Genomic DNA, 72,089 nt, shown 5'->3' with positions numbered 1-72,089 from the left:
TGGTGTTGGGTCACTGGGGGTGGGCCTTAGGGTATTAGAGCTCAGCTCCCCATGCTTTTTCCTCTCTACTTCCTCCCTCCTTCCTAATGTAACAATGTGAGCTGGCTTCCTACTTCTGCCATGATGAATCTCATCTTAAAACTATAATCTGAAAAAAACACCTCTTTCATTCCTATAACTGTTTTTGGCTGGGTATTTTCTCTCTGTAATGAGAAAGTAACTGAAACAGAGTCCCATGTTTCTCTCTGTGGATGCCCCTATGTTTGCACCTTTTGGCTAACCCAGACTGCACTCACACAAAAACATCACTTGAAAAAAAAAAATAATAACCCATTGGCTTTAGATAGGAAGTCATAAAAAGAGACAGACTATGAGGACACCAAAGCCTCTTGCCACTGAAAACAAACTCCACACACATTTACCAGATTATACCTCGGGCTTTATGGGGGTAACCTCAGCCGTTAGGCATTGCTAGCAAGAGCCTTTAATCACTGAGAAATCCCCCCATCCCCAGTGACATCACTTTCAACTACTTCAACTCAATGCCCAATTAGTATGATAACACTTCTGAAGTTTTATTTATTTGCAGGCAATGAACTATGCATCTCTTCTAGGGATGTAAATATGGCTGAACCAATTCATCTGAAATCACTGTGTGAAGCTTCCCATTTTCTAGGGTTCAACTGCCTTGCATTGACAACCTGAACCCCGGGGAGTAGACCTCAATGCTTGTGTGAACCTCTGTTAGGCAATTTTTTTCACATAACTTCAAGGGTCCATGACTGTAATCATGACCACTGAAAATATTTCCAGTGACTAGCCCCTAAAATCTCATGGAAGATTGGAGTTGAGGCTTAGTAAGACTTAACCATTGCTCTGTTTCCCTCTTCCTTCTTTTTTTTTTGGGGGGGGGGCATGTGTATGTGGTGTATGGATGTGTTCCCATATGTGTTGGAATGAGTGTGTGTGTGTTTGTGTGTGTGTGTGTGTGTGTGTGTAGAGGCCAGAGGATGATATTAGATGTGTTTCTCAATCGTTCTCTACCTTATTGGCTGAGGCAGGGTATCTTATTATAACCAGAGTCTTACTGGTTTGGTTAGACTAGTCTAGCTAGCCAACTTATCCAGGCACCCCAGTCTCTTCTGCCCCAGGACTGGAATTACAGGCATGTGCCACTATGTCTGTTATTTACATAGGTGCTATGAAATTGAACTCCAGTCCTAACACTTGCATGACAAGGGATTTATCTAATGAACCATCTTCCTAAACTCTACTCTCTGTATCAAAGCTTTATATATGTCTATATCTTCAACTCTCAAGCCAATTTGTTACTGCTCCTTGGTGTATCTGGCTGCTTCAGTGGTTTCGACCCTCATCCCTTTATATTTTGTGCAAAACAGTAACTCAGGAAGCCCTTGATTGACAAAAGGAGGAAAATTTTGCCCATCTGGAAGAATGTTAATATCATTTCTACAATGAGGCCAACCTGAGCCTCCTGTTTAGACTAATGAGGAAACACCTACTTCCAAGGAGTCTGCAACTAGACTCAGGCTTTTATGTAGTCTACATGTTCGGCTTGCAGCCACTTCCCAATTTCCACTCACTAACACAAATATTATGAGAAGCTACCTATTTCCGTCCTGAGTGAATTTTGGTTAATATATTTGTAGCAAAAATTTATTCTGATAGAAAGTGAAGTTGTGATGCCTTATATTTAGCTTGCAGTGTTTTCAACTGTTAGTTGAATTGAAGACAAAGGATGTGGCTGATCCCTGCTAGCAGGAATCTCCATTTCTTGTAGGAGTCAAGAGTGTCAGCATTTTCTTCCTGTATTTCCCTGAACTCCAGTCGCTGTTAGGAGATCCAGGAAACACCTGTATATCTGCTGGACTCCATTAGAGAAGAGCAAACCCTGAAACTACAGAGGTCTTGTCTTTTAAGGTATGAAAAATGCAGCATGCCAATTGACCTTTGACTCCTCAGAGAGGAGATCTTCGTGTCTTCTAAGGCCACATTTGTAGCTCCTGCTTCCTCCATTGTAGGGATGCTGCTCTGTCTGCCAAGTGTATTTGCTGTACAATTATCCTCAAGATGTTTCAGAAGAAAGGCAAAACATTAGTTTTCAGGAGTGCAGAGACATGAGAGAACCACAGAGAATTGTTTCCACAAATGTAATTACCTTTCCTAAAATAATTTTATTTGGCTGTATCCCCTGCAGAAATAATTAACTTTGTCCAACATGCCACCTTAAGAATTGTGTGCAATGTTTTTGGACTTTTTTTAGAACAAGTTGTAAGTGTTGATATCCAACAATAAATCTCAGTGTTCAGAGGTTCCGTGAAACCCATATACTGATCTGTGACTCCAGGTAGGAGCCATGAACTAAAATGCCCTATCTTTAGTATGTAGTATTTAGTATGCAAAAGCATTGCACAGGAAGGTTATTTTTCCTTTGAAGGTTTTCCATTGAAAGGTTTTGATTTGATAGAAAATTATAAACCATTCATCTTACAATCTCTTCATTCTGCAGTGGTACATTCCAGTATGATGACATTAGGTCTACCAAGACATTGATGTCCAGCATTGATGTGGTGGAAAGTAATGAGTGGCTTGGAGATACATAGAGCTGGATTTTGTGCTGACTCCAGCTCTAATTTTAAATTTCATTTGTTCACTTATTTATTTGCATCTTCCGTTCCCATCAAACTTGCTTTAAGGACAGCACATCTCATGTTCATGTGTTTACTGTTGCTTAGCTGTACCAGTTAATTATTTTTCACCATGACCCATGGCTTGAAGCTTAACATAGGTATCACAGTAGTTTTGACCCCACTTGCAAATGTAGATCTTGCTCCCGGTACATCAATACTTTCATCATAAACACGGTCATGTTTCTTCAAATTGGTGTCTTCCAGAAACATTTGTCAAATATCCAGAAGGCCTCTTCCATGGTATCAATATTTTACTATGCTTTCAGATGCACTTAAGATCTTCCACTCTTTGAAGTCATGCATAATTTGCCATTGTTGTTCTTAATGATGAAAATATTATTTTTGGATCACCATTTAGTTTTCCTAAGTATTAAAATTTTATGAATGATTGATTATACTGGATGTTCTGCCTTAAAGTATAATGATACTGAGAGATGGGCTAACTTTCAGTGCATTACAGTAGCCATAAAAGGTCATGACAACTAACGACAAAATATATATAAATACATAGGCTAATAAAGAGAGAGTGAATGAATAAATTTTGAACACAAGTGCATACATTGCACACATAGCAAAAGCATAATCATTCATATATAAAACCATGTGGTGCTATTCAGTGAATAAGGCATAAAAATAAAGTTTTCTGACATCTATTACCTAATTCAATATTCTGCTGAGGATCAATTAGGTTAAGTCTGAACTGTTTCAGTATATTATAATTATATACAAAAATTATATATATAAAATGGTGGGGAGTAAGCTTGAACAGCAGTACAACAAACAGTGTTGTTTTAATTATATTAGTTAACTCAGTCAATAGATGAGGAAAATAAATTACAATGTGGAAAAATGAGATCTAAGTAGTGTTTTCTTAGCTGAGTATTCTGCAGGATCTAGGCTGTGATTGATTCGTGAAAGAAACACTAGAATATGTATGAAGTACAGAGCAGAGCACTAGAGTTCCTCTTATAAACACAAATTCCAAGGTCTCCTGGATGCTTTCTGATGACCTTTACTGTACCACAACAGGAGATGGCTCTGTCCTACTGTCCATGAGTTATTTTCCAAATTGAGAAGGACAAGTTAGGGAAATCTACTAGAAAATGTAGAGTTCAATTTTGCTGTTGACCACTAGTGTATCTTCCGAGGTCAGATCCCCAACTTCCAGCCTTGCTTTGATAATTAGTTCTGACTATAGTCACCTACATTTCCCCTAAAAGCATGACTATATGCCCCTATCTGGAGCCTAAAAGTCCCCATATTTATCTTTGCTCCCATCAACAAAGAAACTCATACCCTGATTAATCATTCCTAATCATCTTAAAACTGTCTTCCAGTCCAAGCCTGTCTCCTACTGGTTCATACAAGAAGCTGTTGGAAGTAATATGGCACCAAATGTGTAGACATCAATTTACTTCATCCATCCTACTTCCAGATTTCATGCATGTATTGAATTGAATGCCTTCACTATCATTTGAGAGGCAGTTCCTTGCTATGGACTGAATATCTGTGTCTCCTAGAAATTCATGTTAAAATTCTAATTTAAGTATCATAGTATTAGGAGATGATAAGATTCTGAGAATAGAGCCTAGATATTATGAATTAGAATAATTCTGTTTTTAAGAAACCCTAGGGGCTGTGGAGATGGTTCAGTGGGTAAGAGCACTTGTGATAAAAGAATGGAGATCTGAGTGGAATCTACAGCACCAATGTATAAAAGTCAGACATGATCACATTTACCTATAACCCTAGCACTACCAAGGCAGAAACAGAATATCATGTTGTGAGTATCCCTTGGTTAGCCAGCTTAATTATGAAACAACTGAAGCTCCAAGTTCAGTAAGAAACCCTGTTCAAGCAGAAAAGGTAGAAGAGATATGAGGAGGAAACCATATATCTTCCTCTGGCCTCTGCATGTGCACCCTTGGGAAGTGTTCTTCTGCCCACATATGTGCATATAACACACACAAATGCGCGCACACACACACACACACACATACACACACACACACACACACACACACCAGAATAATTGTGATCCTGGAAGTCCCCTCATTCTGTTTTGTTTTCATATAAGGATACAGTAAGACCAACCTATCCAAGAACGAGAAAGCCTGCCCTCAACCAGGCACCCAATCTCCCAGTGACTACATTTTTGGATTGTCCAGTTTCCATAAGGATGAGAACTATGTATTTGTTTAATTTATGAAATTCATGATATACATCAGGATTAATAGAATAAGATGCCCTTGGACCATAGCCACCCAGGCCCCACTACATACCTTAAGATATCACCTTTTTACAAAGATGACCAAGACCTTCCCTGTTGTTTCAGGACTGTGAAGTGCCCAATTCTGAGACCTCAGATACTAGGACCAGGAAAAATCAGGGGATGTAGGCAGCTTTCTAGAACACAGAACCCTGCTAGAGTAGATACACCTCACAGTGACTCACAATGATCACCTCATAGTGATCCTCACACAATGATCCATAAAGGTTTTACTCCATAGGCATTTTACTTAAATAAGCTGAACTATTTTCTATGTTTATTTTTTCTAAAATGAGTATAAGTAAATATCTCTTTTTTCTTCTTGTATGTCTATCCCTCTTTTCCTCTCTCTGGAACTAATAGGGTTACCTCACAAATTTTACTCACATTGGCTAGTTCTCCAACTTGGCTATGAGCTAGTACCTACTTATGCATGACTCTAGTACTAGCCATGTGACTCAAGTCCTGAACTTTTGGAGCATTTATCCATACCCTTCTATCTCAGGACATAGTTATGTCTAGGACACTTCAATTTTCTTGTCTTAACTCCACTAAATGCACAGGCTGATCTGGAATGTGTTCTGCTCTTGGATCAAACAAGAACTCATCTCAAGCAGGCCCTTAGGAAAAGGATAGGTAACTCCCAAAGGCCTCTGCATGAGACTTTTAAGGTCTCTGCATTCTATGAGTGTCCATTTCACCCAAATCAAAGATCTAGGTAAAGCACACATGCTAAAGTTTAAATTGTAGGAAGTGTTTACATTTCTGATATTTGAGCAAGTTCATACTTTCATGTATTTTAACATAGCTTCATGTATTTTAACTGTCAATAGCAAGGCTTAGATTCACTGCCTTGGTAAATGAAAATGAAGAAAATTGATTCACTCAAAGTATAAAAGAAGAAGTGAAGGAGCATCAAACAAATTCATAGTTTCCACTAGGAAGGTACCCTAAAACTCAGCTGAAAAATGATAATCTGCACATACCAGTGAGACCAATTGGCCCATCATTTGTTATGACATATTCAAAAAAAAAAAATAACCTGGCAATCCAAAGAAATTGTCATTGATATATTGATATTTAGAAATTATTTTTATTATTACATATTATTTGTGTAGTGCACATATTAGAAGAAAAACAACACTGTGGCATTTCCTTATGTCACACATTTTTCATAAAATTATCTGTCATGTAATGCTATTAGTTTTGAGCATATAAATTTGTGTGAGTCTCAGTAATTTAGTTTCTTTCTCACTTTTATCATTTCAATTATTTTCAGCTTCTATTTTAATAAGTATTCAGTTAGGAAATAAATGACATAACTAGGAATCCTAAATTATGCGGAGATGCCTAGAAGCTAAGCATGTATGTCTAATCCTTTCATGCTCTGTTTTTACTACTCTTTCCTGTTTGGAGTTTTTCTATCTACATCCAATAAGATAGAATGTGGTCTCAGGCATTATGGCTATCTGAAAATTTATTCAATAATGCCAAAGAATTGGATTATCAAATTAGGCTTATAGTTAAATTCTTTAGTTTATTTAAAATAAGAATAAAACAACTTTTATGAAGGAAACATGGGTTACTGATTTAAAGAGAATTTTTTTTTTTTTTAAAGAGCTGGGAGTGTAGCTCAGTTAGTAAAGAGCTTTCCTAGCATGTACAGGGCCCTGGGTTTGATCCCCCAGCACCACATAAACTAGATAAGGTAGCTCATACTTGTAATCCCAGCACTCAGAAGGTAGAGACAGGAGGATTAGAAGTTCAAGGTTATTTTTACTTGTATAGACAGAAACTAGCCTGGGCTATAGATCCTGACTCTCCCCCCAACCCCAACATAAAAGCAGAAAATACCTAATATTATAATTTTCTTATTCTGTGATATATTTAATTTTCATTTTTATCATTCAGAACAAACATTGTCCTGATATATTTTTCTCCCACTCATTTTCTTCAACAATAATGTAGAACACAATTAAAATTTTCAAAATTGACATACATTCTTCAGTTTAGAAGATATCTAAAACTTCACTCTGTTGTGGGATACACATATGAAGAACTATTTTAAAAATGAAACCTTAGCAACTATAGCAGAATGAATTGAATTGGAAGATATTCTTAGGTGAAATAAGTTACATAGACCGACAAATTCTTGGATGTAAAAAGGCTTATCTGAAAGAATTTGACAGTAGAATTGTTGTTAGGAATGATCAAGAATGGAGGTGGTAGGTTTGATAATTAATGTTAAAACAAATAGGAGTATTTTCGTGTTTTTCAGTATAGAAAAGTGAATGCAATTCACAACTATTCATATTCATATTATATTCCTAGATACTGGAGGGAGTGAATTTAGTGACTCCCCATATAAAGATAGATCTAAGGTTGAGATCCTACCTTGAAAAACCAAAGAGAGAGAGAGAAAGAGAGAGAGAAATCTAAGGAGATGAAAATATTAATTACTCTAAAGGGATTATTGACAAGAATACCTTGATTGAATTCTCACTCTGGGGCCCTATAAATATGTACTTATAAAAGACTAAACATAAACAACACACTTCATTTTGCATTCATGAGAAATATAAATATTACTTGACCTCTCCTTTTGCTAAAGACTAACACAAACTACTATGATGTTTTCCTAAGGTTGCATAATTGTTGAATATATAATAACTATACTCTAAGGATCTAGCACAATACTTTGCAAAGTAAATACTTAATAAATATTTATTGGTTAAGCAGAATAATTATCATGCCAAGTTGAGTCCCTACAAATAGACTCTGAATGCCAAGGGTAAGTGTGGTCTTGTTGGGAAATGCTCTTGGGGAGAGAGGAAGATGGTCTAGAGAAGAGTCAGTTGTCCTATGGTTTTAATTGAGGCTTTATTAGTCCTATAGAGAATTCTAGATGACTTATCTTAATTGTCTCAAATAAAGGTAGAGGGTTTTGGTCCTATGTTCATTTTGCTTATTAGTCAAGGACTACCACTCAGGAGGAAACAGAAGCTTTGTTGTGGCCTCTGGAGATGAAGGCCACAAAGACTGTAGCTGCAATCCATATGAAGCTAAGATTTTGTTTCCAGGATAAGTGAGTCAATCTTTAAGAGGGAACCTAGTGTTATAATACAGATAAAGCCTTATTTAACTATTGATGTCATTGTGATGTAGTTTTAATTAAAAAATACCAAATAAAATGCACAGATCAGCCACCTTTAGATTAAGTTCAAATTAACTAACTGTATATAATTTTATTTATTGGTCAGAGATAAAATGGGTATGCCAGGGCCTTTTGGCACCACAAATGAACTCCAGATGCATGTTCCACCATCTGTATCTGGCTTACATGGGTACTGGAGAAATGAACCTGGGTCATTAGGTTTCACTGGCATCTCTCCAGCTCCTAAATTAATTTTGCATATGAGTCAGTGAAGGTTTTTTGGTAAACAAAATCAGATTAATCATTCATCCTTCCACCCACAGAGGCCTCTCCTTGGCCCCTGTGCATTTCTGTCTCCATATTCTCTGAACTTGTTGCTACCCAGACATTTCCATAGATGCATGTAAAGAGTCCTACAGTGAGTAAAACCTAATAATGACTGTGGATAATGTATGTTGTTACTACCATTTCACAATTAATAAGAGTTTTAATTTATCCAAAGTCCCAAGAACAACAAGTAAGAACTGGATAAGCTATGAAGGGTTCCTCCCCTTGTTTAATGTAGCACTTCCCATGGGTCTCCTGAACAATTCCTTTCTGAGATTCTTCCTGTGGCTCGAGCCGAGCCTGGCCTGGTATGCCGCCACCGCAGTTGGCAGACCTGCGGGGCTCTGGATGTCTGGATCTCTTCTACTTCTCCCCTGCCATTTCAATTTCCTATACACCTCACTTTTTAGTAAAAGTGTGTGTTTTGCTGAGTTTTTTTTTTTTTTATTTCTTTTTTGGTCTTTTTCCCCCTTAGGCTCCTTTGGGATGGTACCTATGCCGCCATCTTAACTGGAAGTCTCCTTAAAAATCCTTTCTGAGATTCTTCTCACTGCTGTAGGGTAAAGTATACATGACAATACACATGCACATTCTCCATAAAAAACTAAGAAAATGAAAATAAAATGAAGCCTACTGTTGCATTTTCTTGACATTTTGTTGTCTTCTAGCAGTCAAGAGTATTGTCTTCATGAATATGAGGTTCAAGGCTAACATAGCTAGTTCTCTGTCTGCTGTATGTGCTTATATCAGTGTATTGTTATAGTTAATCTAAAGTTGGGTTTAGTTGGTAGTTATTCCTAACATGTTTTAATTTTCAATTTTCTACTGAAGACAGAAGATAAACACTGATGATAACCATTTTTTTTTAATTTATTTGAGAGCAACCAGCAGAGACAGAAAGAGGCAGAGAAAGAAAGAGGGAGAGAGAGAGAATGGGTACGCCATGGCCTCCAACCACTGCAAATGAATTCCAGATGCATGTTCCTCTTTGTGCATCTGGATAACGTGGGTCCTGGTGAATCAAGCCTTGAACCAAGGTCCTTAGGCTTCACAGGCAAGTGCTTAACCACTAAGGCTTCTCTCCAGCCTTGATGATAACCATTTTGAAACTAGGATACAAAGCTTGTTGGGCATAATGGAAGTCATGTTTCACTTATGCACATAATAAAACACTATAATTTTCATAAAGACAAAAATCTTTCCCCTTTTCTCTTCCTCTCTTTTCCTCTCTCATTCTTTTTCCCTCATTGGGAAAAAAAGGTACATGAAAATAGGAAGTGAGTCAAGCTTGATGAAGTGTTAACTCTAAGCTCTCATATTGTCATTCACTGATATCTTCCTTCCCTGGCTTGAAGAACAGCTTTAATGACTTTTTTTTCTTTTTCTTTTTCTTTTTTTTTCTTTTTTTTTGGGGGGGGGGGACAGAAGGAGGGCTAGATGTCATTCAGCCACATATTTTTTTCAGTTTATGTTAAATTGGGATGTGAATTATAAGCTACAATAAATTAAACTATTGTCCTTGTATTGGAGACCTAAAGAGTGAATCTAGCAGCTCTTAAATATGTTCAGCATGAATGAAGTTACTTACTGATTCATACCTTACTGAACTCTAGTATTCACAAAGTATTGAATAGAATACAAATAAATAGAAAGTTCTAGGCTGAATGCCAAGAAAGTCTTTGATAATCTCAAGAAATTGCCATGAGTAACCATTCTCCACTCCCAAGGATCCTACTTTCATACTACATAGGCATCTCTATTTTTCCCAATTTTAGGTACTGGCAAGCCTCCAGAGATGAAGGAACACTGGACAAACACAGATTGATGAAGAAAATGGCAATTTTTGCTAGTGAGAGAACTATATCAGGGGGTGTCTGTGGTTTCTAGTGGCCATTAATAAAAAATACCATGTACACTCTATTAAACCCAGATTTTATTCCACAGTGATCATGATCATAGATGGTTGATCCTTGGCTGAGGCAGGAAGCAGTAAATAAGCCATACCCTGAAATGATCCTCAGGGGACTACACTGAAAGCTGCTTTGCAAAGCTGGGAAAGATATGAAATACCTGGGCCAATCAAAACCACAAAGACCACTCTTGCTTCAGAATGCCTTCCACAGAAAACCATGTATATCAGCCAGAAAAGGACATGCTGGAGGCAAGACAGATTGCAGTGGCCAACACAGCAGCCAACCTTTTGGAGCTACTGTACCCAGGCAGGCAGCCTACATGTTGGCACTGAAAGGAGTTGGCCACAACCAATACTGGACCTACTGTTACTAAAGCCTGATTCTCCTAGGCTAATGGCGTTTCTTCAGATGCAAATAAATTAATGCCAATCAGGCAGTGATATGTGGCTGAATGAAAGTTTTTGCTCTCTTTGTGTCTTTTTTATGCATGCACTACTGACCAGATACCATTATTTCCTTTTTTGCTCCAGCATTTAAGAAGCTTAGTTGCTGTCCCTCAACACTGCCACAAGCAGATACTGAACAACTTGAAAATCAGTGTCCATTTCGAATCACATCAGTGGAGTGAGTCTCTGAGAGATCACTGCTGTGAAATCCAAATCAAAACGTGAATGCTGAGATGGACATGACAATAGCAACCAGAGATGAAAACCCTTGAGTTACAACCAGGTAGAAACACTTAGAAAAGTGGTAGAGAGATAGCGGCTGGATAATGAGGAGAGAGAAAGGCTCCTGGAGTATAGGCCTTAGGGTTACAGGATTTCCTTCAAAATGCCAGCAAATGAAAAGAGTAAAGAGAGATTTTCAACTGCATTGACGGAAGGAGCGTAACAGTCACTTTTGTCAAATGTAATAGAGTGATCAATGTCCTGTGGTAAAACTTATGTTGTAGGGGGAATTGACTTCCCTCAAGCCTTTCTACAGAGAGGATGTGTGTTCCCACTAGTGTGCTCTTCAGCTTTCCTCTTCTGTTGAAGAAGGTAAATGAGACACTCTAGTGTTGGGGGAACAATGTTGAAATCAGAACCCAGCGGGTGGCCCAGTCAAGGACTGGATCACAAAGAGCATAGAAACTTCCCTGTACCATGTTCCTATTACAGGGTCATAGATCTGTTATCAGCCAAGAGAGTCACCAGAAGAATCTCTTTAGGATTCTTTGGGGAGACTACTTAATGGAGCTCAATATCAATGAAAAAGACACAAGCAAAAACTCAAGAGAGCCTGGCGTAGTGGCTCATGCATTTAATCACAGCACTCAGGAGACAGTGGTAGGACGATTGCCATGAGATTGAGGCCTCCCTGAAACTACATAGTAAATTCCTGGTCAGCTTGGGTGACAGTGAGATCGCCTACCTCAGAAAAAAATAAATAAATAAATGAAAAACAATAGAAACTTTTCTCTCTCTGTCAAATATTTACTTAAGTCCAGCTCCTAATCAGTTTTAACTCAGAGCCATGAAACATAAATCAAAGGACAATGATGGTGAATTCTTTAGTTTCCATCACCTGATGGTTCATGTCCAGCTTTAAAATAAACAACAAAAACAACAACAACATAAATCATAAGCCTAGAATAAATGAAACAGAAAAGAAATAAAGACATAAAGACAAATAGAAGGTGGGAAGGGATACAAGGAGCAAAACAAAGAGGTGATAGGCAGACAGACAGATGATAAATAGTAGATAGATGATAGATAGAACTCTAAGAGAACAAGACTTGTCAGAAATAAACTCGGAAGAAAAGCAGTCATTTGTGGGCCTGGACAGACAGTATGATCAAAATGGCTATTGGTGTAGTTGCCTTCATGTTGCTGGGACAAAACACTCAATCAAAAGTAGCTGATGGAAATTTATTTTGACTTACAGTCTCAATGGGGAACTTCATAATCGCAGGGAAAACATGACACAAGCAGAGGCTGGACATCACTTTGCTGCAGCAGCTGGAAGACAGCAGAAAGAGTGAGGCAGATTCTGGCATAGGGGAGCTGGATATAACACCCATAAGCTCACCTCCAGAAACACACCTCCTCCAGCAAGGGCCCATCTCCCAAACTGCCACCAGAAGGAAACAAGTGTACAGAACACATGACTTTATGGGGGACATCTAATTCAAACCACATCAGGTTGTGAGGAAAACATATGGCCAACATGAAGAATCAAAGAGCTTAGGTAAGCACACATGTGGACAGACATTCTGACAGAGAACCAAAGAAGTCTTAAGCCCACAGCTCTGTGGGTGAAGTGAAGGAGGCCTTTGCTGTCAGACTGGATAAACAGGAATGAGAAGTGCTTGGTGCTGGGACTACAAACGTCCCACACAGGAGAGCAAAGAATCAAGGTGTTAGAATAGAACATCTAACAATCATGGCAGGGATTGAAGGGTGAAATATCTACAACCGGAAAACCCAGAGAAGAGAGAGCTGACAGAAAAAGCACAGGCAGTAATCATGATGGGAATTATACAGATGACTAACAAACCCAAAACCAGAGTCAAGAAACTCAGAATATCTGCAGTAGGAAAAGATAAAAAATCGCCTGGACATATCATATTCAGCTTACACATTTTATGCCATTCTATGTCAGAAGGAAAAAAAAAAGATGCAAAGCATAAAAGAAACCAGATTGAAAATTTCCACCTCACCTATGCAGTAGAAGGATATAAATAATAAGAGATTTTCATCAGAAACCTGCAAACCAGAAGAATCTACTAAAACATTTAAAATGTTAAAGAAAAATAACAACAAACTAGAAGTGTATACCCAGTGAAAATACTTTTAATATGAAAGAAAATAAGTTTTTTTAAAACTAATTTCTTGCAAAGAAATGTTACAAGTTAGAAAGAAGCAATAGTGTCATAGTGTAATAGTCCAAATATCTAGTTTGCAGACAGGAAGTGCTTCACAGGAAGCAGGATGGGAAGCTGAAAGGTCTTTATTCTCGTGCTATTTAACTTATTTTTGTTCATCTAAAATACATTTATAATTTTCCTAACAATTTTTGGCATGCATTTCAACAATGTTAAATATGTTCTAATTGGGATCTCCTACCAGAAGTCTTTTCATTTTGGAAAATTGACCCTTCATATCCAATTTTTAAAACAGCCCTCCTGCAAAAGGTAATGACTTATGATTTTCTTGCCAACATAGATTTATTTGTAAGAGGGGTTAAATGAATAAAAATATACTAGGATGCTTAAAGCAAGCAATATTGGATTTTTCAAGCAAAATATTAATGCATTTTTAAGATGCGAGAGAAAATAATCATATGTACACTTTAACTAATACGAAAAATCAAACATAAATATTGGAAAAAATAAAGACCACATATAGCCAATTTTAAACAGCTAATAACTTTGTAGATACTGATTTATCTGCATCATCAATGTAAATGTGAAAACCATATATTCACCTGTCAGCATCCAGAGATTTGTCAGTGTGATTTTAGTAAAATGATGCTCCATACTGGTCATAATCAAAAGTAAGATCAAACAACTATGTTAATTTCAAGCAAAAAAGATTTCAGAACAAGAAAGTGTCAAGAATGAGAAAGAACATTAAACACTTATAAATTATTTTATACTGTTTTGTAATGAATACTCCAAGGAAGCAGGCCAATTTACATTTGCATACATCTAATGAGGGCATCAAAGTGTGCAATGAAAGTGAACAGACTCATAAAGACACATTTTTTGTCACTAAGTGTCATTTTTCTCACAAAAGAGATAGTGATAAATCTACCATTTAGGGAAATACTTCAATATCTATTTGAGTGATTGCTAGGGCGGACCTGAACAGTACTATGAGTTACCTAGATTTTATGCATTTGTAGAACAAATGTCCACCCATAGCATCAATGCAGAATTCACCCTCATCTCAACTCATATGGGACATTCTCCAAGACAGCTTAAATTCTTGTTGTAAAACATACCTCTGAAATCACAGAAGTTTGGGGCTATAGATGCAGCTTATTTCTAGCATTTTTATTCATAGTATATTGGAAGCAATCCCCAGAACCATAGAAAAAAATATGGTATACCATGCAACCAGAAATCAATGCCAGTCGGTTAAACAAATAAATATGTACCAACAAAAGATGTTAATGCTTAATAAAGTGAATACTAAATAAGAAATTTAAATTTTTAAGTAATTGACAGTTTGAAGAAATTAAAAATTCAAAACTGTTTTTCAAAATTTGAGAAATGGGACAATTTATAGCATTAAGAACACATTTTTTATGAAGAATATTTTCACAAGCTTCTGCCTTGGGAAATTAGAGAAAGAAAACCAATTTAAGGCTAAAGCAAACAGCACGGAAAACAACAACACAAGTATTGCATAAATCCTTGCAAACATAAATATTCATGCAAGAGAAAAAAATCAACAAAACTAGAAACTGAATATTTAGAAAGATCAATAAATTGATAAAAAAAATCTAGACAGGCTAAAGATCTAGAAGTCAGGAAGTCTTACTATCAGCAATGAAGAAGGGAACATTACTTCTAATCTCTCCAATAGCAAAATGCCAACAAAATATTTGTTGGCTATATACAGGTACATTTGATAATTTGGATGAGCTTTAATATAAGTTGTATTGTGACACAAATTATATCAAATCTCACAGAAGAATCATTAGATAAATTAAGAAGATATATATGAATAAGATGTACCAATATTGATGATCCTTCTAAAATAGAAAATGTCTGACCAAGATGTATCTACTGATAAATTTCCCAAATATATAGGAAGATTTTTTAAAATCAATTTTCTACATTTGTCCCACAAAACTAAAAGTAATGGTATTACATCTTCACTCACTATTCTGTAAACTTCCTCTTTGTGGCAATAACTAGCACCTGGAGTGATACAATGATGGGACAGAGATATCTAGTGTGTATGTGTGTATATATATATCCTCAACAAATATCACCAGGGGAGGTCCCAAATCACAGAGTACTAAAATCTATGTCACCTTGGGCATTTATTCCATGAAGGCAGAGCTGAGTTTGTATTTGGGTTAATATGCCCACAGGGGTGACTCAACACATTTGGTTTATTAGGTTAGGCCTGGATGCAGGGACACCCACTGCCTGAATCACACCCAGCTGCCAGACTTTGAGTTTGATGCTGTTCTCCTGTGAAAGCAAGCAATGCTTCTAGGAAAAGTCACTGACTATAAGACCAGGGTAACATAAACAAAATGAGCCTTCTGTAGCAATAGAAAGCCCAGGAGGGCAGAGAATAAAAATAATCATAAACAGAACCAAATAATGGGAGGATACAAACATTATATGGTGATCAAATAAAAGAGCTCTTAATAGCCAAAGGTGGACAATTTTAGTATCAAAACTGTTGTAGTTGCCATCTCATTGCTGAGACTAAACACACTCCCCCTCAAAAAAAAAAAAAAAAAAAACAGCTGATAGAAGGAAAGTATTTATTTTGGATCACAGTCTTAAAGGGAAGCTTCATGATGACGGGGGAAGCATGGAATGAACATGTGATGGACATCACCTCCTTGGCACAGCAGGTTGAAACAACAGCAGGAGAGTGAGCTGAGTTTTGGCAACAGGGAGTTGGCTATAACCCCCAAAATCTGCCCCCCAAAATCCACCCTCTTCAGCATGAATCCACTTCCCAAATTGCCATCATCTGGATTCAGAGCACAGTTTATGAGGGACATCTGATTCAAACAATGACAAAAATATTAATGGTAATGGTAATGGATTATTAGCCCAAATAAAAAGCCAATTGCTATGATTCTGTATTCCCATTAATTAATGAAATAAAGACATGAATGTGAATGATATCTATGCACAAGAATACTATTAAATATATCAATATGATTATTTTCTCTGCCCTCATGGAGTAGGAGCTAGTTCCCCAGTCAATAGAGCTCAGTGGTATATAATGACTGTATATATATGTGTATATGTGTGTGTGTATGTATGTGTGCGTTTACATATATATATATGATACAAGTAGAAAACCAATGAGGCCAAAGGGTATTTAACAGATTTTGATAAACATTGTACTATCCACTCTGTCTGTCATAAATGAGGTTAAACTCAATGCCTAGGTAGTACAATGGTATACCTTCCAGACATAATGGGATAGGAAGGGCACAATGGTAACAAGGGAAGAATGTGATATATATGTGTTTCCATAAGCTAGACCAAGTGAGAGCAGGCTCAACATTTATAATACACATGCTGTGTACCAGCTCAACTGCTATGAAACTATGTTAAAGTATTTCAATTAATCTTTAGAGCAGCCTAGGTATGAGTACTCAATGCTGTAATGATTTACTTGTAACCAACGGGGGGGGGGGGGAGAGAGACAGAGAGAGAGATAGAGAGAGAGAGAGAGAGAGAGAGAGAAAGAGACAGGCAGAGAGAGGAGAAGGATATGTGACAATGGGAAATTTTATTCTAATCCACAATCTACAACTGTGGAAACCAAAGTACCATATGTTCAAACATTTTGGTAATTGGTCATTTTGTATTCATCAGGTGGAGATGAATTTTGAGTTTTAATTTATCAGATTGCAAAAGTTATTTATTAAGATACTCTCACATGGAAATCCTCTATTCTCAACCTGACATTATTTTTCTTTTTATCTTCAGGAGTGCCATCAATTTGGCTATGCATTTAATAATATATTAACATTAGCATTGCTTTATATGCAGTTATGCTTAATTATTTTCTTAAATAGCATTCACTTATTTAAAAATCAAACACGACTTCCGGTTAAGATGGCGGCGTAGGTACCACGCCAAAGCAGCCTAGGGGGAAAAAGACCAAAAAAACTCAGCAAAATACACACTTTTACTAAAAAGTGGGGTGTATAGGAAATTGAGGCGGCAGCGGAGAAGTAGAAGAGTTATAGAGCATCCAGAGCCTGCACAGGCGGGAAAAGCGGCTCCGGCAGCTCGGCCAACCACCGCGGCTGCGGCACAGCAGTAAACCGCCAGACTCTAGGCTCAAGCCACAGGAAAAGCCAGGTGCGGGATTTTCCCCTCACACCGCGCTCTCCGCAACTCGGGAAACGTGAGGGGAGAGTGGCAGCGAGCAGCGGAGGAGCAGACCGCGAGGTAGAAGAACACGTGGAACAGCGAGACAACCAGAGCAGCCGCGGCACCCTCCCCTCCCCCACCGCCTGAACCCAGCTCCAGCGATCAGAGCAGCGGCCCGGGACCCGGCCACGCCAACTTGGGCTGACAGCGGGACCCAAGCAGGAGCACAGTTCGGCAGCAACATCAGCGGCTCCAGCACCAGTACCAGCGGCCCCAGCAGCAGCGGACCCAGGAGCGGCAGCGGCGGCAGATCCTGCAGCAGCGGCTTCGGGGGGAGCAGCGGCGGTGGACACGGCAGCGGCAGCTTCAGCAGCGGTGGTGGCTCCGGCGGTGGCAGCTACGGCAGCAGCAGAGGCAGCAGCAGCGGCTCGGTTTGCCCCGTAGGAAAAGCAAGTGCCCAGCTCCAGAAATCAGAACAGCAGCCCGACGACCCAGGCAGCAACTTGATTGAGACCAAAATCACCCAAGGTAACTGGGATTGCACCAGGGAAGGGTCTCACTTGGTCACAAGCTGACTTGGATCCCTCAACAGACCAGAAATCTAAACCTCTTTGTTGATGGAGGATCTGGTCATTATAATAACTACTCTTGCATACATACTCGGGGCTGTTTCTGATTGAATGTGTACAGTGTTTAGTTAAATTTTAGAATCTACCAGTATTTTATTCCACTCAGCCTGCTTGAATACTCCTATAGCAGGGAAACTCAACCCCTAAGAACATCTTTGTAGATACTCTGAGAGTCTTAAGAGCCACACCTAATACCTTAAGGTCCTACCCTGAAAATATATTACATCAAATCAATTGATACAGCTAAGAACACAGCTAGCGAGAAAATTCAAGCATTAACTTAATCCAAGATGCAAAAATATATACATTATAACACAAGAAACACTAAAAAGCAAGACGATATAAATCCACATAAAAGTATTAATGCATCAGAAATGTCCTCCAGTGAGAAAGAGTTAGAGGAAATGCCTGAGAAAGAGTTCCAAAGAATAATTATAAATATGTTCAAAGAGGTCAAAGAACACATGAAAACAATCAAAGAAGAAATCAAAGAGGAAATCAAAGGAATCAAAGAAGAGGCAGGACACCAATTTAATGAAATAAAGAAGGCAATACAAGACATAAATAGGGAAATAGAACTAATAAAGAAAAACCAGTCAGAATTACTAGCAATGAAGAACACAGTTAATGAAATAAAAAACTCTGTAGAAAATCTCACCAGTAGGATGGATGAGGGAGAGGACAGAATATCTAAGCTAGAAGACCAGGTGGCAGACCTAATGCAGTCCAACAAAGAGAAAGACAAACTTATAGAAAAGTATGAGTGGGAATTTCAAGATATTCGGGACACTATGAAAAGATCCAATATAAGAATTCAGGGCATAGTAGAAGGAGAAGAACTCCACTCCAGAGGCATAGTAGGCATCTTGAACAAAATCATAGAGGAAAATTTCTCCCAAATTGGGAAAGAGGTGCCAATACAGATACAGGAAGCCTTTAGAACCCCAGCCAGACAAAACCCAGAAAGAACCTCTCCTAGCCATATTATAATCAAACTTCCAAACACACACACCAATGAAAAAATATTGAAAGCAGTTAGAGAGAAAAATCAAGTTACCTACAAAAGCAAGCCCATCAGGATTACAGCAGATTATTCAACACAAACTTTTAAAGCCAGAAGGGCTTGGAGTGATATATTCCAAGTTCTGAAAGATAACAACTGTCAACCAAGGTTACTTTATCCTGCAAAGTTATCCATTCAAATAGATGGAGAAATAAAGACATTCCATGACAAAAGCAGGTTAAAGGAGTATTTGAAGACAAAACCAGCTCTACAGAAAATACTTGATAGAATCCTCCATGCTGAAGAAAAGGAAAAGCACACATATAAGGAACCTAGAAAAAACAAGCTATACTCAAATACCACTTAACAGAAGAGAGCACAGGTAGAACCTGTAACACACACACACACACACACACACACACAAATGGCAAACATAAATACACACCTTTCAATATCACTTAATATCAATGGTCTCAATGCCCCAACGAAAAGACATAGATTTGCAGACTGGGTTAAAAAGCAGGATCCTACAATTTGTTGTCTCCAAGAAACTCACCTTTCTACAAAGGATAGACATTATCTTAGGGTGAAAGGTTGGAAGACGGTGTTTCAAGCAAATGGGCCTAGAAAACAAGCAGGGGTTGCTATCCTAATATCAGACAGGGTAGACTTTAGTCTGACGTTAGTCAAGAAAGATAAGGAAGGTCACTTTATATTGAGTAAGGGCACACTCCAACAGGAGGACATTACAATCCTAAACATATATGCACCTAACATGGGGGCTCCCAAATTCGTCAAACAAACACTATTAGAACTAAGGTCACAGATAACACCAAACACAGTGGTGGTGGGTGACTTTAACACCCCACTCTCATCAATTGACAGGTCATCCAGGGAAAGAATAAACAGAGAGGCATCTGGACTAAATGAGGTCATAGAAGGAATGGACCTAACAGATATATACAGGACATTTCATCCAAAGGCTGCAGAATATACATTCTTTTCAGCAGCACATGGAACATTCTCTAAAATAGACCATATATTAGGACACAAAGCAAATCTTAACAAATTCAGGAAAATTGAAATAATTCCTTGCATTCTATCTGACCATAATGGAATTAAACTACAAATCAGTAGCAAGAAAGGCTATAGAGCATACACAAAATCATGGAAACTAAACAATACACGACTAAATGATGAGTGGGTCAATGAAGAAATCAAAAAGGAAATCAAAAAATTTATAGAGTCAAATGATAATGAGAACACAACATACCAAAATCTCTGGGACACAATGAAGGCAGTTCTAAGAGGTAAATTTATAGCCTTAAGTGCCAATATTAAGAAATTAGAAAGGTTGCAAGTAAACGACCTAATGCTTCACATTAAAGCCTTGGAAAAAGAAGAACAAGGCAAACCAAAAATCAGTAGACGGGAAGAAATAATAAAGATTAGGGCAGAAATTAATGAAATAGAAACAAAAAGAACAATCCAAAGAATTAATGAAACAAAGAGTTGGTTCTTTGAAAGGATAAACAAGATTTATAAACCCTTAGCAAATCTGACCAAAAGAAATAGAGAAGAGACACAAATTAATAAAATCAGAGATGAACAAGGTAACATCACAACAGATGCCAGAGAAATTAAAAAAATCATAGGGACATACTATAAAAGCATATACTCCACAAAGTATGAAAATCTGAAAGAAATGGATGATTTCCTTGATCTATATGACCTACCTAAATTAAATCAAAATGAGATTAATCACTTAAATAGACCTATAACAAACATGGAGATCCGAACAGTTATCAATAATCTCCCAACTAAAAAAAGCCCAGTCCCGGATGGATTCACTGCTGAATTTTACCAGACTTTTAAGGAAGAGCTAACACCATTGCTTCTTAAGCTTTTCCAGGAAATAGAAAAAGAAGGAATTCTACCAAACTCCTTCTATGAGGCCAGCATCAACCTGATACCAAAACCAGGCAAAGATAGAACAAAAAAAGAAAATTACAGACCAATCTCCCTCATGAACATAGATGCAAAAATTCTCAACAAAATATTGGCAAACAGAATACAAGAGTATATCAAAAAGATCATTCACCCTGACCAAGTAGGCTTTATCCCAGAGATGCAGGGATGGTTCAACATACGCAAATCTATAAATGTAATACATTACATAAACGGGTTGAAGGACAAAAATCACATGATCATCTCATTAGATGCAGAGAAAGCATTTGACAAAATCCAACATCCCTTCATGATAAAAGTCCTACAGAGACTGGGAATAGAAGGAACATATGTCAATATAATAAAGGCTATTTATGACAAGCCTACAGCCAACATATTACTAAATGGGGAAAACTGGAAGCTTTTCCACTAAAATCAGGAACAAGACAAGGGTGTCCACTGTCCCCACTTCTATTTAATATAGTTTTGGAAGTCTTAGCCATAGCAATAAGGCAAGAGACACACATAAAAGGGATACAAATTGGAAAGGAAGAAATCAAGTTATCATTATTTGCAGATGACATGATTCTATACATAAAGGACCCTAAAGACTCTACTAGCAAGCTGTTAGAGCTGATCAAAACCTACAGCAATGTAGCAGGATACAAAATAAATACACAGAAATCAGTAGCCTTCATATATGCTAACAACAAACACACAGAGGATGAAATCAGAGAATCACTCCCATTCACAATTGCATCAAAAAAAAAAAAAATACCTTGGAATAAACCTAACCAAGGAAGTAAAGAATCTATACAATGAGAACTTTAAAACACTCAAGCGAGAAATTGCTGAAGACACTAGAAAGTGGAGAAACATCCCTTGTTCCTGGATTGGAAGAATCAATATCGTGAAAATGGCAATCTTACCTAAAGCAATCTACACATTTAATGCAATCCCTATCAAAATTCCAAAGGCTTTCTTCATGGAAATAGAAAAAACAATCCAAAAATTCATTTGGAATCACAAAATACCTCCAATATCTAAAATAATACTGAGCAACAAAAAAGAGGCTGGTGGTATCACCATACCTGATTTTAAACTATACTACAGAGCCATAGTAACAAAAACAGCCTGGTACTGGCACAAAAACGGACATGTAGATCAGTGGAACAGAATAGAGGACCCAGATGTAAGCCCAAGTAGCTATAGCCACTTGATATTCGATAAAAATGCCAAAAATACTCATTGGAGAAGAGACAGCTTCTTCAGCAAATGGTGCTTTGAAAACTGGATAAATATCTGCAGAAGGATGAAAATAGATTCTTCTCTCTCGCCATGCACAAGAATTAAGCCCAAATGGATTAAAGACCTTAACATCAGACCGGAAACTTTGAAACTGCTAGAGGAAAAAGTAGGGGAAACCCTTCAACATATTGGTCTTGGCAAAGACTTTCTGAATACAACCCCAATTGCTCAGGCAATAAAACCACAGATTAACCACTTGGACCTAATGAAATTACAAACATTTTGCATTGCAAAGGACACAGTGAAAAAAGCAAAAAGGCAACCTACAGAATGGGAAAAATCTTCACCAGCTATATATCTGATAGAGGATTAATATCTAGGATATACAAAGAACTCAAAAAGTTAAATAATAAGGAATCAAACAAGCCAATCTTAAAATGGGCTATGGGCTGGAGAGATGGCTTAGCGGTTAAGCGCTTGCCTGTGAAGCCTAAGGACCCCGGTTCAAGGCTCGGTTCCCCAGGTCCCACGTTAGCCAGATGCACAAGGGGGCGCACGCATCTGGAGTTCTTTTGCAGAGGCTGGAAGCCCTGGCGCGCCCATTCTCTCTCTCTCCCTCTATCTGTCTTTCTCTCTGTGTCTGTCACTCTCAAATAAATAAATGAATAAATAAATAAAATTTTAAAAAAAAAGGGCTATGGAGCTAAATAGAGAGTTCTCAAAGGAAGAAATACGAATGGCATATAAGCATCTAAAAAAATGTTCTACGTCACTAGTCATCAGGGAAATGCAGATTAAAACTACATTGAAATTCCATTTCACTCCTGTCAGATTGGCCACCATCATGAAAACAAATGATCATAAATGTTGGCGGGGATGTGGAAAAAAAGGAACCCTTCTGCACTGCTGGTGGGAATGCAATCTGGTCCAGCCATTGTGGAAAACAGTGTGGAAGTTCCTAAAACAGCTAGAGATTGATCTACCATATGACCCAGCTATAGCGCTCCTAGGCATATATCCAAAGGACTCATCTCATTTCCTTAGAAGTACATGCTCAACCATGTTTATTGCTGCTCAATTTATAATAGCTGGGAAATGGTACCAGGCTAGATGTCCCTCAACAGATGAGTGGATAATGAAGATGTGGTACATTTATACAATGGAGTTCTACTCAGCGGTAAAGAAAAATGAAGTTATGAAATTTGCAGAAAAATGGATGGACCTGGAAAGTATCATACTAAGTCAGGTAACCCAGGCCCAGAAAGCCAAGTCCCACATGTTCTCTCTCATATGTGGATCCTAGCTACAGATGACTGGGCTTCTGCGTGAGAATGAAAATACTTAGTAGTAGAGGCCAGTAAGTTGAAAAGGAGACATATAGGGTGGAGAAAGGAAGGGAGGAGGATACTTAATAGGTTGATATTGTATATATGTAATTACAATGATTGTAATGGGAAGGTAATATGATGGAGAATGGAATTTCAAATGGGAAAGTGTGGGGGTGGGGAGGGAGGGAATTACCATGGGATATATTTTATAATCATGGAAAATGTTAATAAAAATTAAAAAAAAAAAGAATTCAAAAAAAAAAAAATCAAACACCCAGGGCTGGAGAGATGGAATAGTGGCTAAGGTACTTGCCTGTGTAGCCTGAGGATACAGATTTGATCCTCCAGCACCCATGTAAGCCAGATCCACAAGGCGGCACATGCATCTGGAGTTTGCTATAGCTGCAGGCCCTGGCATGCCCATTTTCTTTCTTTTTATCTGCTTCCTTCTTTCTCTTTCCCTCTCTCTTTTTCTCCCTCTCTATCTGCCTATCTCTCTCTCTCTCTCTTTCTCTTTCAAATAAATAAATAAAATATTTTTAAGAAAATAAAATAAAAATCAAATACCCTATATTAGAAAAAATGCAAGCACATAGACACATGTGGTATTCACAGTAGTAGTTTTCAACCTAAAATATTGAGTCTTATTCATGGCCTCTACTCTATTCTTCATCCACTTATAAAATACTTATGCCAACACTTCAGTTTATATGTTTCACTGAGGGTCTGATTAATTTTACTTGTCATGTGATTACTTGTAATTTACTTGTCATGTGAACATTTCTTAAACTGCCATAGGAATAATTTATGTCAGTTAGTGTCTATTGCACTGCTCTGGTCATTTATTTAGTTCAAATTATTTTACCTTACTTAGTTATATGTTTACAAATGTCTTTTCATAGTCTGTAATATATTAAGTATCATCCATGGAAAGCTTACTTTCTTTTTAACATTTTTGAATAGCTGTTTTTATTGATTGCAGTGTATGTAGGGCAACAACATAGCACCCTGACATCATTTGGGGAGAAAAGAAAACTTAGAAGAAGATAAAGATGTTAGAAAGTATAACTGAATGTCCAATAATTAGTATCATCAGTGTAAACTTCATTACATGCATTTAAAGTATAAAAAATGTTTTAAATCTGAAGTCTATATTAAATATTTTAATAAAGTGTTTCAAACAAATGGCCAACATTACTCAGAAAAGATTATCCAGGATTATTCCAAGAGAAGATCTAGTTTCTTTTGTAAGAACTCCTGTGTCATCCACATAAAGGAAATAATTTTTCAGTTTCCTGTATTGGGATCTATAGGGAAGATCCCTATAAGTACCTCTAGTTTCCAAGATAAACCTCTTCTTTCCTATGCAAGCTTCCCTCTAGAAGAGAAAATCACCTTTTGTTACTAGAATATCAAAATCTGGTAATCATACAAGCTTGTGATTATATCCCTCAAAAGTTCTCATTCTTACAAAGGTAATACTTAATTTTATTTGTGTGGAAAATTACATTTTCTAAGCAAAGGTTTATGTATACTGACAAAATTCAATTTTAGGGCCAATTTTTGGAACACTTTATCATATTTTTGATGTTAAGATAATACTCTATGGAAATTAGAAGGGAAAGGCAAAAGGTCCTGAATTCTTGGCTGCCAGTAGAGGACAGGTCAGCAAAGAAGAACATCCAAAGGGTAGAGGTTGATATATCAAAATTTAATGAGAGAAAATGCAAACCCATTCATTTTAAAAGTTTCTTTGCCTCTGGCAGCCCTATGTCTCTAACCCAAACTCACTGGAGCTCACATAGCTCACAAACCCTGTTCTACCTCACACTTTTTGTACCACTCTGAGCTCTTTATTCAGAACCACGATGTTTAAAGTGAAGAAATCTTGGGCCAGAACAGTCAAAGGTATAACAAGTTTTTGTGTGTGCTAGCTGTTTTTTTGGATAAAAATTTTAGAAATTAATTTTCTCACTTAATTTCAAACCACGTGTTATCAGAGCCACAACCTTTCATGCCTGCTCCATGGTCTCCTCTATCTTTTTTGGTGCCTTTGAGAAGAGCTCTGGCTATTGGACTTAAGTCCTTTAGCAGTTAGCTTCTCAGAGCTAGAGAGCAGAGACAGCCTATTGAAGAAAAGTGTTTATTTTGGCTTGCAGGTAAGATTTTTTTATAAGTTTCTGCTTTCCAAATGTTTTGATTATCTGTGAGTCGATAATAGGGAACTTTCATGTTTTAAAATTTTTATGTTATGCATATATTATAACAGGTTTTGTTCTTTTAACCCCTCACCCCTATTTATCTGGGCCCTTCAGTGGAGTTATGGTAACCACTGTGATGTCATGAAGGCCTCAGCCAGTCACTATGGCACAGCAGTGTGTGGGGGAGAACATGCCTCAGGGTATACCTACCCTCACTGTGGCTCTTACAACCTTTCTGCCCCTCTTTGGCAATGAAACTTGAGCCATGGCAGGCCTGTTGTCAATTGGTTACCCGCAGAGGCTGAGCGCAACTGTTGTACAAGTGTGTAATTCTTGTCTGGCTCGTTGATTTTATAGTTGACAGAGTCCCCTGCTTATTCATGCTATGGGTAAGCTGTTGTCTTCCAGAAACTCCCATAAGGCTTTCCAGCACTCAGAGCTACCCAGGAGGGATCGAGTCTCCCTTGTGGCTTTGAGGGGAAATGCTTGTCATGGTGGGAAAGTATGGCAGAGTAGATAGCCAGGGAATCACATCTTGTCACAGAGTTGGGAGAAGACATTTAGAGGGAGCTTCTCCTCTATACCCAGAAAGGCTGGACTAATAAATCTGAAGGCCCATCCCCAGGGACACACCACCAGCAAGGCTTCAACTTCCAAAGGCTCCACCAGCTGAAAACTAAGTAGAAGGTTTAATCACAAATATTTGAGAATATAAGGGACATTCCACATTCAAACCACTCCTCCTCCACATTTTCCATTTTGTTCTTCTCAAAGATCTTACTTTGGTTAAAGCATAAAGGACTTTTCCAAGTTAGCTATCATTACAATTTTAAGGAGTTACTATTGAGGCATATCTTTTATGCCCTCTGAGGTGTGCTCTCTCTTGCAACTTATTTTAAATATTTAATGGACTGCTCTTCAGAATATAGGGATTGTCTCAATTCCCTTTTCTATAATGCTTTCTGACCTAGTTTTTAGGGTCAATGTTGTTTTGTCTGTCCTAGAGATCTGTAAGACTGTGGATGTAGCTGTGGATATATGGACAGAGCAGGTTAACTACCCACTCCCTCAAGAAACATTCGCGTCTTTTGAGTAGCCTTCTCCTACCTACTGTCCCAGGTGAAGACTCAACAGTACACCAGCTCAGGTTCCTGGTCCAAGCCTCCTGCCATGCCAGGGAAGGTTCGGTGTTTGGGTGTATTATTAGCATTATAAATTAATTGTGAGCACTGAGATCTTCCTCAGCACTGAGTCCCTGCTGACGTCTTCCAGGTCAGGAATTCTGCTGCTCATGCTGTTCTTCAGCTTCACAGCCATCTTGGTAGTACTTTGCATGGTTATGCATTAAGCCAAGAGATGAGGAATTTGACCTTTATTCTGCTGTAGAGCAAACTGGAAAACTTTTCAGATTATCTTTTTACCTTTCTGGAGCTGGGATTTCACTTGCATAAAACAGAAGGCATCAACAAGATAGTGAGTCAACACATTTTCAGTTATAAAATTTTGGAAAAGCTTATAACACAAACCCGTAAGCGAATGTAAAATTTGCAGACATGGAAAATATGATCTCTGTAGCCCCCCTGGTGTGTGTGTGTGTGTGTATGTGTGTGTGTGTGTGTGCATGCATGTGCCCTCATCCTATGATCTTTTTCTCTGAATTAAAAGATGCTGAATGCTGAAATTTTAGTCTGAGAAATGCAACCTTAAAGCCTCATTAGAGGACAGGGAGAAGCAGAATTTTATTATTGTGTACTCCCTGCAATACCCACAGGCTCTCCACTGAATTCAGCAACATTTACAGACAGTGATCATTCCAACATCCTTGAGTTGACAATTGAAGGGGAAGAAACACAGCCACAGTTAAAGAGTCACAGTGTTGAGTAGCTTCACAGCATATCTAGTTCTGTGCCTCTTCACAAGTGTCCTCGGGGACTTGGGATGACCCTTCAAAGTCCATAAGATCAACAAATGGACATTTAATATGATCAATTTAGTCAAATTGAGCATGGGTAGACCTCCTCATATTACTGTACTCCACTCTCACAGAGTATTTTTATGACTATGCTATAATGTCATGGCATCTAACTTCCAGTGCACATGCTCTTTTACCTCATAAAATCATTCAGTGAGTGATAGCATGGGCAGAGACTTCGGATGGTGATCCTTTAAAAGGGAACATTGAAGATCTGATAGTGATGTTTATACAAGCATCTCAGATTGTCTTTTAAACAAAAATACAACTTTTAAAATTCCTGTGTAGGAGCTGAGTTTGATAAGCAATGATTTAAACATCGATGGAGATAGCATTCACTCTAGAACACCAAACAGAACTTGAACAGTGAAATGTTTTGTTACATATATTAATTGTGGCTTTTTTTTTTTTTTTTTTTTTTGCAGTAGTAACTGGGGCTTTTCACTCTACTAATTTTCTCCTGGCACAGGAGGATTAACTTCTTGGCCTTCTTCAATTTGGTGGGGGTCAGAGGATCAGTTCTTTTGTGCCTCATGTCAGAGATCATGATTTTTATAGATATAACCCCTTGAAAACTCTCTATTATTTTCCTGTAGCCTGAAGGCTAGCATTAGACATTGATTCACTGTTAACTGAATAACAATTCCTTATTCAGTCACTGAATCAGACCTCATAAACACACACACACACACACACACACACCTTTTTCCTGTGGGGAATGAGGTAGGCACTGTGGTATAATTTTCCCTCTTAAGGTCTCCCATTCCAGATTCATCAGCAAGATTAGGCCTGGGGGCTAAGTTTATGATGCCTATGCCCCAAGAATACAGCCGGGCATGGTGGCTCTCTCCTTTAATCCCAGCAGTGGGGAGGCAGAAGTAGGAGGATCACCATGAGTTCAAGGACACCCTGAGGTGATAGAGTGAATTCCAGGTCAGCCTGGACTAGTGTGAGACCCTACCTCAAAAAACCAAACCAAACAAACAAACACACACACAAACAAACAAACAAAAAAACACAGGGATAAACCTATGTGGAAGAGTTAACAACATGCAAGTGATACATGCCCAGGATGTACAATAGAAATACTAATAGTAAATATTTCATAGAAATATCACTATGGACAGGGAGATAGCTCCATGGATAAAATACTAGCAATGCAAGTGCTAGGACCTGAGTTCTGATCCTCAGCACCCATGTAATGATGGCTGAGTATGGATGCCCACTTTAGTCCCAGCACTCAGGAGGTAGAGACAGGGCATTCCTGTGACAAGTTGGATGAGGAGACTAGACAAATTAGTGATTCCTGAGTAAAAGCATAAAACAAATATGTGCACAATGTGATGCTATATGATTTATTAATATACAAGTTAAATAACATAAATGTTGCACAAATCTGATACACTTAAGCATTATTTGCTTTCATACAGTGCTCAGTCTGGACAGAAGACCAGCCACTTCAGGTTTAATTATTCTGTCCCTATGCAGCTTGTGAGGAAATGACTGTCCTGTGAAAAGGCAGATGGGAAAACTGCATATGAAAGAAGGATACAGAGGTAGAGTCACAGAAAAATATTTGTTACTGATGCTTCCAGGGCAGCAGTTTTTTTTTTTTTTAAATGTTTCCAAATCTCTTTTAACCACTTAATATTCCCAGACGGTTTTGACATCAGCAAACACCCTTATTGCCCCTCTTGACAGGTAAAACAGATGAGGCTAAGATTCAGCCCCATACATTCTGATCTCTAGGGTTTTATGACCGCACTGCTATATCACCCCTGTTTAATAAATGTTTAATATATTTTTGGAATACAGATGACCATTAATTCAAGATTCTAAACTCAATGTTTGGAAAGCACGCTTTGAACACATGCAACTTATGCATTTCTTGTTTTGTTAACTGACAATCTGTATTGTTTTAACCATAGAGTACCCATGAATATTCTTCTGAGTAAGAAGACCTTTGTGAAGACATTATGCTAGACAGCATAGCAAATATATTTTCAAAGAAATATCACTATAGACAAGCAAATAGCTCCATGGATAAAACACTAGCCATGCACTAGGACCTGAGTTCCGATCCTCAATACCTATGTAAGGATGGCTGGTATGGATGCCCACCTGTAGTCCCAGCACTCAGGAGATAGAGACAGGGGATTCCTGTGACAAGTTGGCTGAGAACACTAGACAAATAAGTGATCACTGGGTAAAAGTATAAGATCACCCTTAAGTAAATAAGGTGGAATCAATTGAGGAAGACAGTGGAACTCAGGCTCTGGCCTCTATACAGGTGTACACACCTGTCCATCCATATGTAAACATGAGTACATGTATACACTCCACACACTACAAACACATGCCAACAAAAAGTAATTTGGGATTATTTATCATAGGTAGCTGTATTTACATTTGTGTTTTCATATCTGTTTTACAAACAAAAATGGTATATTCTTTTCTGTGCAATACCCCTGCTACCAAATTACATTTTTATCACATCATAATTGGTCACACTTGTTTTATATTATCAGTTAAAATGAAAATACTGTCAGAGGAAATAACTTTTAAAATATTAGATGTGCATGCTTCTGTGCATATGTAATATCACTTTCTTTAAATATAAATGACTTTTAAGTTTTATTTTCAAACTTGAACTGGTATCTATATTGTTTCTTCAAAAACATAATTAGCTAGATTTAGTTTCTTCATTTCCTTATACTGAAACATACTGCTAATGGTTTCTCTCTTACTTGCTGTCCTTTTCTCTGAATAGGTGCAGGGAAATACATTTCTTATATGGAATTGCCCTGAGTGTGCCATATGAAATTGTGCTTATATCCCATAAGACCTCCATTCACCACAAAGAAAGAATGGGAGCAAGAGGCCTCATTCTGCTTGCTCCAGGATTCAGAGGACTTTCAACATTGAAGAAACACTTCTCTTGTGGAAGTGAGATGGCCATGTTAACTTATATCTAAGCACCACTACTTAGTACATCACTTTAAAATTTTTGTTAGTGGTATGAGAAAATTTAAATTTATTATTATCCTAATAAGAGAGCTTGACACATCTTTCCTGCTTTCATTTCCATTTCTTTGGATTTTATTAAAGGAAGACAGTTGTTTTGGCATCTGTGCCAAATTCCTTGATCTTAACTATATGCAAAGAGTAATAAAAATGTGTAATGAATGAGAAGAAAGAGTTAGCCAATGTCATGAACTGAGGGACAGTGAAATTACACCTGTTAGTGATATCATCACTGTGATAGGTCAGATATAGAGGTATACAGATTACTAGTTAAATATCCTTTGAGGTATTTCCTTAAAGGTGTTTGTATAAAGCATTATTTTTCAGTTATATACATTTATATTTTTTTTTCTGTTGTGATTTGAAGCAAACCACATGATGGCAAGTGCTTAATCTTTCATGACAATACTCAAATCTGTAGTTGTGTGTGTAACAATTACCATTCTATTATTTTAGTTAACTTCATGTTGTTGGTATAAAGCACCTGACCAAAAGCAACTGATGTGAGGAAAAGTCTATTTTGGCTTACAGGCTTAAGGGAAGGTCTTGATGGTAGAGGAAAGCATGGCCTGAAAAGAAGCTGGATAGTACCTCCTTGCCACAGTAGATGGAAAGTAGCAGCAGGAGAGTGAGCTTAACTCTGGCAAAGGGGAGCTAGCTATAAAACCCAAAGCCTTCCCCCAACAGCATACCTCCTCCAGCAAGGCTCCACCTCCAAATTTGCTAAAACTGGGGACAAAGCATTCAAAATATGAGGAAACTATATCAAAAGCAGAGGTAGAAATGCCTCATTCTTGTGACTCTGTAAGATGCTGACATTTGGGTTTTACTAGGTGGGCCCAGCTAGTGAGTACAATTCATACTTTCATGAGAACAGAGTCCATAAAGATACAAGAATGAGGATCATTTCTCTGTTATCAGACTGTCTGAGGATGATTTGATTCTTGTAGCTTAGAAATATACATTCTCCATTTCAGCCTTACCTTGTTTTATCTGTAAAATTGGTGCAACTTAATTATGTGTTTCCTGCTATTATGACAATTGAAATAAACTATATGAGATGCTAAGAAGAGAATCTGGCACACATAAGTATAATTAATGTCAGGGCTAATTAAGAAGAAAGTTTTCCATAGGGTAAGCACAGAAAGCCCAGATTCATCATAATTCTCCAGGTGATACCTTTTTAACAAGACTGTTTCACAAAAAAAAACATATTTTATTTATTAAACAAATGCTACTTGACATAGCAACCTAGAGAAATGAAAGTCCAGGACTCAGAAAAACCATCTGTCTATGTTTAGGTTGAACAGAGACATGGCAGCCATGTCACAAGGTGCCTAGACTAGAATAGAAAACCTGCACCCAGCAGGCTGGTCAGTGTCTTCTAGACCACTCCTCTCCATGCAGAGTTTCTACCCCAAGCCCTGGCAGGGTAGGACATCTCTGGAGAGAAGGTTATCAAAGAAAACAAAAAAGGGGAAACATATCCTTTGAGATTTCAATATCTAGCTTTGGGTAGAGAGTCAGAAGTCTCTATGAATCATTTTGCTGGTTTCCATGACTTGCTTCAGGGAAGGGAGAGGGGCAAAGCACCAGAGATGAGAGAGAATCTGAATGCCTTTCCTTCAGAAGCCTCCCCCTCTTCTTCAGTTCACAGTACTCACAACACCAAAGGGTGTTGAGCTTTAATGCCAATCATCTCCCAAAGCTCATGTGCTTGAACACTGGGTCCTGAGCTGGTAGTGCTGTCTTAGAAGGCTCTATAACCCCTAGGAAATGGAGCCTTGTTGGAAGAAGTGAGTTACTGGGGGAAGGCTTTGACAATTAATAATCCAGTCCATCTTCCCTGTCCACTTTCTGCATCATGACTGTTGAACCAATGTGGTCTCCCTTTTCATGCTTTTTCCACATGACTTCCCCAGCATGATAGACTATATCTGTATTCTTTTTTTTTTCTTTTTAAGTAAAAGACAAAACCAACCCTTCTTTCCATAAGTTATGTTTACGGGTCATATTGTCACAACAACTTAAGCAACTGTAGAAGGATCACTGTGAGTTCCATGCCAGCCTGTGCAAGAATGAGATCCTAATTTGAAAGAAAAACGAAAGAATGAAAGGAACAAAGAGGGAAATACAAGCAGAAAAGGAAATAAATAAAGAACAACTAAAACAAAGAGGATTTATGATCTTAAATTTCATAATAGTGTCTACCAAAAACTATTTTGAAATAATAAGTCTTGGAGAAGGTGATATAGGTAACTAATTTAACACTGAACACTCCAAAGTCCCTTAAACTAAGCACTCAGATGGATTTTGAGACTCTTTACCTACCACTAACTGTCTTTACCTTCACAAGACCTATCCAATATTGGGCCCTTTTAATTTCCGTCATGGATAATGGAGGAAGGCATGAAGCCTCTATTCTCCCTTCAGAAGTTATTGGTAGAATGGGAGACATTTTCTTCAGTGAGTTAGCCACTGGAAAGTTGCATGTGTTCTAGAAAATACTCCCCCACACAAACTCAATTAGGCAACCCTTGTTGAACTCAGTGGGAAGCATGCACACACATGAGCACACACACACACACACACACACACACACACACACACACACACACACCAGAGATATCAAAGTATAATAGGGACTAGTATCCTGGTGTGGTGGTGCACACTTTTAATACCAGAAAATAAGGCTGAGATAGGGTATTGCAGTTAGTCTGAGGCAAGCCTGGAGGTACAGACTGAGTTTCAGGTCATCCTGGGCTATAGTTATCACCTGCATCAACAACAACAAAAATAAATAAATAAAAGGATGAGGGAAAAATAGGGGGCTCCAGTTAAGGGAGAAAGGGATGGGGAAGTGATGGGAGGGTAATTGAAGGAGATTATGATCAAAACATTTTACATATATGTATAAAATCAATACATTTTGAAGAAAATAATCTACAATAAGCTTCATTATTATCACACAAACTTTTATTTTCAAAATTTGACTTTCATGTACTATAGAAACTATTTATTGTGTATATACTATGGACATATATTTATCCATTCGATAAATGCCATTACTACAACAGATAATGACTTAAGGTTATTTAGCAGTTCTGGGGTGGCTAAGGCACCAAAACAGTTAGAATACTTGTACAGAGTCAGCTAATTAGTAATGCCAGAGTTTTCAAGGCAAGCTCTGTGCCCAACTGTGGCTCCAAGTGTCTGTTTATGCCTCTGATGCATGCTGGGTGCAGGGCCAGCTGGACCTGTGTTTGGCACATTGGGTTTCCAACATTCATTCAAATTGGTATCCACTAAGCTTCTTAAAAGAGATGTATTATATTGGCTGGTTTGGACTTGTTTCTATTTTTGTGTATTATTTTTATGTCTTCTTGAGGAGGTGTTTTCTAAACTAAAAGCATGACTTGATTATAAAATTAGGAAAACATATCCTACATTTTTTTTGCTATTTATTTATTTATTTTTTTAATTTTTATTAACATTTTTCATGATTATAAAATATATCCCATGGTAATATGTTTTCTTTTCAAGGCAAAAAACATTTGAGAATAGGCTTTCTAGAAGGTTCCATGTCATCTTAAACCTCTTTTGTACATGAACCTGCAAAGTCTGTCATGACTGGTAGAGTTTTTTGATGAAAATCACCTATGCCAGTTGAGGTCATCGAAAGGTAGTTAGTTATTCAAGTATTCTCCATCATGGCAGTCAGGCTGTTCAATGGCTGAAGTGCCTTGAGCCAAGCTTCAGAGACAAGTAGGAAAGAAATTGTGGATACTCTGTCTCCAAGAAAATGATCCTGGGCTGGAGAGATGGCTTAGCAGTTAAGCACCAAAGGAAGCCAAAGGACCCCGGTTCGAGGCTTGATTCCCCAGGACCCACGTTAGCCGGATGCACAAGGGTGCGCACACATCTGGAGGTTTTTTATGTAGTGGCTGAAAACCCTGGCATGCCCATTCTCTCTCTCTCTCTCTCTCTCTCTCTCTCTCTCTCTCTCTCTCTCTCTCTTTCTCTCTCTGTCTGTCACTCTCAAATAAATAAATAAAAATAAACAAAAAAAAAGAAAAAAGAAAATGATCCTTCTCCTGCCCGTGCTGGAATTTTAACTTCACAGTTTGAAATATTGTGGCAACAGGTTTGAAGTGAAATGAAAATGGCTGCATAGACTTTTTTTAGTCTTCTTCCTGTTGTTTTAGAAGTCAGATATTCCTTATTGTTATATTCACAAAAAGGCCTCTTTGTATATATAACTTTTGGAATATGTTTCTCATACACAAATGTGTTTATAAGCAGATGCATGTCTGCAGAGCTTGAGTACTTTCTGACACATGAACTTTAAACATTTGAAAACTTTTAACCATTTACAAAAAATGAGGAAAAATATTGGAGATCTAAACTTTACCTTGTCCCTAAGTTGACTGTAATTACAGGACATGAGTCCTTCAGTAACTTGTCACACTGAGGATAAAGGGCAGACTCTCTGACTTGGAAAAGGACAATTCTTGTGTCCATTCTGCATTGGCACCTTTATCGTTTGTATTTCTTAGTTGGCTTGGTTGTAAAGACACTCAATAAATAGCTGTTTTCAAATAATGCATGCTTTTCTTGACTTAAGACACTCATAAACGTAGGTGAGACTTTCCAGTTGTCCTGCTAATAAGCTGGTGTGACAGGTAAGTGTGACTTCCTTGACATCTTTTGCCTTTGATGTTGTGCTGGAACAAACTGTCAGTATGGAAGTGATTGGGATAAATGTTCCTAAAAGGCAGCACCCAGATTGTGTACAGGTGGGATGAGGCTTCCTAAATGACAGTAGCAAACTAGCATAGTTAGGTATGTCTGGTGAGTTCTTGCTTCCAAAGTGCTTAGTGCTTCCATGCACTACTAATGAATATTCAGCGATACCCCTGTGGCTAGTAGTCTCTGCCTGGTCTTTTCCAGTTACTGGAGTCTTGTTTAAAGAATTAGAACACACACACACAAGAGTAATCAGTAAAATACTTTATTACAACAAATTGACTGTATACTGCCAAGAGGGGTAGTGGGCATCCTGAGTGGGAAAGTACTCACAGGTCCTAGCAAGTGGCCTGAGGACTTCTGTTTATGGGATTTGATGACAAAGGGAGCTGGTTGTTAGGTAGCTCTGTGTTTTAATTGACAGTAAGTTATACTACTTTACTGCTAGCATTCTTTACCATTTTAATGATATATACTCCCGTTATGCATAGGCCTAAGATGATAAACAGGGGATTTTCTATACAGGAGGACATAGTCTGCCTTAATATATTGCATACAAAACCAGTACAGATTATGTTGGTGTCTATTTCCCAATCCTGGGAGTATCTTCTATTGATCACAAATGGGAGGTTCCTGATGGTGTCAAGGTGAGTAAAGACTCCTCTGTTGTTTGAAACCATGAGTACTGCAGCTTGATGAAAATGGAGATTCCAGGTTTCCAAGAGGATGCTAGGTGCATCATTAGGATAAAGGTGTGTTCATTGCCCAATCCAAGGGTGCTCCAGGCTGCTAAGATGTCCCCCATATTTGCCTGTCTCATCTCCATTACAAATGACCATTGACAAGAATCCTCTTGGTTATAATCCATGCTAGAAAAATATGGAACATTAGGCTTTTGTAGCCAATTGAGAGTCCTTTTTAGTAAGCCAGTGACTGAGGGGAAGCTCACACCAGAAAATGCCCTCAGTCCAGAAGCTCAGGGTACAGTATTTTTAAAGGCAAACAATCCTAATAATTACAAGGACATAGGTGGCAGATGTAGGTCAGGATATTTTGGAATGTCTGGAGTATTACCCCCTACTGGAGTTATCTTGAGTTTAAACACCTGGGGCACACTTGGGATGATGGGAAGCCTTGAGAGTGTTATCAAAGCAAACATGGCCATCCTGGGGATTGAGGGAGTTTGCAGCTGAAAGGCACCCTAGCAGGTAAATGGTAGCTTAGCTATTGTATTCCCCCAATAAATGGAGTCAGGGCCTAGTGAGGACAGCATGCCATTATCTTAGTTGTTACACTCTTCCCTATCCAGTGCCCATGGAATCTGTCCCCATTCCTTAGTGGAAGCTGGTTTCTTAAGATGAATTCCCTATCAGCAAATGGAGACAAAACTAGAGAGCAGCTGGTCAGCTCACATTTGCCTTTCCACAGCACATTACATATATGTTCTCACCCTTTTTTAGTGGCCTAAGTACGTATCACCCCAGCCTCACATGACTACAAGACACCTGAACATAACATTTAACTTAGCCACTACGTTGAAGGTAAAGTTTTGAATTACCCTTAACTACCCAAAATAAAGTATAATGTTCCCATTACAAACAGGAAATTTATATTCACAATGGAACTTGATACTAGCGAAAGTATACTTGCCTAGAAGAAAACCACTCCAATACAATTTTGATTACAAAGGGCTCTGACTTGCACAAATCAGGGGACCTTTATTCCAGTGCATTTTCTTCTCTTCCCTTATACACAATTTGTGGTCAAGATCTCAAAACCCACAAGTATCTTACACCATTTAAAGCTTAGGATAACATCCAAGCTTCAGTTACTTGGCTTCTCTTTGAGTCTGATGTTTTGTGAAGCACTGTGTTTACACTCATCATTAGAATAATTTTATTGGGGTAATTCCTCCCAAACTCATTTCAAACCATCACCATAACCTTTATTATTTTCCCCACAGAGTATTAGTAAAATGATGACTCAACTTTGTCAAGATTGAATTACAGGGTAATTTCCTGTATATCCATATGGTTTATCCATTTCAATTTGACCTCCAAGATGCTTCATCCTCAATCATAGAATCACTGATTAACTTCCATAATCATGCACTAATAATTGTTTTATTAATTATCTCTTTAGTCCAATTTAATATATGATTTAATACTAATAGCTAAACTCACTCACTCAAGTACATAGATGCCCAAGAAGTTGAGTAATTCTGAACTAGTCTTCCAGCAATTATCTTAATATTAATTGTTTTTCAGATAAAACAGAGAACATAAGAGCTTGGCAGTGTATATTTTCCCTCTCCCCTACATTTCTCACCTTTACAAATACAGAAATTACATCTCCCTTACTGGTTATTTTTATTACTTTGGCAGTATTCCTAAGAAAAGGAGTCCACCTATGTCCACAGGTCAGCAGTGTTTAGAAGATTCCATGTTAAGGAAGCAGTGTCATGTAGAAAAGCTCCCCGTTGGCCTTCTGTGCAGAGTTCAGGCTTCCCATAGGCCCCATTTCAGGGAATGTTTCTTTAGGTTTTTGGTCTACTGTGACAAATGACTGACCCCTGTCACAAAAAGTTGCCATTACACCTGCATGGGAATTATTTCTGGATTCCGTTAGTTGACTTGATCAGGAGAAAAGTATGGAAACAGCTCCCACTGCTGTAATTTTGAGAGTGATACAGCAGTGCTTTTCTGAGCCTTTCTACCCCTTCTATGTTGTCATTCCCCATGAATTTTTACACATAGAATTAACCTTAACCAAGAGTAGCAGCATATGAACTCAATCACTTAACATGCAAATGGCAGTCTTGGCTTTTGCTATTTGTGACAATAAGTCCCAGACTCTTACTTTTTCCTTCACTTCACACCTTCTGAACTGCCAGAAGACTTGATGACACCCACTGTATGAAAATTTAATTGAATTTGTTGGGAATTCCTATAAGAGTTTTGAAAAATCTAGATTCTGGGAATGTAGGTAAATTTGCATTGGTTAATAGGACATGATCAAAGAAATGTTATCTCATGCAATATATGTTTGAGATACATAAGTCTGTTACTCATAAACTATTAGTCATATTATTTGCCACTGAGGATAGGCACCACAGCCCTTCAGCCAAGCAGCCAAACATCTCACCAATATAGTGGGCAGAAATGGAAATCTTTACAATGTTGTCCCATAGTGGAAATCTTCAGGTTACTGTCTGTGGAATGGATACATTCATGTGCATTTCTTGAAAGCTCAGTGGGGTGGTTCCTTTCTTGTCTTGTGAAAGCCAGACCAAGAACAAAGATTGCCTTATAAGCAAGCTGTCTTTAGTATTCAGCACTTCCTTGCCTTGAGAATGCATCAAACTGTCTTTCGAGAACCAAATACTTTCCTGAAGAAGACAGTAGCCAGCTCTGATCTCTGGAGACACTTTTCTGGTTTGGAGAAACAACAAGGAAGAACAGCAATTGAATAAGATATTAAGGATCAAAAGAATGTATGGAAGCCTGTGGTATCCTCCAGCACATAAAAAGGGGATGTTTTATTTCAGAGATGGGTTTATGGAAGGTTTTGCAAGGGGTAAAGAGTGTTAAGTTGGAGGGACAAGTGGGTGAGGCCGACCGTGTGAGATGAGGAATCAGAGTATGCTGAGGTCTGATGACATTCAGCATGTTAGGATTTGCAAGTGTTCCAGGGACAGAAAGATGGAACTACAGAAGCGAAAACTCAAAACAGTTGGATGGGAAGAAGAAAAGAACAGTGGTACAAGGGGCCTTGAATGCTATGTTCCTCAGAACGGCATTTAAAATCAATGATTCTTAGAGCACCATAGAAGATAAACTCTTGGCCAGAAAAAAAAAAAAATGCTATAAACGGATAGCAGAGGGTCACAAAATGAGCAGAATAGAGACTTTTATTTTTTACAAGATTGTTAGAGAAATATTATATGATTAAAAATACAGTATTGGAAATTACACAAAAGGCCAAGCAAAGAAAGGTGTTAAATTCCAGATATGGATAAGTGAATAGCAAATATCCACTCAACCAGCTTCCAAAATTATGTGTGGATGGAACAGGTATTGGAGCAGTAGAAAAAATGCCTTCTGCTTCATGCCTGCTGTTTTCCCAAATTCTAAATGTCAATGTGGACTAGAAAGGATTGGAGAGGTCATGATAGATACTAGGAGCTGAACTGATCCTCGTGCACTTGAGAGGTGACATCATACAGGGGCATATGACCACTAACATTAAAAAGAAGTCATCACTTGAACCTCTGCCCCTTAGAATTTTCACATCATTTCTGGAAACCTCTTTCAAAGAAAACTAAAGGCAATTAATTAGAAATAAGCTGGCAAAGCCAATGGCATGAGCTTCATTCACTAAGACAGCAGCAATAAGAATTATTGGAATGCATTTAATTGCTGGCAGATATTTTGGGAGGCACAGGGACTCTTGTGTTAGGATAACTTAAGATGAACAAAGAGAGACTAATTGGTCTACTAGGAATAATTTGGAAAGACCTGGAACTGGAACAAATTGGTTAGGCAGAAGTTTCAGAAAATATAATATGTAAGAATATATGCTCTTATTGTTGGCCATGGAGGTCCCTTATACCCCCAAAATTTTACAGGTCATTGTCAAAGCTCTTTTTCCATGAAGAATAGATAGTAAGACCCTATTGATGAAGACTCCACATGCTTGTGCTTCAAGGTCACTGAGAACTCATGTTAGAGCCAAGGATGAAAAACTCCTGCTTGTAGACCAGCTGACAGAAAGCTGAAAAAATCTGACGCATGCAGCACTATGGGAGAGAGAAGTCATCAGTGGAGATAAACAACAGTGGGTACTGCAAGCCTTAAGTTTGGCCAAGCAGGCCAAATAATGAAACATGCAATAGTGGCATGTCCGTTATGGGGAAACCAACTTCTCTCTAACTGGACAGGAGGCCTACTTCATTGCAGGGAGAGGCATACATATACATTGCCTGGTAATGAAAATCTAATCAAAAGCCTGTTGTGGAGGAGGTTATGAGCACTAGGAGTGTACTGCCTGCTCTTATCTGGTTAAATGCATTTATTATGCTTATCAATTATCTTTTAATTACAGAAGTTTCTCTTATCAGATGGTGGTGACCACTGGTATGATGAGAAGTGACAGAGTGGTATTCCACACTGAAATATCCTCAAAGGCTCAGGGTCCATTGAATAAGAGGTGGCAGAATATAAGAGCCAAAGGAAGGGTAGAACTCTTTACAATGCATGTGTTCAGACAGAAATTGGCCTCAATATATATGACCTCGTTGTGCCTATCACTACCTTCACACAACTCTTGTAATAGGAGAAAAAGGTGATGACATCAAAATAAAAGAGAGCCTAATGGAGAGAAGGAGGGATATGAGGAAGATTGGATTTGTGAAGGGGAAAGTGGGACAGGGGAGGAAATTGTCAGGGTTTATTTTCTCTAATTATGGAAGTTGTCAATAAAAATGTTAAAAAAAAGAATAGATTCTCTTATCTTATATGTTACCAAGGATTATATATTAAAATAAGGAGACACCATTAACCACAGTGAGAATGGCCATACCATATGGTCAATACCATAAAATGCTTGTGTTGGGGAAGACAAACTGGAACTTTTACTCTTTTGTGGAGGTAATGTACAACAGGGAAGTCCAGTTTATTTAATTTCAACAACTATAGTTACGTATCCTATGATTTAGCAACTGTGATCTTTGGTATTTGCACAAAGGAGCTAAAAATATCACTCAAAGAACTTCACACAGGTGTTTATAAAAATGTTCTAAGTACAATGCCTGGAAAATCAACCTATCCTACATTGGGTGATAGGAGGTGTAAACTGATTATTTCATGGATTGGTATATTATTTAACAGTGAGTGCATGTGAATGAGATTTCAAGCCATAAAATGACATGGAGGAAATTTGCCTGCATATTATAAAGTAAAAACCAAAAGGATTCATATTGTATGATTTCAATTACATGACATTCTGAAGAGGGGATTATTTTAAATAGTTTTAAGAGATTGGTGGATTCCAGGGGATAGGAAGAGAAGAGGTAATTATAAGTACTTTTCACCAAATTTTTAATATACAACTAAAAATTAAAAACATTAAGAAGAAATTGGACAGCATGATCTACTAAGTGGATTACTTTGTGCTGACATCTCCTCTCTGAGATGTGACTACTTGGGCTACAGTAACACTCAGCTTAAATCATGCAAAGTTTACAAAGCATGTTTTCTCTGTAACGTGGAGGGCACTAATTCATTTGAAATTAATGCTTCTTGGACTATTGGCCAAGATGGCGACTGCCTAGCTGCGCTGCAAATACCGGGGAAAGAAAGGCAAGAAATTAAGGCTTATCAGGGTTGTCTTGCCAGTGGGAGGGCACAGAGTGGGGAAAAACAGGGAATCGTGGATCCTCTCTCAGGTGGGTAATCTATCCCACCATACAGCTGTCGCGCCCTGCCCCAAGCAGCTGTGCTCCAATCGCGAGCCCACCAGCCCACTGCGCTATGCTCCGATCACACACCCACCGGGACCTCCACCGCTGTGTTCCGTTCACACACCCTGGAGATCTCCACACCCGCTGAGACCTCCGCCTTTGTGCTCTGATCATGCTCACCGGCCCGCTGCGCTGTGCTCAGTTCACACACCCGTGGGGAACACTGCCATTGTGATCAGGCGGCTGCCAAACTTCCCACTGCTGTGCTCAGATCGTGCACCTGCCAGACAGCCTCCACTGTGCCCAATCCGGTGCCAGCAGCAGCTGCCTATGCATTACAATTGCACCGTGCAGCAGGCCCAGTACCACAGCAAGGGCCACACAAGCCCACACTGAGTCACTAGCACCAGCTCAGGTGCCATCCCCTACCTGTCTGTAACCACCAATCCCCCACTCCCCTGTAGCAGGAGAGCACAGACTGTTTGCAGGTCCCAGTGTTCCCAGCCAGAGTTTGGGCAGCTTCAGGGCTTACTACCTCAGTCCCCTTCCAAGCTCAAAGGCAGGCAGTTTTGGTGCATTACTGGGTGAGAATTCAGGCAACTTTGGCACCCCTGTCAGGCAGTAGATAGGCAGCTTTGGCAAGAGAGAGCAAAAACCCAGGCTGCTTGGCAACTACCCTAGGCTGCCTTGGATTCTCATTGAGCTAGAGCCCAGGCTGGTCCACCCACCTACCTGCCCATACAGTGTCATGGATAGACCGCAGCACAAAAGAAATAACATGAAAAATAAAATGCAAGACAATCCAGATAGATCACCAGTCCAACAAGGATTACATCTAACCAAAACAAAGAAGAGTTTTTAGGATCAGAACATTAAGAAGAAGCCATGAGCAATGCAACCCTGACCAACCCACTGATAGAACTTGCAGGAAAGCAACAAAGGACCAATAATCGTGTGGATGCTACCATTACTAAGCTAGAGAAATATGATAAGACATTGGAAGGAATTCAATGAGAGCTAAGAGAGTTGAGGGAGAGAGAGAAAAAAAGAGGACCTTAAAAATTATCTGGCCACACTCAATGAAAACATAAAGAAATGCAAGGATGAATTCCAAGAATCATCAAGAAAATCAGAAAATGAGGTGAAAAGGGAACTGGACAGAGCGATGGAAGTGATACATAGGAAAGTAGTAGAAAATGCAAACTTATTTGAACAAGCCCAAAACTCTCTAGGGGCTCTCAAGAATAGAGTCAGTGAAGTGGAAGATAGAAACTCTGATCTGGAAGTCAGGATAGAAGAAACAGTTCAAGAGTTGAAAATTTTCAGTAAGTTCAAAAGTTCCTGTGAATAGAACATGAGGGAATTGTGTGATACACTTAAACGTCCTAATATCAGAATCACTGGAATACCAGAAGGAGAAGAATTTCAGACCAAAGGCATGGAGAACTTATTTAACAAAATAATTGAAGAAAACATCCCCAGTCTCTTAAAAGAAAGGCCCATCAAGATACAAGAACCCGACTTCCAGTTAAGATGGCGGCTTAGGTACCACGTCAAAGCAGCCTGGTGGGGGGGGGAGACCAAAAAAACTCAGCAAAATACACACTTTTACTAAAAAGTGAGGTGTATAGGAAATTGAAGCAGCAGCGGAGAAGTAGGAGAGACCCAGAGCATCCAGAGCTCACACAGGCCTGCAAAAGTGGCTCCGGCAGCTCGGCCAACAGTGGCAGTGGCGGCACACCAGAAAGCCGCCAAGTTCGGCTCCAGCCGCAAAAAAAGCCAGGCGTGGGAGCTTCCCCTCACACCGGTGCTCTCTGCAACCCAGGAAACATGAAGGGAGAGTGGCAGTGATCAACAGAGGAGCAGACTGGGAGGTAGAAGCACATGCGGAACAGTGAGAGAACCAGAGCAGCTGTGGCTCCCTCCTCTCCCCCACGCCTGAGCCCAGCTCCAGCAAACAGAGCAGTGTCCCAGGACCCGGCCAGGCCAACATGAGCTGACAGTGGGACCCAAGCAGGAGCAGAGCTCGGCAGCAACATCAGCGGCTCTGGAACCACTAACAGCGGCCCAAGCAGAATCAGACCCAGGAGCGGCAACAACAGCCAGCCCAGCAGCAGAAGCTTCAGCTTCTGACAGACCCAGTGGGGGAGCTGATTTTCAGGGCCACAGTTGCCAGGCTTGGCTTGCCCCACAGGAAAAGCCAGTGCCCAGCTCCAGAAATCACAACAGCTCCTGACAACCCAGGCAGCAACTTGACTGAGACCAAACTCATCCAAGGTAACTGGGTTTGCACCAGGGAAGGGTCTCACATGGTCACAAGCTGACCTGGAAACCTCAACAGACCAGAAATCTTAATCTCTATGTTGATAGAGGATCTGGTTATTATAATAACTACTCTGGCATACATACTTGGGGCTGTATTTGACTGAGTGGGTACAGTGTTTAGTTAACTTTTAGAATCTACCTGTATTTTATTCTACTCAGCCTACTTGAAAACCCCCATAGCAGGGGAAATCAACCCCTGGAAGCACCTTTGTAGATACTCTCAGAGTCTTAAGAGCCACATCTAACACCTTAAGCTCCTACCCTGAAAATATATAACATTAAACCAATTGATAAAGCTAAGAATACCCAGCTAGCTAGAAAATCCAAGCATTAACTTAATCCAAGATGCAAAAATATATACATTATAACACAAGAAATACTAAAAAGCAAGACAATATAAATCCACCTAAAAGTATTAATGCATGAGAGATGACCTCCTGTGAGAAATAGTTAGAGGAAATGCCTGAGAAAGACTTCAAAAGAATGATTGTAAATATGTTCAAAGAAGTCAGAGAACAAATCAAAGGAGTCAAAGAGGAATGTAAAGAGGAAATCAAAGGAATCAAAGAAGATGCAGGACACCAATTTCATGAAATAAAGAAGGCAATACAAGACATAAATAAGAAAATAGAAATAATAAAGAAAAAATAGTCAGAATTACTAGCAATGAAGAACACAGCTAATGAACTAAAAAACTCTGTAGAAAATCTCACCAGTAGAATGGATGAAGGAGAGGACAGAATATCTAAGCTAGAAGACCAGGTGGCAGATCTAATACAGGCCAACAAAGAGAAAGACAAACTTATAGAAAAGTATGAGTGGGAATTTCAAGATATTCGGGACACTATGAAAAGACAAAATATTAGAATTCAGGGCATAGTGGAAGGAAAAGAATTCCACTCCAAAGGCATAGTAGGTGTCTTCAACAAAATTATTGAAGAAAATTTCCCCCAAATTGGGAAAGAGGTGCAAATACAGATACAGGAAGCCTTTAGAACCCCAGCCAGACAAATCTGAAAAGAATCTCTCCTCACCATATTATAATCAAACTTCCAAACACACACACCAGAGAAAAAAATATTGAAAGCAGTTAGAGAGAAAAATCAAGTTACCTACAAAAGTAAGCCCATCAGGATTATAGCAGATTATTCAACACAAACTTTTAAATTTTTATTTATTTATTTATTTATTTATTTATTTATTTATTTATTTATTTATTTATTTGAGAGAGACAGGCACAGAGAGAAAGACAGATAGAGGGAGAGAGAGAGAATGGGCGCACCAGGGCTTCCAGCCTCTGCAAACGAACTCCAGACGCATGCGCCCCCTTGTGCATCTGGCTAACGTGGGACCTGGGTAACCGAGCCTCGAACCGGGGTCCTTAGTCTTCACAGGCAAGCGCTTAACCACTAAGCCATCTCTCCAGCCCTCAACACAAACTTTTAAAGCCAGAAGGGTTTGGGGTGATATATTCCAAGTTCTGAAGGATAACAACTGTCAACCAAGGTTACTTTATCCTGCAAAGTTATCCTTTCAAATAGATGGAGAAATAAGGATATTCCATGAAAAAAGCAGGTTAAAGGAGTATTTGAAGACAAAACCAGCTCTATAGACAATACTTGATAGAATCCTCCATGCTGAAGAAAAGGAAAAGCACACATATAAGGAACCTAGAAAAAACAAGCAATACTCAAATACTAGTTAACAGAAGAGAGCACAGGTAGAACCAGAACCACAAAAAAATAAAATAAAATAAAATAAAATAGCAAACATAAATACACACCTTTCAATAATATCTCTTAATATCAACAGCCTCAATGCCCCAACAAAAAGACAGATTCGCAGACTGGGTTAAAAAGCAGGATCCTACAATTTGTTGTTTCCAAGAAACTCACCTTTCTACAAAGGATAGACATTACCTTAGGGTGAACGGTTGGAAGGCGGTGTTTCAAGCAAATGGGCCTAGAAAACAAGCAGGGGTTGCTATCCTAATATTGGACAGGGTAGACTTTAGTCCAGTGTTAGTCAAGAAAGATAAGGAAGGTCACTTTATATTGATTAAGGGCACACTCCAACAGGAGGACATTACAATCCTAAACATATATGCACCTAACATGGGGGCTCCCAAATTCGTCAAACAAACACTATTAGAACTAAGGTCACAGATAACACCAAACACAGTGGTGGTGGGGGACTTTAACACCACACTCTCATCAATTGACAGGTTATCCCTGGAAAAAATAAACAGAGAGGCATCTGGACTAAATGAGGTCAAAGAAGGAATGGACTTAACAGATATACACAGGACATTTCATCCAAAGGCTGCAGAATATACATTCTTTTCAGCAGCACATGGAACATTCTCCAAAATAGACCATATATTAGGACACAAAGCAAATCTTAACAAAAAAATGGGCTATGGAGCTAAATAGAGCATTCTCAAAGGAAGAAATACAAATGGCATATAAGCATCTAAAAAATTGTTCCACGTCACTAGCTATCAGGGAAATGCAGATTAAAACTACATTGAGATACGATCTCACTCCTGTAAGATTGACCACCATCAGGAAAAAAATGATCATAAATGTTGGCATGGATGTGGAAAAACAGGAACCCTTCTACACTGCTGGTGGGAATGCAATCTGGTCCAGCTATTGTGTAAATCAGTGTGGAGGTTCCTAAACCAGCTAAAGATTGATCTACCGTGTGACCCAGCTATAGCACTCCTAGGCATATATCCAAAGGATTCATCTCATCTCCTTAGAAATACGTTCTCAACCATGTTTATTGCTGCTCAATTTATAATAGCTGGGAAATGGAAGCAGCCTAAATGTCCCTCAACTGATGAGTGGATAATGAAGATGTGGCACATTTATACAATGGAGTTCTACTCAGCAGTGAAGAAAAATGAAGCTATGAAATTTGCAGAAAAATGGATGGACCTGGAAGGGATTATACTAAGTGAGGTAACCCAGGCCCAGAAAGCCAAGCGCCACATGTTCTCTCTCATATGTGGATACTAGCTACAGATGACTGGGCTTCTGAGTGAGAAGGAAAATAATTAGTAGCAGAGGACAGTAAGTTAAAAAGGAGACATAAAGGGAAGAGAAAGGAAGGGAGGAGGGTACTTAATAGGTTGATATTGTATATATGTAAGTACAATGATTGTGACTGGGAGGTAATATGATGGAGAATGGAATTTCAAAGGGGAAAGTGTGGGGGGTGGGTAGGGAAGGAATTACCAAGGGATTTTTTTATTAATCATGGAAAATGCTAATATAAACTTAAAAAAAAAAAGATAAAAGAATCCAACAGAACTCCAAACAGACTGGACCAAAGGAGAAACTCTCCTAGACATATTATCATTAAGACTCTAAACTTTGACACCAAAGAGAAAATCCTAAAATCAGCTAGGGAAAAACAGCACACAACTTTCAAAGGAAACCCCATCAGATTTACTTCAGACTTCTCAATGGAAACCTTGAAAGCTAGAAGGGCCTGGAATGAAATCTCTAATCTCTATGAAATTATGGCTTCTAACCCAAACTACTCTACCCAGCAAAAGTATCCCTCATAATAGATGGTGAAAGAACAACTATCCACGACAAAACTTAGCTTTACAATTATATGAACACAAAACCAAACCTACAGAAAGTATTCCAGGAAATTCTCCATAGAGAAGAAACAATAACCAAACACAAATGCCTAAAAGATGCAGATCACAACAACCAAACTCAGAGTAGGCACAAAAAATTTCAAATTCCATGAAAACACTAACACACCTCTACCACCACAACATGGCAGGGATCAAATCAAATCTCACAGTCATTACCCTAAATATTAATGGCCTTAATTCACCCATCAAGAGACACAAGCTAACAGGGTGGATCAAAAAATTAGACCCCTAAATCTGCTGCCTTCCAGAAACCCACCTCACCACTAAAGACAGACACCTCCTCAGGGTAAAAGGGTGGAAAACAATATTCTAAGTAGATGGGAATAAGAAACAAGCAGGTATAGCTATATTAATATTGGATAAAATTGATTTCAAACCAGAAACAATAAAAAAGACAAAGAAGGCTACTTCCTACTTATCAAGAAGGATATTAAGAGGATATTACAATCCATCAAGAGGATATTACAATCATAAATCTGTATGCACCAAACAAAGGGGCACCACAGTTCATTAAAAAAAAAAAAACAAAAAAAAAAAAAACCTACTTGATAATAAAAGAGAAATAACCACCAACACCATCATAGCTGGGGACTTCAACACACCATTATCAGTAATAGATCATCCAAACAGAAACTCAACAGGGAAGTAAGAAAGCTCAACAAAACCATAGACACTTAGACCTAATGGACATCTACAGAGCTTTCCATCCTAAATCCACAGACTACACATTCTTTTCAGCAGCCCATGGAACATTCTCTAAAATAGACCATATACTGTGTCACAAAGACTGCCTCCACATATTTAGGAAAATTGACATAATTCCCTGCATGATATCAGATCATGATGCTATACTACTAGAAATCAACAACAAAAGACCCACCAAGAATCCCAATGGAACCTGGAAACTGAAGAGCACACTCATTAACAATAAATAGATAGTGGATGAAATAAAAAATGAAGTTGCAAAATCCCTGGAATTGAATGACAATGAGAACACATCATACCAAAACTTATGGGACACAATGAAGGCGGTCCTCAGGGGAAAATTTATAGCACTCAATGCCTTCATAAAAAAGACAGAAAGATCCCAAATCATTAGCCTAACCATCCACCTAAAGGCACTGGAAAAAAAACAAGAAAAATCCAACCCAAAGAGCTCCAGAAGGAAGGAAATAATTAAAATCAGAGCAGAAATTAATGAATTGGAAAGCAAGGAAACAATTAAGGCAATTGACAAAACAAAGAGCTGGTTCTTTGAAAAAACAAACAACATTGACAAACTTCTGGCCAATTTGATCAATTTGTTGGGAATGTAGGATGGTACAACCACTTTGGAAAGCAATATGGAGACTCCTGAAAAAGCTGACTATAGAGATACCAACAGACCCAGTTATAACCTTACTGGGCATCTACCCTACAACCTTCAAACCACAGGCCAGAGCGATTTGCTCAACCATATTTGTAGCAGCTCAATACATAATAGCTAAAAGCTGGAATCAACCCAGATGTCCATCATTAGGAGAATGGATAACTAAGATGTGGTATAACTACGCAATAGAATTCTATACAGCAGTAAGAAAAAAATGACACAAAGAAATTTGAAGAAAAATGGTTGAACCTGGAACAGATCATTCTCAGTGAACTTACCCAATCACAGAAACAAAACAGACAAATAGTCTCACTCATCTACAACACCTAACCTGAATCTACCCAAGATACCTTACATACCCAGCAAGCACCTCATGGACTAGATACTAGGATGGATGGGGAGGGATGGGAAGGCATCAAAGGGGTGGAAAACACTAATCTGGACCCAAACTGCAATGGGTACCATAAAATTCTACTTCCTAAAAGGCAGACCAAATGGCTGAATCTTCACTAGACCCTTACAGGAAACACCTGAACCACAAGACACTGGAGAGGGTAGGATCAAGACTAACCTAAATCTCCTACATCTTCCTTCCCTCCCTCTCCCCCTTCCCCCCCGTCCTCTCTAACTCTTGTATAGTAATTATATTTTTCCTCATATTCTTAGTGGGCACTGACCTGTAACCCCCACTACCAGCATGGGGCTATCATACACAATGAACTTTTGTTCAAAGAAACCTACAAGTTTTCCTACAACAATGACAGACTTCTGTCAGAGTACTTGATGACCCACCAAAGTTCAGTGGTAAGACCCTATTGCTGAAGACACCATATGCAGCTGACATGTAAAATGGAATGGCATGGCTGGAAGCCAGGAGAGAGTTAATCCCCAGACAGTCAGTGTGTCTAGTGCCAGAAGGTACTACATGGGCGACTGGGGGAAATGACCAATATCTGTCCAAGCAACTCATGGTCTAACCTAATTAGCAACAAATAACCTGGTGTGATGCCCACACAAGTGCAATAGTGGCACAGCCGTGGTGGAGAACCAACTGCTCTTGATTTGGCTAACTGATCCCTTCAGTGGTACGATACCCATAGCTGGAGCTGGGAAACAAGTCAGAACCATATCCAAACATAAGCCCACTCTCCAATATAAAGCTACCATCAATCATGGGGTAGAAGAGGGCCTACACCTATCAAGCTCTCTATCAAAAAAGTGTTATCTCAATTTTCCGGGTGCTAACTTAACTCTCTGTTGAAGAATCTGCTTCTCTTTTTCAGATAGATGCAGATCCTAAGGAGAGAGCTGCCCCAACATACCTCAAAAGGGGCCCAACTGAAACTAAAGAAAATTGGCAAAACAAGCAAGGGTGCTGTTTTCCTGATGAACCAGATACCAGTACAAAGGGGAAGGAGACTAACACAGAGAAAAATCAACTCCTACCAAATCAGAGAGCCAGAGCCTCAGAGGCTCCCAACACGTCAGCACTGAAGCAGACCAAAAATGAACCCAACATGGCTCAGGGCGGAAAGAATGTCAGTGTTACATGTTGGGTCATGATATGCAGAGACATTTATCGTACCAATAACTGTGGGCTAACTCCACAATGCACGACCCACTTACATCAACATGGAGGGTCCATTGGGAGGGGGTAGATCATAGTTGAGCCTAAACAATGGTACCAAACTGCCTGTATTTGCTGAAAAGAAAACTAATAAATTAAGTTTTAAAAATATTTAAAAAACAATGAAACAAAATGGGACAGAAAAAAAAAGAAATTAATGCTTCTTTTTTTCTAAATTATTTGGCTCAAAGATGATTAGTGTATTTAGTCATTATAATTTCTGTGATTATTTTTCAATATTTATTTGTTTGAAAGAGAGAGGGAGAGAAAGAGAGAGATGGAGAGAGTGGGAGGAGGAGGAGGAGGAGGAGGAGGAGAGAGAAATGGCATACCAGGGCCCCTAGCCATGGAAACCTAACTCCAAACATGAAGGCCACCTTGTACATCACACCCAAAGGCATTGCCCCTCCCCAATAACTGACAACTACTCTCATGATGCATAATCCACAACCCCATGAGCAATACCAGAAACCTCACTGAGGAGGGCTCCCTGCAGAATGGGGACAGGGAGGAGGAAAAAGACGGTACCAGCACATGATGTATCCACACAAAACATGTTTTTAATAAAAATAATGCATGGTCTTGGGGAGGACATTGTATGGATGGAGAAGGGAGAAATGTGGTGAATAAACTTCAGATTGTTGTGAATCTCCAGGCAATAAAGTTGTCCTCAAGTTCATTTCTTTCTGGAACAGACTTCTCCACTAATTCAGATTTCCTTTATGCATGTGTAGTCCTTTCACCAAAGACTGTTCAGAGCTAGTGCTGAATCTTCAGTTTCTTAAAATAGGATTGGCAAGGAGAAATATTTAATGATCCTGATCCTCAACACCTTTCCATTGGCTACAGGTTTATCATAAGGGATATTATCTCATCAGAATAAATAAATACATATGTTCACCCTCTGGATTCTTTTGAGCTTTAGAGAACAATGCCTCAAGTATAGCAGTAGAATGCTGAGCAACTTAAGATATAGGAAATGAAAAAAACTATAAAAACAGTGCCTTTCTTATGTTTCTCCTATTTCAGGGTAGATCTCTGACATCATAACCCCCATAGAAGCAAAACAGTTTCCTCTGCATCCTCCCTGAAGTCAGGCATATTAAGACATGTCACTGGAAGACAGAATGACAGATCGACTTCTGGGTTAGATGGTGGCATAGGAGTCATGCCAAACAAGCTGAAGGAGGGATTTAAGCAAAACTATAGCAAAATACACTCTTATTCCAAAAAGTGAAGGTGTATAGGTTTTTTATCTGCCACAGTAGGGAAGCAGGAGAGACCAAGTTCTACCAGAATGGAGGAAACTGGCCAAAATCCAGTGGAGTCATTTGCAGCCTAATCCATGTGGATCTGTATGCCCAACTGGCCTGGCACCAAGCTGCAGGAACAGAGACCAAGTGAGGGAAATTTATAATCTTACCAGCTTCCTTGCAAAGTCAAGAAGCCTCAATGGAAGACAGCAGAGATCAATAGAAGGGGATGCAGGTAAGGAGCAACTGAGCAGTTCCAGGAAAACTCCAGGCTTCCAACACTCTCCCATCCCCTAGCCTTCAGAGCCATGATCCTGCAGAGAACACATTTAACTCTATGTGGCAGGGTACCAAGCAAAGCTGATCAAAACACCAAATCCCCAGCACAACATGAAGGGGTCAAGGTGGGGACTCAGAATTGGAGAGATCTGAAGCCAACCCAAAAATTAACAAGGCTGGCTGACCAAAAAATTAAAAAAAAAAAAATTAAGTAGGTACATAGGACTTCACTAGAAGTTCTAATCTCTCTTTCCATATGGGTTACACATTCATGGTTGGCTTTACCATTCTCAATTCAGCTGTATTTGGGAGTTGACTATTGCAGCCTTTGATGCTTTCAGATTCATAGGGCCTTTGTGTTTTTCTTCTGTCAATATTGGGGGTATGGTCTGATTCAGACCCAGATGATCTGGAACCAATTTCAGAACAAAAGTCTCAACTCCCCAGCTGACAGGATTAAAGGTGGAGAGGAGCACACACCTTTAGACATTTTGGCTTTATAAGGTTATCTGTTTGTTTGCTTTTGATTGAAAGTGTATAATACACAGTTGAATTATAGAATTTTGCTATTAATTTGCACCACACAGCCCAGTAGAATACATGAATAGCAAGCAAACTCACCAACTAGGAATACTTCTGCATTTGGATTGGAGTAAAAGAGCTACGCTTGACACCTTGAATTCCTACTCTAAACATAGATGAAGTTGGATTTCCAAGTCTAAGAGGACTGAAGATAATTAGAAAATCCAAACATCAACTTGATCCAGGATGCAAAACTCACTACATTATAATACAAGAAACACAAAGAATCAAGACAATATAATATCATAAAAAATCATAAATCCACCAGAACTGACACACAATGTGATGGTTTTAGATGAAATGCCTGTCAAAGATTTGTATAAAATTATATTATGTATACTCAAAGATATCAGAGAAGACATGAATCAAGGAAGCAAATAAAGGAATTAAAGAAGAAAACACACTACTGAAGGAATTCAAGGAGAACACAGGGAATCAGCTTAATGAAATAAAGTGGTCATTACAAGACATGAGTAATGGAATAGAAACACAGAAGAAAAACCAGGCAAAAATTCTAGCACTGAAAAAATATCTATGGAAAGTCTCACCAGTAGAAGGGATGAAGGAGAGAACAGAATATGTAAAGTAGAAGACTAAATGTCAGATCTAATACAGTCCAATTAAAAGAAAGGCAAGCTAATAGGAAGGTATAAATGGGACTTTTAAGATATTCAGGGCATTATGAAAAGATCAAATATAAGATTTCAGGGTGTAGTAGGAGGAGAAGAATTTCAATCCAAAGGCATAATAGGAATTTTAAACCAAATCATAGTAGAAAATTTTCTAGAACACCAAACAGACAAAACCTGAAAAGAAGTGCTGCTCACCATTGTTACAGTTAAACTACTAAATATGCAAACCAAAGAAAATATATTGAAAGCATTTAAAGATAAAAAACAAATCACCTACAAAGGCAAGCCCATCAGGGTAACAGCAGATTACTCAACACAAACTTTAAAAGCCAGAAGGGCTTGGAATGATGTATTCCAAATTCTGAATGATAATAACTGTCAACCAAGATTAATTTACCCTGCAAAGCTTTCTATCCAAATTGAAGGAGAAAAAAAATTCCACATCAAAACTAGGCTAAAGGAATTTATGACAACTAAGCCAGCTCTACCAAAAACTGTTTGAGGGAATCATTTATGCTGAAGAGAAAGCAAAGCACATACACGAGAATACAGGAAAAAATAAACCATACTTAGAAAACAGTTAAAACAGGAGAGCAAAGGAAAAACAGGAAGCATTACAAAACAAGTAGAATAGTGAGAATGAATACATACCTTTCAATAATAACGCTTAATATCAATGGCCTCAATGCCCCACCCAAAAGACATAGACTTGCAGAATGGATTAAAGTATGAATCCTGCTTATAATGACACCTGGGAAACTCATCTCTCAATAAAAGATAGATACTGTCTTAGGACAAAAGGATGAAAACAGTATTTTAAGAAAATGGCCCTAGGAAACAAGCAGGGGTTTCTATCCTAGTATCTGACATGATAGACTTCAAACCAACATTAGTGAGGAAAAGATAAAGAAGATCACTTTAAACTGATTAAAGGAAAACTCCAACAGGTGGACATTATGGTCCTAAATGTATTTGTACCTAACATGGGGGCTGCCAATTTCACCAAACACTACTAGACTTACAGTCACAGATAACACCAAACACAACTGTAGTAACTTCAAGACCCCACTCTCATCAATTGACAGGTCATCACAGCAAAATATAAACAGAGACATCTGGATTAAATGATGTCACGGAACAAATGGACCTAATAGATATCTACAGAATATTCCATCCAAGGGCTACAGAATATACATTTTTTTTATCAGCAGCACATCAAACATTCTCTAAAATAGGCCATATTTTAGGACATAAAACAAATCGTAACAAATACAGGAAAATTGAAATAATTCCTTATACTCCATCTGGTCACAATGGGGGAAAATACAAACCAGCAACAAGAAAAACTGTAGAGTGTACAGAAATTCATGGAAGCTAAGCAGTACTCTATTGAATGATGAGTAGGTCATTGAAGAAATTTAAAAGGATATAAATAAATTCATGAAATCAAATTATGATGAGAATACAACATACCAAAACCTTGGGGCACAATGAAGGCTGTTCAAAGAGGGAAATTTATAGCTCTAAGTGCCTATATTAAGAAATTAGGGAGTTCACAAGTAAACAATTTAATGTTTCCCCTTAAGCCTTTGGAAAAAGAAGAACAAGGCAAACCAATATCAGCATATGAGAGGAAATAATGAATATTGGGGCAGAGATTAATGAAATAGAAACTGAAAAAAGAAAGAAGAAAAAAGAATTAATGAAACAAAGGGTTGGTTCTTTTTTAAGGTTTGATAAAACTGTAGCAAATATGACCAAAAGAAAGAGAAAAGAGATAAAAATTAATTAAATTAGAGATGAAAAATGGACCATTACCACAAAAAAAAAAACAAAAAACCTAAGGACATACTTTAAGAACATATCCACCTCTAAATTGGAAAATCTGAAAGAAATGGATGATCTACTTGATTCATATGACATATAAAAATTAAATAAAAAAGAAGTAAACCATTTAAATAGACATATAACAAGTATGGAGGTCTGGTCCAAGTAGCAACAAAAAATTCTCCCAATTAAGGAAAGTCTAGGCCCAGCTTGATTCACCAGTGAATTTTACCAGACTTTCATAGAAGAGCTAACACCAATGCTTCTCATAATTTTCCATAAAATAGAAAAGGAAGTAATTCTACTGAACTCCTCTGTACAAAGTTAGCATCCCCCTGATATCAAAACTAGGTAAACACAGAAAGAAAAAAGAAAAGAAAAGAAAATTACAGATCTAACTCCCTCATGAACATACTTGCAAAATTTTTCAACAAATGATTGGCAAACAGAATATAAGAATATATCAAAAAGATTATTTGCCCTAAGTTGGCTTTATCCCAGTGACGCATGGATGGTTCAACATACACAAATTGAGAAATGAAATATACCATATTAATGGACTTAAGGAGAAAATCTCATGCTTTTCTCAATAGATGCAGGAAATGCATTTGACAAATTCCAACATCCCTTCATGATAAAAGTCCTATATAGACTGGGAATAGAAAGAACATATCTCAACATAATAAAAGCTATTTATGACAAACCTACAGCCAACATAACACTAAATGGGGAAAAACTTGAAGTTTTTCCACTAAATTCAGGAATAAGATAAGGGTGTCCACTGTCCCCACTTTTATTTAATATTGTACTATAAGTCTTAGCAACAGCAATAAGGCAAGAGGCACTCATAAAAGAGATATAAATTGGAAAGGAAGGGATCAAATTATCCTTATTTACAGATGAGATGATTCTATATATAAAAGACCCTAGAGAGTCTACCCGCAAACTGTTAGAGCTAACAAACACTTTTAATAACTTAGCAAGCTACAAAATAAACACACAGAAATCAGTAACTTTCCTATATACTAACAACAAACATGTAAAGGATGAAATCAGGGGATCACTCCCATTTACAATTGCTTCAAAAATAAATATATAAAGTTCCTTGGAATAAAGCTAACCAAGGAAGTGAAGGATCTCTATAACGATGACTTTAAAACATTCAAGCAAGAAACTGCAGAAGACATTAGGAAATGGAAAGATATCCCATGTTTTTGGATTGGAAGAATCAATACTGTGAAAATGTCAACCTTACCAAAAGCAATCTACACATTTAATGCAATTCCCATTAAAATCCCGATGGCATTATTCATGTAAATCAAAACAATCCTAAAATTAATTTGGAAGCACAAAAAAACCTCAAATAACCAAAACAATTTTGAGCAACAAAAATAAGGTTGATGGTATCACAGTACCCAATTTTAAGCTATAATATAAAACCATAGTAGTAAAAACACCATGGTACTGGCACAAAGACAGACACAGAGATCAATGGAACAGAATAGAGGATCCAGATGTAAGTCTAGGTACCTACAGCCATCTAATTTTTGACATAAAAAATGTGAAAAAAATATTCATTGGAGAAAAGACAGCCTTTTCAACAAATTGTGCTGAGAAATTTGCATACCTATATATAGGATGAAAATAGGTCTTTGTCTTTCTCCATGTACAAGAATCAAGTCCAAATGGATCAGGGACCTTAATATCAGACCTGAAACTCTGATACTGATAGAGGAAAAATAGGGAAAGCCCTTCAACTTATTGGCATAGGCAATGACTTTCTGAATGTAACCCCAGTTGCTCAGGAAATAAAACCACTAAACAACCACTGGGGTCTCATGAAATTACAAAGCTTTTGTATAGTAAAAAACACTATGAATAGAGCAAAGAGACAATCTACACAGTGGGAGAAAAGTCTTTATCAGCTATACATCTGTTCGAGGATTAATATCCCAAATATACAAAGAACTCAAACAATAAAACAATAAAAAATCAAACAACCCAATTAAAAAAATGGACTATGGAACTAAATAAAGAGTTCTTAAAAGAAGAAATACAGTTGACATATAAACATCCAAAAAAGTATTCTAGGGCTAGAGAGATGGCTTAGCAGTTAAATCCTTGCCTGTGAAGCCTAAGGATCCCGGTTCGAAGCTCAATTCCCCAGGGCCTAGGTTAGCCAGATGCACAAGGGGGCACATGCATCTGGAGTTCATTTGCAGTGGCTGGAAGCCCCAGCACACCCATTCTCTCTCTCTCTCTCTCTCTCTTTCTCTCCCTCTCTCTCTCTGTCTCTCCTCTCTCTCTCCCCCCCCCCTCTCTGTTGCTTTCAAATAAATCATATCAAAATAAACCAAAAAACTTAAAAATTTTAAAAGTGTTCTAAATCCTAGGTCATCAGGGAAATGTAAATTAAAACTACTTTGAAATTCTTTCTTACTGCTTTCAGAATGGCTATCATTAGGAAAATAAATGACAATAAATGTTGGCAAGGAAGTGAAATAAGGAGGACCCTTCTATGCTGTTGGTGGGAATGTAATCTGGTACAGCCATTGTGGAAATCAATGTGGAGATTCTTGAGACAGCTAAAAATAGATTTGCCATCTGATCTAGCTATAGCAGCCCTAGGCATATATCCTAATGGCATGTCTCACTACCTTAGAAATGCTTGCACCCCCGTGATTATTGCTGCTCTATTCACAATAGCTAGGAAATGGAACCAGCCTAGATATCCTTCAACAGATGAATGGATAATAAAGATGTGGTACACTTGCACAATGGAGTTCTATTCAGCAGTAATGAAAAATGAAGTTATGGAATTTGCAGGTTAAATGGATGGATCTGGAAAGGATTATACTAAGTGAGGTAACCCAGGCCCAAAAAGCCAAACATCACAAGTTCTCTCTCATATGTGTATCCTAGTTACAAATGTTTAGACTTATGTTAGCTGGAATGAAAAATCAGTAGCAGAGGCCAGTGAACTAGAAAAAGGTTATAAGAGGGTTGTGGAGGGAAGGACTTAAGGGATGGTATTGTATATATATATAAGAAGAAGAACAGATTGCAAGAGTGGAATGGCTTAAATGAAGACAGGGAAAGAGACTGAGTAAGAGAAGGGTGGAGGGAGGATAAGTCAAAATTCAAGATATTCTGAATAAGATATATTAAAGCCTACGTTTTTGGATAACAGTACACTCAGAAATCAAAGATTGTTACTAGAAAAATTGTAGTACCAGGTATAGGATACCTTTCACTGAGTTGTTGGCCAGGGAATTCCCTTTTGCTTCCAAAACATTACAGGTTATTGCTATGATCGCTGGTTTCCCAAGAGAAACTATTTGCTGAAAACTTCACATGCCTAGGTGGCAATGTCACTGAGAAATCAAGCTGGGGCTGAGTTGAAAACCTTGTCCCTGTAGACCATCTGGGTGTAAGCTGGAAAAAGGCACACTGCATGTAGCCCTATGAGAGACAGAAGTAATTAGCTATAAAAAGAGTGGAATGGAAGCCTCTTGTTTGGCCTGATAGGCCAAATGATGGAATGCATGTAAAAGTGGCATGTCTGCTGGGGGAGGTCAGGGACCAACTGCTCTTTAATTGGACTGCAGATCCCCTCTATGGGAGGAAATTCATGCCTGATGCTGAAAACCTAATCAAAGTGCTACGGCAGGGGAGGTCATGAGCTGAAGGGGTTTAAAGCCTGCTCTTGCCTGGCTAAATACACATATTACACTCACCTAATTGACCAGTAAGCACTACATTTAATGTTCATATTCATATATTAATGCTACTCTCACTTTTGGTTAGAGAAGCTTCTCTTTTCTGATGGCAGTGATCACTGGGATGACCCCCCCAAAAAAAACATAGTGCTGAAAAGAAGTGACAGAGGAGTGTTCAGCACTGAAACATCTCTATCACACCCTCCAAGTCTCTGGGTCCATTGTGAAAGAGGTGGAAGAAAGAATGTAAGAACCAAAGGAAGAGTAGGACTCCTTACAATCAACAGTCCAGACAGAAATTGGCCTCAATATCCATGACCTTGCAGTGCCTAGCAGCACCTTCACAAGACCCTCATAATAGGCTAAAAAGATGATGACATCAAAATAAAAGAGAGACTAATGGAAAGAAGTAGGAGATATGGAGGGTGGGGTTGTGAGGGAGAGAATTATCATGGTATATAAGTATAGAAGTTGTCAATAAAAATGTACTACTAGTTAAGCTCTTGCCTATGAAGCCTAAGGACCCCGGTTCGAGGTTCGATTCCCCAGGACCATCATTAGCCAGATGCACAAGGGGGCACACGCATCTGGAGTTTGCTTACAGTGGCTGGAGGCCCTGGCGTGCCCATTCTCACTCTCTCTGTCTCTCTGTCTCTCTCTGTCTCTCTCTCTGCATCTTTCCCTGTCTGTCACTCTCAAACAAATAAATAAAAATGAACAAAATTGTACATTAAAAATAATACTAATAATAATTTGAAGGCTGGAGATACGATTCATTGGTTAAAGCGCTTTCCTGCAAATCCTAACGACCCAGGTTTTTTTTTCCCAGTGCCCACATAAAGCAAGATGCATAAAGTGGCACATCCATCTGGAGTTTGTTTGCAGTGGCTGGAGGCCCTGGCACTCATGCTCTCTCTCTCTCTTTCTCTCTCTCACTCTCTCTCTCTCTCTCTTGCTCTCTCTCTCTGCCTCTTTCTCTATCTGTTGCTCTCAAATAAATAAATAAAAATGAACAAAAATGTACATTAAAATAATACTAATAATAATTTGAGGACTGGAGATATGAATCATTGGTTAAAGCACTTTCCTGAAAATCCTAATTACCCAGGTTTATTCCCAGTGCCCACATAAAGCAAAATGTATAAAGTGGCTAATCCATCTGGAGTTTGTTTACAGTGGTTGGAGGCCCTGGCACTCGTGTGCTCTCTCTCTGTCTGTCTCTCTCTCTGTCTGTCTCTGTCTGTCTGTCTGTCTGTCTCTCTCTCTCTCTCTCTCTCTCTCTCGCTCGCTTGCTCGCTCGCTGTTTGCAAATAAACAAATATTTTTTTTTAAATATTTTTTTTGTTCATTATTTATTTATTTATTTGAGAGCGACAGACACAGGGAGAAAGACAGATAGAGGGAGAGAGATAGAATGGGCGCGCCAGGGCTTCCAGCCTCTGCAAACGAACTCCAGACGCGTGCGTCCCCTTGTGCATCTGGCTAACGTGGGACTTGGGGAACCGAGCCTTGAACCGGGGTCCTTAGGCTTCACAGGCAAGCGCTTAACCGCTCAGCCATCTCTCCAGCCCAACAAATATTTTTTTTAAATATAATTTCAGGGCTGGAAGATTACCCAGCGGTTAACATGCTTGCCTACAAAGCCTAATAACTGGTGATTGGTTCCCTGGTACCCACATGAAGCCAGATGCACAAAATGGGACATCTCTCTGTCTTTCTCTCTGTCTCTCTCCTTGCAAGTAAATAAATGAATATTTTTTAAAAAGTTAAAAAAAAAATGACTGGCAGATCCTACCACATCACAACCACATTTTTCCCAGGAGCTATATAGTGTCCTTTGGTCCCACTCACTTTCCAGAGAGCATCATCTATAAAGTAACATGTTGTAAGGTTCACTTGTTTTATAAAAGGACATGTACATCCAGAAATGCCTGTGTACACTTGTAACCTTGATGTAATGTTAGCACTATGGAGACTGGGACATGAGGTTCACAAATTCGAGACCAGTTTGGGATATCTAAGGTAATCCTTTGAAAGTTTGTCTTTGCCTTCCACTTCATTTGACACAAGGTCAGTTCTGTTGTTTGCTGCTGCATGCTCCAGCCTGGCTAGCCTATCTCTGTCTCCCATTCCACATAAGAGAGATGGAATTACACATGCGCATGCTACTGCCTCTGGCTTCTACAGAGATTCTGGGGATCAGAATTCAGGTTGTAGTGATTACAAAACCAAATACTTTCTTCATTAAACCACCTCAGGAAGCCATAATTAACTTTTTCCTCCTTTCTTGTCCTAAATTATTTTCTTCTGGTGATTCTCATTCCTTTGAAAAGCTTAGACAGTGGAACACTGATTTCTGAAGCAAATGTGGGTAACTTCAGGAAATGAATATAGCTGCATAACCAGTACCTTATCCAGATGTAATTATGAAATACATGAAACAAGTCTATGCTTTCTTCAAGAAAAATCTTCTCCCATCAGCTTTGATTGCTCTTGGGCTTCTTAGACATGCTTTCTTGACCCTGAGACTATATGCCTAAAATAGTGTCATCCACAATTAATTCATGATGTTTCATGAATCCACTGTATATGCGTGGTTAATCCTAAACAATGTTTCTTTACATTACTGAATGAAATTAAAAGATATCATATTCCATGCCACCTTGACCTGATGGACTTCTGGATTGCTTCTACCATGACTGCTATTTTGTTGACAAATCCCTGCTGCCCCAAAGGAACACAAATGTAAGTGCTGAAATAACAAGAGCACATCCACTTGAAGTGCTATAGCTTGGAGATCCAATGAGGTCTCACTAGTAAGTTAAAATGTTGGTGCGCACCTTTCTTTCCAGGTAAGACAATGATGAGAGCCATTTCCTGGCTCTGCCCATTCCAAACTCACATTCCTTGCCATATGGCTCCTTCATCTTCAAAGGCAGGCATGGACAGACTATTCACTCATTCTATGTGCTCATGTTTCCCTGTAGTAGTCCTGAATTCTTTTAAAATTCATTATAACATTTTCAGCAACATGTATGTGTGTATATAACATATATATATATATATATATATATATATATATATATATATATACACACACATATATAATACTTTGAACACACACTCATATCTTAACCATCTCTTTGATCTCCTACTTTCATAGATTTTTGGTTTTTCACTGAAGATTTCACATGTGATAGAAAGTATTTATTTATTTCACTTAATATGCATCATATTTTGTGGATGTATGATTTTTCCCTTAGGAGAGGCAAAAGGCATGGGCAAATGGTGACATGGAAAATCAATGAGACATTTTTCTATTCAGGATTGACTTGATACCATGCTGCCAACAGAAAATACCAGACAGTTCCAATTGAGATATTTAGGGGAAATTTTAATTTTTTTTTCAATTATTTATTTATTTATTTGAGAGCGACAGACACAGAGAGAAAGACAGATAGAGGGAGAGAGAGAGAATGGGCGCGCCAGGGCTTCCAGCCTCTGCAAACGAACTCTAGACGCGTGCGCCCCCTTGTGCATCTGGCTAACGTGGGACCTGGGGAACTGAGCCTCGAACCGGGGTCCTTAGGCTTCACAGGCAAGCGCTTAACCGCTAAGCCATCTCTCCAGCCCAATTTTAAATTTTTTAGGGCATAATTTGTTATTGCCATCTGGCTATAGTTTTTATTCTTTTACCTAACCATTCATAGTTTCATCATCTTTCTATTAAATTAGCTTTTAATTTATTTTTGAGAGAAAGAGAATGGGCATGTCAGGGCTTCCAGCCACTGCAAACAAACTCAAGCCACAGGTGCCATCTTGTGCATCTAGTTACATGGGTCCTAGAGAATCAAGCATGGGTCATTTGGTTTTGCAGACAAGTGCCTTGCCTGTGAAGCCATATCTCCAGCCCATTTTCTTTGTTTTTAATAGCTAAGTTAAGTGGGATACATATTTTTGTATTTGCATTGATTTATAGGAGTATTACATAGATACTATATGGAAATGAGGAAAATAATCTGTTTAAAAGAAGTCCCTAACCTGACTGGCAGAGAAGATGAAACTTTTTTTAAGAAATGCCTGGTAAAATTAATAAACCTTGTTATGAAAAACTCATGATTTGAATTTGCATATCCTACTTATGGAGAATGAATTGTTTAAATGCTCACCAGTGAGCAATTAGTTACTTAAATTGGTTCACTTTTTACAAATTAGTGACATAAAATTAAAGTGAACAGAAGAATGTCCCATCTTCATTATTTGTTACTTCTGTTTGGTTATTTATTCCTTAGAATATTTAGAGAGACACATCTCCTTGTAAGTGGAGATTTTACTCAGGGATCATACTTTAAACTCCAAACAGTATGAGTTCGAACATTTCTCTCAGAAAACACTGATTATGAGATATTTGAAGGCCTATTTAGTTCAACAGTACCAGGAATTCATGGAGGAAACCCCTTATCACTGCAGACACCACTGAAAAGAAGGTAAACATTACACACAACACCACAGAATCTTCTTTAACCTATGTCCCACAGTCTCCAGCCTTAGTGGTTTGATTCAGGTGTCCCCATAAACTTAGGTGCTCTGAATGCTAGGCTTCCCAGCTGATGACAATTGGAGATTAAAGCTTCATGGAGGTGGTGTATTATTGGGGATGGGCTTATGGGTGTTATACCAACTCCCCCTTGACAGTGCTTGGCACACTTTCCTGCTGCTATGGTCCACCTTATGTTGGCCAGGGAGGGATGTCCACCCTCTGCTCTTGCCAGCATTTTCCCTGCCATTGTGTAGCTTCCCCTCAAGCCTGTAAGCCAAAACAAACCTCTTATTTTCCCACACACTGCTTCTGACTGGGTGATTTTTACCAGTAATATAAACCTGAGTACAAAAGTAAAGTTGGTGCCAGAGGAGTGGGATTGCTTTTAGACATGTGATTGTGTGGCTTTGGTCTTTTTGATTTTCTAAATGAATGTGGAAGGATTTGACACGTTGGCTTAAGAGAGGCCTTGCAATGCTGTAAATACAGCTTGATGGACTATTCTGGTCAGAGTTAAAAGACCTGAATGTAGTGAACTCTAGACTGTGAGGTTTGGTTTGTGAAGGTAAGAAAGCTTTAACTGGCCTGGGTTAGAGGCAGTTTATATGACAAGCTTGTTGTTATGGCCATGTCCTGTGAAGTTGTGCAGAGTTTCATTGTGTAGAAATGGACTGTTTGCAGAGGGATATGGTACAGAAAAAAAAATAATATTTGGAACTTCTGCCCATTCAGCTATAGTTGAGAGATTACAACCTTTGACACTGAACCAGGTGAACTGCACTGGGGCAACAGGAAGAATGTAGACTCTATTGAAGGTGCCTGAGTGCTCAAGAAGTGTCCTGTTCTTTAAAGTCTGCTTTATTGGGTTAACAAATTGGCACCCTACCTGGTATTGTCAAGTATAAGAAATGTAGGAGATGGTCATTGAGTTTTCAATGCAGTCTTGTGTTTTGGAAATGGCCATGGGCAGTGTGAAGCCGGAAATCCTGCATGGAGACCTGATGGAAACTTGACGATGAATCACGGATTACAGTGGCGATCCAATGGAGATGCCAGGACCACAAGATGGCTGCTAAGGAAACCTGCTGGCCCAATTAAGTTTTCCAGGACTGTGAGTAGCCTAGGTAGAGGAATAGAATTGGAACTCCAGAGATGTGTTGCTGGTTAGAATTATCAAACTTAAAGACTTTTCACTGACTAGAGCTTTTGGACTTGATACTACAGAGTTTGATGTTTGTTCTGCTTAAATCTTTTGTTGGTTGAATATTTATTTGCTATGCTCAGTGCCATCTTGTTGCAGTGTGAGTGATTATTTTGTGCCATTATGGGTTTTGGGGGGATTTTTTGGTATTATGGCCAGTTGAAAGACCTTGGACTATGGGGATTTTTGTATATTACTAGGATTGATAAAAACTATGGGGACTTTTAAAGTTGAACTTAAAGCATTGTATTTTATATCATGTATGGATATCAGTTTATGGGGGCAGGGATGGAAAGTGGTGGTTTGATTCAGGTGACCAAACAAACAGGTATTCTGGATGTTAGGTTCACCAGCTGATGGCAACTGGAAACTAAAGCCTCCTGAAGGAGATATATTGGTGGGGATGGGCTTATTGTTGTTATAGCCAGTTTCCTCATGCCAGTGTTTGGCACATTCTCCTATTGCTGTCATCCACCTTATGTTGGCAAGGGGGTGATGTCCACACTTTACTCATGCCATTGTTTTGCCTGCCATCATGGAGCTTCCCCCTTTAGTCTCTAAGCCAAAGTAGCCAAAGTAAACCTTTTGTTTTTTTTTTCCCACAAGCTGATCTTGGCTGGGAAATAATAAATACCAGCAATGTGAACCTGACTGCCACACCACCACAAACACAAACACCACAAACAGACAAATAGTATGACATATTTAGTGTATTTCCACTTGAAATATAAAGTTCTTAATGCTACCATAGCCAAATAACATGTGCCCAAAAACTGCTTTGCATGATTAGGTACATAAAATATTATTTCACATTTTTGTAGAAGTTTTTGAATTTTAATTTCTTACACTTTTTGCACTACCTGGTAAAGATTTGAAATTATTAATATAAACACAACTCATAATTTATGCCATATAACTTTATTCACTATAATTTAAAAAAATATTGTTGCTTTTATTTATATATATGAGAGCAAAAGATGGAGAGAGAAAGAGGCAGATATTGAGAGAGAGAGAGAGAACGGGCGTGCCACTGCAAAAGAACTCCAGGCACGTGTGCCTCCTTATGCATCTGGCTAATGTGGGTCCTGGGGAATCAAGCCTTGAACCGGGGTCCTTAGGCTTCACAGGCAAGTGCTTAACCACTAAGCCATCTCTTCAGCCCCACTATAATTTTTATAAACTATATTTTTATGCTTTCTTCTGGGGAAAAACACTGGCCTCCTTTTAATTTTTATATTAGAAAACATGTGGCCATGGTATTCTCACAGTTTCTCCTTGTGAAAGTTCCTGAGAGTTACCATTAAAACAATGTCTAAATGAATATCCTGGCTGTGAGACATCATTGTCTTCAACTTTATTGAAACCATATTTAATTTCCAGCTGGCAGATTATGAAATTGGCCAGAATGTCCTCTGGGGCTGCTGTTTGAAGGTGGGGACAAGTGGTCTGTGGCAAAGGACTGGAGTGGTTATCTCCATAGGCTGCTAAGTTCACAGGAAATGAAATGAAGGAATGGCATCCTTGAGTGTAGCAGGAACAATTGTGTTAGAGAGGAAGAGAGCAGGGACTCTCATACAATTCAAAACAAGAATAAAACTGATAAAGAAGGCTTTTACTTACAATGAGTGAATATTTAATTGGCACAGCAAATTTGGTACTTATGGTAATAGAGGTGCCTACACTTAGAAGGAGAGCATTTTATGAAATAGCTCATACAGTTAGAATATTCACTTATTCTAAGTGTTGAAACCAGAAGTCAATCAGATTGCAGATTCTGGAATACTGGCAAATGTATAATGAGATATGTTGGTAATGTAGCCTAGCTCTGAACATAAAGCCTATTGATGTTTTGCTCATACTTTACACATATATCCTGAAGGTAGCCTTTTATAATGCATTTAGTACAACTTTGTTCTGATTTTCATCCATTATGTGAAAATTTTCTCCCATTTTGTGGGTAGTCTGTCAGCTCTATTTATGAGATGGTTGTCTGTACAAAATTTTTTTTTAGCTTCATGAGATCCTACTGGTTAAATGACTATTTAATTTTCTGGTTTACTGAGGTATTATTCAGGAGGTCTTTCCCCACTCCTATATCATGGAGAGTTTTCCATACAGATATTTTTTTAATTTTACAATTTATATAATTGCTGAGAAAAAATTCCTGCTGAGAAGAAATTTATGGAATGAGCAGTGTTTAATTTGGCTTATAGTTTTGAGCAAGTTTTTTTTTTAATTTTTATTAGCATTTTTCATGATTATAAAATATATCCCATGGTAATTCCCTCCCTCCCCCCCCACACTTTCCCCTTTGAAATTCCATTCTCCATCATATTACCTCCCAGTCACAATCATTGTACTTACATATATACAATATCAACCTATTAAGTACCCTCCTTCCTTCCTTTCTCTTCCCTTTATGTCTCCTTTTTAACTTACTGGCCTCTGCTACTAAGTATTTTCATTCTCACGCAGAAGCCCAGTCATCTGTAGCTAGGATCCACATATGAGAGAGAACATGTGGCGCTTGGCTTTCTGGGCCTGGGTTACCTGACTTAGTATAATACTTTCCAGGTCCATCCATTTTTCTGCAAATTTCATAACTTCATTTTTCTTTACTGCTGAGTAGAACTCCATTGTATAAATGTACCACATCTTCATTATCCACTCATCTGTTGAGGGACATCTAGGCTGGTTCCATTTCCCAGCTATTATAAATTGAGCAGCAATAAACATAGTTGAGCATGTACTTCTAAGGAAATGAGATGATTCCTTCGGATATATGCCTAGGAGTGCTATAACTGGGTCATATGGTAGATCAATCTCTAGCTGTTTTAGGAACCTCCACACTGTTTTCCACAATGGCTGGACCAGATTGCATTCCCACCAGCAGTGTAGAAGGGTTCCTGTTTTTCCACATCCCCGCCAACATTTATGATCATTTGTTTTCATGATGGTGGCCAATCTGACAGGAGTGAGATAGAATCTCAATGTAGTTTTAATCTGCATTTCCCTGATGAGAAAAAAATTTTATAATGGTGGAGTAGGCATCAACAGGAATGCCCATATCCCATCTCCGCAGATAGACAGCCAAGTCTTTTTGGCTGGACTATCAGACCTCAAAGCCCACCCTCAGTGATCCACTTCCTCCAGCAAGACTCCAACTCCTAGATGTCCTGCAACTTTCCCACGCACTGCAGCCAGCGAGGTTTAAATATTTGAATACATGAATTTATATGCTGGGGGGGAGATGTGACATTCAAACCACCACAGGTATTCTCAACCTATATTGCAAATGATAACTAGAGATCAGATAATGTAGAAGTGCTGTTGGTGAGACAAGATTCTTTTCCACATAAAGGCATAGAGCATGAGTATGCTAGGCATGCACCAATTTCAAGAGGTTTTTTTTTTTGTATTCTTAATAGGTCTTTCCTCAATTTGTTCATGGAGAATACTGAGGAAGGAATTGGAAGGAAAACCTCATTTTTATTTAGATGTCAGCCACTCTATAGTTAGCACCTGAAACTTTAAATGTATGCATCAAGTGTTTCCCTTCCTAGGGATGTGATTCATTTGGGAAAATAAATGGAACAGTGATCTTGCTACACTAATTATGTGAATTCTCTCTATAATTACCATAAAATTATAAGTTACAGTAATTTTCAATGCTCCACCAGGGAAAATGAAGTTACTTTGGATGATAATGGCAAATTGGATGGTATCTTACAAAAACATAAAATTGCCCATGCAATTCAGGTCACTGTAATAGGTGGTATGTCCCAAATGCATCTTTTACATTATCTGATTAGGTAAAAACCATAGAGTCATGCTTTTATTTAAACTCACTTCCTCCCACAAAGGGGAGATTGTGGTTGTGGTCCTTGGAGTATAAAACATCCTTGAAAGTCTCTTGTGTTTGTGATTAAGCCTCATGTTTAATTCCATGCTAGTCAAACCTTGCTGGAGGAAGTATGTTGCTGGTGATGGGCCTTGGGGTATTATATATCCCAGTCCCACTTTCTGCTCTGAGCTCACTCTGTCTACTTCCTCCCTGCTGATGTACAGATGTGACAGCTGTCTGTCTCTGTCATGCTTTCTCCACCATGATAAAACTTCACCTCAAAAGTGCACATTTTAAATAAATCCTTTCATAAGTTGCTTTTGGTGGGGTGTTTTGCCCCAGCAATGTGAAATTAACTGCTAGAGTGGTACTCTGCTGATGAAAGAAATGACCAGTATTTAGGAAGCACTTGACCAGGAAAAATTCCACACAAGGTGATAATGGGGATAGAGTTGAGTGTTCATTTTTGTTTTTGTTTATATACTTTTTGCCAGTAAGAGCATAGGTCATAATTCCACATACTTTATTTACTTTAGATAATTTAAAATTTTTTTTTGGTTTATTATTATTTATTTATTTGAGAGTGACAGACAGAGAAAGAGGCAGAGAGAGAGAGAGAGAGAGAATGGGTGTGCCAGGGCCTCCAGCCACTGCAGACGAATTCCAGACACGTGCGCCCCCTTGTGCATCTGGCTAACGTGGGTCCTGGGGAATCGAGCCTCGAACCGGGGTCCTTAGGCTTCACAGGCAAGCGCTTAACCACTAAACCATCTCTCCAGCCCATACTTTAGATAATTTTAAACTGTAGTAAGCATAGCTTCCAGAAGGAAGAGAGAGGCACCGTGATTATTAGCCACAGTAATGTTTAAACCACTGTCTTATCACATGTTCACATCAGAGCTCTTCAGAACCCAATTTCAGGAGATATGTGTGGCTACTAGGTAGGGAGCACACGTACATTATGAGAATTGTCATTTGAATCATGGATGGACAACCTTCTTTTTGATATTTAATTATATTATGGCTAATTTGGGAATGATGTCTTCTTGTCACAGATTTTGCAAAATGAAGTTTTGAGGTACAAAATGTCAAGCATGCAACTGACATCATAAACAATTTTTAATAATAATCATCACCAGGTGTGGTAGTGACACCAGCAATGGTGACCAAAGCAGAAGGATCTTGAGTTCAGGGACAACCAAGGGTCCATAGTGTAGTCTAGACTTGCTTAGAGTATATAACTCAATTTCAAATAAAAATTATATATATATATATATATATATATATATATATATATATATATATATATTCTTGCCATAGCAGTTTCAATGGACATCCCCCATAGATTTAGGAGTTTTATTCAAAGCTTGTAATTTGGATCCTCAGCCACCTGGCTGGAGGAGATGTCATTGAGTGGCTCCCCAGGTCAAGCCCTAATATGTGGGTATGCATTTGGAGTTCTATTCTAAAGGTACACAAAGTACTTGAACTTTACCTGGAGTTCCTGAAGTATACTTGCTTGTGCTGATGGCTTTTGGCTTTTCTCTGCCTGTGCTTGGTTCTGTTAAGGGGGCCAACTTTTTCTGCCATTGTGGAACTTCCCTTGTATCTGTAAGGTTCAATAAATCCTCTTTTCCCATAAACTTTTTCTGGTTTGGAGGTTCATCCCAGTGATGTGAGGCTTCCTAACACAGAATTGGCATGAAGGAGTGGGATAGAGTTGCTATACAAAGAATCTGATTATGTGGGCTTTGGTTTTTTGGAACTTAATTGCTACAGGAATTGGAAACTTGTTGCTGCAACTAAAGATCACTTCTGGAGTGGTAAGCCAAGTTTTATGGACTATTATGATAAGTATTTTAAAATGCTACGTGCAGAAAGAACTGTATTTGGAGGCTTGACTTATGAACTTTCTAAGAGGAAGGAAAGACTACAGAAACTATTTTTAGAACTGGGCTACTGACAAAAGGGTTGGCTGTGTTCTACTACCCATGCCCAGAGAGTTTGGCCAAGGTTAAGTTTGTAATGGACTAATATGCTTGGCTAAAGATATGAAACTGGGTGATTTAAGATTTTAAGTTAGAAAAACTCAAGCAAGTTTAAAATTACTGGTGCAGAGACTGGTGGCTGAAAATGTTACTGTCAAGTACATTAACATATGGAAGGAAAACTGCCCAAGTACTTTACATTAAAACAATGGAAGGGATGCTTGAGGAAAGACTAGGATAGATATACAAACTCTTTTGGAAAAGAGTTGGCTGAAAAAGAAAACTGGGTTGTTGCATGAGTGAGCTGTTTTCTGTCATTACTCCCTTGCAAGTTTCCCTTGATAGATATCTTTACCTGGGGACAAGAAGGCTTAGATACCTCTCAAGACAAAACTAGATTTTGAATCTTAGTTCTAGAAGGATTTTTGCCATACACAGTTTTTCTTCTGTGGCTCTATTATGGAAAAATGAAACTTTCATACTGAGTTATGAAATAGGATTTTGGAAATGGAATGAATAATGACCTGGATGTAATTAGATTTTCACATAGTCAGTAAGATCAGCTATTAAAAAAATACTTTTTTTCCCCTTTCACAAAATAGTACCAATGAATGTAAGTAACTGGAAGTACACTTCTTCACTTCCACCAAAGTATCTCTAGTTGTGTGATGAGTCCTCAGCAGAGGAATTTAGGGAGAAAATAGCTGTCTGTCTCTTCCAGGTACAAGCTTTTATAAAAAGTCTCCACTCTTCTCCCCTCCCTTTCTTTTATCTTCCATTCCTGGTTTACCCCTTCTAGTGGCAGCATGGAATGGTTCTAAGGACCTAAGGGATGGTGGAGCCAAACATGGAAAGAATCCAAAATATTGTTTACTATGTTGGTCAAAGGTACCCGCAAAAATGGTCTCCAGCTACCATGCTGCCCTCATATTGGAACCAAAAATACTACAAATTGCTGGATTTTATTTTTCAAAGCATTTTGTTTCCCAATGACTAATACAGGTAGTTTTCATTTGGACAAAGAATCTTAAGTTGACTAACATACATAAAGATGAATAATTTTATATAGCTTCGCATGGAGGAACTGATGTTATTGGACAGGGTATGTTGAATAGTACCTTATATTCACATCAGCAACATCTGAAGCTCACTAACATTTTAATAATCCCATTTTAAGTTTAAGCCTACACGAGAGACATAAAGAGCCACTCTTCATACAAAAG

The sequence above is a fragment of the Jaculus jaculus genome, chromosome 12 (assembly GCF_020740685.1).
Source record: "Jaculus jaculus isolate mJacJac1 chromosome 12, mJacJac1.mat.Y.cur, whole genome shotgun sequence".
NCBI classification, from domain to species: domain Eukaryota; kingdom Metazoa; phylum Chordata; class Mammalia; order Rodentia; family Dipodidae; genus Jaculus; species Jaculus jaculus.
This window is presented reverse-complemented; position numbering follows the sequence as displayed.